Source organism: Rhinopithecus roxellana, chromosome 19 (genome assembly GCF_007565055.1).
Source record: "Rhinopithecus roxellana isolate Shanxi Qingling chromosome 19, ASM756505v1, whole genome shotgun sequence".
Taxonomy (NCBI): Eukaryota; Metazoa; Chordata; class Mammalia; order Primates; family Cercopithecidae; genus Rhinopithecus; species Rhinopithecus roxellana.
The window spans coordinates 17,631,592-17,702,551 of NC_044567.1; the positions used below are offsets into that span (position 1 = coordinate 17,631,592).

General features: G+C 48.0%; 1 protein-coding gene and 1 pseudogene across 4 annotated transcripts; one reads left to right on the forward strand and one right to left on the reverse strand.

Moving 5' to 3' along the window:
• Positions 1-1,197: 1,197 nt before the first annotated feature.
• On the forward strand, positions 1,198-19,746 carry LOC104672488 (galectin-9). 4 transcript variants are annotated; one of them, XM_030924043.1, is made up of 11 exons: positions 1,206-1,350; positions 8,163-8,254; positions 10,776-10,977; positions 12,445-12,555; positions 13,716-13,811; positions 15,494-15,529; positions 16,047-16,097; positions 16,732-16,773; positions 17,228-17,316; positions 17,468-17,630; positions 19,023-19,746. In XM_030924043.1, the coding sequence occupies exons 1-11, from the start codon at positions 1,312-1,314 to the stop codon at positions 19,167-19,169; spliced, it is 1,068 nt and encodes a 355-aa protein (XP_030779903.1). In that variant the 5' UTR covers positions 1,206-1,311; the 3' UTR covers positions 19,170-19,746. The 4 variants fall into 4 exon arrangements, with proteins under 4 accessions (XP_030779904.1, XP_030779906.1, XP_030779903.1 ...); XM_030924045.1 differs by lacking the exon at positions 1,206-1,350 and adding an exon at positions 2,500-2,518; XM_030924044.1 differs by lacking the exon at positions 13,716-13,811 and having other exon boundaries at positions 1,198-1,350.
• Positions 19,747-22,028: 2,282 nt separating this feature from the next.
• Positions 22,029-43,750, reverse strand: LOC104666105 (annotated as a pseudogene).
• Positions 43,751-70,960: the final 27,210 nt, after the last annotated feature.

Below are 70,960 nucleotides of genomic sequence, written 5' to 3' on the forward strand. Positions count from 1 at the left end.
AATGATGTGGCATGATGAAATTGTTCCTGGTGTCCATGGCGTCCGAGAGGATTGCAAAGAATTTCCCTCCCTTTCTCTCCTTTCTGCTCCTCCTGTACTGTCTACTCCTTAAACTGGTCAAATTCTACTTGATCCAGGAACATAATAGGGATGGAGAGTGCAGATAGCACACATGGCCTCAGTCTATGGGAGCATCTCAAAGGAATTAGTCTGCAAATTCTAGTGCATCTAGGCAGAGCACAGGAAGGAAGAGAGGTGCAGACTCATGTATGGCCCTGGGGCACCTGCCATCCCCTTGAGCCTGTACAGCCCTTACCCGCCCAGCCCCAGCTTGAGTTCTGGGCCTTCTCCCCAGCACATCACTGGGACCTGGTCAACTTCAGGTAAGTTTATTTCATGGCTCCCTCCCTGCCTCTGCAGCCTATCCTGTTATTCTCTGTTTCGGCCAATTATTTCTAACTAGGTGCTGAAGCCAATTAAAGGCAGTTCATGCCATATGTTCCTTTCCAGCCCCATGTCACTTGAAATGTTCTATTATGTCCAAGACTTCTCTCCCCATCCTAAAGCGCAGAAAATAAAGATAGAGAAGAGAAGGAGAAGAAAGCGAGATTCCCTGAGAGGGAGGATCAGAAGCTCCTGGGCACCCCATACTCTAGAATAAAAATCTTCATTATGGTGTTTTTCTTGCAAAATATTCCCCTCTACATCATTATGTTTTTACATGAATAATATAAATTTAAAGAGGAGAAACGCTTTTTGAAGAGCTTGAGAATCTTCATATAGCTCAGGCTGCCACGAATTAGCTGTGCGACCTGGGGCATGCCCTTTAGACTCTGAGCCTCAGCTTCTCTATATGTAAAATGGGTTGAAGCCGCCCTTCCCCACTAGCACACTGTGCACAGGCAACGTCCAGCCCCATTATTTTCTGGACTCCGTGGCCAAGCGTGCTTAGGACACACAGCCACATACTTCTGGGCAGTGTCATCTGGCAACTCGCTGTCATGTCAGTGTGGTCAAGCATTGTAGACCTCTATGAACCAAATATGCTCCAGGCTTGGGTTGAGCACAGGAGAGGGAGGAGGGAAAGGTCACTGGGACTGGGAGTTCCCACTTCCCTCTGTGAGCGTCACTGCAGTTCACCCAGCACCCTACCTCGCTCTCTCTGGACCCACTTCCTCTTGGTGCTGGCTCCTCCCCATTGAGTAACAGCCAAGTTGCTTTGGTTTCTATTTCTTTGTTAAGTCATTTCCTCTGCAAAGGACTTTCCTGGCAGGTGTGAAAGGCAGCGGTGGCCACAGAGGCGGTGGAGAGATGGCCTTCAGCGGTTCCCAGGCTCCCTACCTGAGCCCAGTGAGTTCCAGGGCCGTGGGCACAGGGCTGCCTCAGCCAGGGGGACACAGCCCTGGGGCTCTGAGGAGGCAACTCCTGGGTGGCAGGAGATAGGGGTGGGGGCATGCCAAAGAGAACACAAGCAGGGCAGAAATGTCAGTGGAGGTCATCCTGGCACACCTGTGCCACGCTGAGCTCACTCATGCCTGGAGGGATGCTCGTCCCTACGAGTCATGGGGTTGACAGTGTTGACTGAGCTGTACCGTCCTGTCCTGTGTGCTCAGGGGAAGACATGTAGAGTGGGATGGTTCATGTAAAGAGGAAGCAAGCATGCTTCCGGCACTACCCGGCATGGTAGTTAAGGGTGCTTACTGTGAAGATGGCCTCCCTGGGTCCAACCATTTACTGGCTGGTGGTCTCTGGGCCTCAGTTTCCATATCTGTAAAGTGGGAATAATACTTGAGCCACCCCCATTCCCAGGGTTGGGATATGGATTAAGGAGGTAGTGTATCTAGTGTGTTTGAACGGTGCCTGACACACTTTGGGAGTGTTTAGTGTTATTGGGAGTCTGAGGGCAGCAGGGAAGGCCTCCCAAGGAGGTGTCTGTGCTCTGAAGGGTGAGGCAGAGTTAACCAGGCATGGGCATGTCAGGGCATCTGCAGAGGGGCAGTCTCAGAGATGAGAGGGGGTGAGGACTGTCCCTGCAGTGTGGGGTCAGAGGGTGGCAGGTGCCTTGCTGAAACCCTGTGAGATTTATGAGTCCCCTTCATACAGAGAAAATTTGAGGCTCAGGGAGGTGTAGGCCAGTTGCCAAATGTCCCCAGATGGGAGTGGCAGCGCCAAGAGCCCAGGAACCTTCAGGGGTCACTGTGTCCTGGGCCGGGTCCTGTCATTGGATCTCACCCTGCCTTGGCTTCCTGAGGGGCTGGAGAGGTGGGCTGATGGGCCCTTCCTGGGTGGGGAGGCAGGGTGCTGGAGGCAGGGAAGCTGCCAGGGCCCACCTCAGCAGAGGTCAGGGTCGAGCTTGGGTGCCCTCTGGTGACACTGAATCCAGAATGAGGCTGCCTAGGTTCTGGTCTGCAGGGTTCGGCTCTGCTTTCTAAACTCCAGAGGAAGAGTGGAGAAAGGAGGCCTGTTTCCTCCTGGCTGACACCAATGACCCCTCAGCCACCCTGTGGAGGCCCCTGAGGTAGGACCTGCACAGATGGGGACTGGGGGAAGCTGGAACAGGCCGCAGGTTGGGGGTCTTAGGGTCAGCAGGTGCTACTTTGGGCATGTCACCCTGTCTCTGGTTTTCTGTCTGAGAGGGGATCCCAAAGCTTCTTCCAGGTTCTGAAATATTATTCTAGTGACTGATTTTTACTTTCTAATCTTTGGATTCAGAAGGAAAATTCTCCTGTGGACATCAGAGAGTTAAAACAGGGCCTTGGAGCCCAGACAAGAAAGACGGTCAGTGCAGCCCCCATGGGTGTCCAGAACACCCCTCTACCCCACAGGGCTCCCCTGGGTTAGGACACTTAAGCCTCACTCGGTGACCCCTCTGGCAGTCGGAGCCACGCTTCCTCCACGTGCCGACAGTGGGGAAAGGTCACGCAGTTCACTGTCCTGCTGAGGAGGGCTGAGTGCCAAGAGGGCCTGGCTTGGAAACCTCACTCCCTCTTCTTGTCCGGTCTCATCTAGCTCAGCCTCTTTGGAGGGCCGTGGGGAAGCTGGAACCACCTGCTGTGTGGCCCAGGAAGCACTGGGAGAGCCAGGAATAAGGATGTTCTCAGCTTCCTCATGAGAGGAAGCCTGTGTGGTGGTTAGAAGTGTGGGTGCTGGGGTTCAAATCCCAGCTCTGTTGCTGACCAGCTGTGTAGCTTTGGGCAAGTGACTGAACTTTTCTGTGCCTCAGTTTTCTCATCTGTAAAAGTGGCCGGGGTTGCTGTGAGGATAAATGTTCCTGGTCATGCCCAGAGCCCTCATGGACACACATGGATCCAAATGCCACAGTAGCCTTAGTTGATCAACCTCAAAACAACACATTTGTTCTTACAGTGTTGGAGGTCAGAAGGCTAAAATCAAAGTGTCGTGGAAGGTGGCCAGCAGGACGGTGGAGGCTCTGAGGGAGCGGGGCACCTTCGCTAACAGCCACGTACTGGCCTCCTGCTGGCGGGCAGTCTTGGCCAGCCAGGCTGAGCTCCCCACTGTCGGGGCCAAGCCTGGGTGTCCTCTGGTGATGCTGAGTCCAGAACGAGGCTGCCCACATTTTGGTTCACAGGGCTCAGCTCTGCTCTCTAGACTTCCAGATAAGAAGAGGAGGAAAAGTCCCTGGTCTCTGGGCACAACCAGGAACAGAGAGCAAGTTCTAACTCAGCAGAGGGATCGATTCGTTCCATGCAAAGAGCTGCACTGTCAAGGCCGGCACGAATCGGGGCTCAGCACACGGCATCGCACCCAGTCCTCTCCAGAACTCTGCTGGGTGGTGTTACTGTTCTACCATTCAGAGGAGGGAACTGGGGCACAGGCAGGTCAAGCGACTTGGCCAGTAACAGAATTGCTAGTGTACATGAGCCCAGGCCCGTGGGACTATAAATCCAGTGTAAAAATCCATCCTCCTGCACCCTATGGAACAAAAGTAGGTCCGGTTGTTTTCCTGGGTTTCCTGGACACACAGATCTAAATTCCACAGCAGCCTTGGCTGGCCAATCTTAAAACAACAAATTTATACTCTTAATGATTCTGAAGGTCAGATGTTAAAATCAGCACGTCAGCAAGGTTGTTTCCTTCCGGAGGCTCCAGGGGAGAATCTGCTTCTTTTCCAGCTTCTAGAGGCTGCCTCATGCCTTGGCTTATGACCCCTCCTGCCATCTTTAAAACCAGCAGCTTCGGCTGGGCCCAGTGGCTCATGCCTGTAATTCCAGAATTTTGAGAAGCTGAGGCAGGAGGATCTCTTTAATCCAGGAGTTCCACCCCAGCCTGGGCCACAAAGTGAGACCACATCTCTACAAAAGATAGATAAAAATTAGCTGGGTATGGTGGTGCATGCCTGTAGTCCCAGCTACCTGGGAGACTGAGGTGGGGAGGGAGTCACGTAAGCCAGGAGAAGTGGAGGCTGTAGTGAGCCGAGATCGTGCCAACACACTCCAGCCTGGCTGACAGTGAGATCCTGTCTCAAAAAAACCCCAAAAAAACGAAAAAACAAACAAACAAACAAACAAAACAAAAAAAATGCAAACCAGCTTCTTCTTGCATCTGTGCTCCTGTTGTCACATCTCCTACCTCTGACACTGATCCTCCTGCCTCCCTTTTATACGACTCTTGTGATCACATTGGGACCACCTTTAAAATCAGGGCAATCTCCCCATGCCAAAATTATTAATTCAATCACATCTGTGAAGTCCCTTCTACAACATATTCACAGTTGCTGGGGATTCAAATGTGGATGATTCTGGGGGGTGGCCCACTGATAACCAGTGTTATAAGTTTCTTATAAATCCTTCCAGAGATATTTTATCTATAAATAAATAAATAAATGCAAATCCATTAGCCTTTCCCCATTCACTTTTATATAAATGGCATCATTCCATATCAGTGCTCAGAGTTCCATCTTCCTCTTTTTCTTTTCTTTTTAAGGCTACGCAGAATGTATTATATGGAAATACCCTAATTTATTTCACCTTTTTCCTGTCAGAGGACTTTAAGCTCTTTCCAGTGTTTTGCTTTATAATCCTTTGTGTTATAATGCTGCAATGAATAACCTTGTTTGTAGGATGATATTCAATTTAAAAACTCACTTTTCAGGCCAGGCATGGTGGTTCATGCCTGAAATCCCAGCCCTTCAGGAGGCCAAGCCAGAAAGATCACTTGAGCTAGCCTGGGCAATACACAGAGACCCCATCTTTACAAAAAGTTTTAAGATGAGTGGGGCATGGTGGCATGCACCTATTTGGTCCCAGCTATTCAGGAGGTTGAGGCGGGAGGATTACTTGAGGCAGGGGTGGAGGCTGCAGTGAACCATGATCACACCCCTCACTGTACTGCAGCCTGGTGAACAGAATGAGAACCCACCTCTAAAAAAATAAATGAATAAATAATCTCATTTTTCAGAATTGTGGGGACACTATTAAGATATTTTGAAACTTCACAGAGCTTTTTTGGGGAACTTGTTGCCTTGGAGATTAGCCTGCTCTGTCCCACCCCATGATCTGTACTTGCTCTTTCTCCCTCCTGGCTTCCTTAGTTCAGCCTTGTGCGTACTTGCCAGCCCGTGTCCATCACGCTCTGCCTTCAATTCTAGACCCTGTGGTGTGAATATGCTTAAGCGGAGGCCAGCATGCTTCCCAGGAGGGTGTGTATTTTCAGCATTGTCTCTCATGATAGTATGAAAGGCTCTGGAGAGAATCACAGGCCTCCACAAACAGACAAGGGGAAAAATGTTCCACAGACATTTTTTTTCAGGGACAACAGACTTCCCAATCCTGTGCTGGTCCGTAATTGGATCAGGCTGATTCTCCTTCCCCCACACTGCGAGTGTAGACAGGGAAAAGAAAGAGAAGTTAGAGACGCAGAGAAGCTGTGATTTGCTTGAGGTCACTAAAGTACTTAATGGCAGAGTTCAGACCTGACCTGAGGGGCAACAAAAGACACCCCCCTCAAATCCATGGGGAGCAGAGTCTATCTGAATCAGATCCCAGATTTCCTGGGCCTTTCACGGTGCCAGGTGTGTACACTGAGCTAGGACGGGTTTCCCAGGGTTCTGTGTGGTCACACAACTCAACAATACAGACCAGAAAGCAGTGGCCAGTAGGCTGAACTTGGCTGGCAGGTGTTTTCTGTTTGGCCTTCACAGTGTTTCTTCTAACTTGTTATTATAGGAAATTCAAACGTGCAGAGAGAATTGTACTATCAACAACACACAACCATCACTCTGCTCCAACAATGATCAACCCAGGCCTATGTTGCTTCATCCTATACCCCCCCTTGCTTGCTTCCCTTCCCACCTTCAGGTATGTGGAAGCAAATCCAGAGATACCATTCCACTGCAAATATTTCACTGTGTATCTCTATAATATGGGAATTTGGGGGGCTTTGAGACAGGATCTTGTTTTGTTGTCCAGGCTGGAGTGCAGTGGTGTGATCATGGCTCACTGCAGCCTCCACCTCCCAGGCTCAAGGGATGCTCCCACCTCACCCTTCCAAGTAACTAGGGTTAAAGGTGTGCACCACCACACCTGGCTAATTTTTTTTATTTTTTGTAGAGATGGGGGTCCCATTATGTTTCCCAGGCCGGCCTCAAACTCCTGGGCTCAAGTGATCCTTCTGCCTCAGCCTGCCAAAGTGCTGGGATTATAGATGTGAGCCACTGTGCCCAGCCAGGAACTTTTACATAATCCTTTTTGACAAATTTTTTCCCCCTAGAAATTAGAAAGTTTTATAGAAAAAAAATCCAGATTTCTGTCTTCTCTTAAAAATTTGGAAGCTCTGCCAATCCTGGGCCCAGATGGTAATCACTGGTTAGCGCTGAGTAGATGTTGACTTTTTAGATGAGGGGTGTGACATCTACTTTGCCACAGTCCCTACCACTCCCTACCTGGCCGTCTGACTCATAACACATCACGTGCCTGGCTCCTTTAGGCATTTAATTTGTGTTGGAAATTGACCTAAAGGAGATATTAGAGAAGACATTAAAAACTTGAAGAATGTGAAAATCAGCCAGGAGATAGAACTGTGCTTTAATGCAGGTTATAGAACCACACTGGGTATGAGGCATTTCAGAATAAACTTTGAAAACTGGAAGTACCAGTTTGTGAATTTTGCTCAGAGAGACCAAGGTGGAGGGTGGGTGACAGTGGAGAAGCATCTCCTATGTGCCAGTCTCTTCCATCACAGGCCTTTTCTCACAAAATCATCAATCATATGGCGCAGGTGAAACACCTTCCCATTTTACAGATGAGGAAACTGAGGCAAAGAAAGGTGAAGTAGGCTTCCCAAGGCCACTCAGGTCATGAGCAGCAGAGCTAGGATTCAGACCTGACTCTGAAGTGATGCATCCTCACCATGGCCCATCGCTCCTTTAAAGAGCCCCGGACAGAGAATTTGACAAAGTGGTAGCCCGTGGGGCCTGGGATGGGTGGGGAAACTACTCTAGGGCTTGGGGCTGCTGAGGGCCTGAGGGAAGGAATGGGGAGCCCGGGGGCAGAAGCAGAGGAGGGGGCTGCCCCACGACTACAGAGGGCATCTGGGAAGAGGCTCTGCTGAAGACGGCCAGGAGGGCAAAGGTCACAGTGGCCATTGTTATATGGTGGTGGTGGGGAGAGGGGGATGGCTTCCTCTTGACCCTCTTGGGCAAGTCAAAGATTGACCCTCCAGATCCCTGATGGGTCTCTTTGGCCCCTTGAGCCTCCTGAGTCCCCAGCCAGGGCCCTGGGCACTTTGCTGGGAGCTTGGCATGAGGTCCAGCAGCCCCCATTACTACCTAGTTCCTTACCAGCCCAGGGTGTCTGCCTGCTACTTCCCTGCCTGGAAGGAAGGCCTTCAGCCTGGTGCGTTCCTGATGCAGCCTCCACTGCCTCTCGGGCTCTCACACAAGCTCAGCTCCCTGTTGTGTCCTCTCAGGGCCAGGCTTCTCCTTATCACAAGCTTAGACTGTCTGAGTAACTAATTGGATTTGTGTCTGCCTCCACACAGGACCCTAAAACCCGTGGGGCTGAGACTCTGTCTGTCCTGGTCACAGCCGCACCCCATCCCCTTGCATGGCGCTGTCATACCCAGGCCGGCCACTGACTAGCGCTGGAGGGCAGCAGACGGGAGGCCGGCCACCTCACTGACAGCCCCACACCTTCTCCCTGCAGGCCGTCCCCTTTTCTGGAACTATCCAAGGGGGTCTCCAGGACGGACTTCAGATCACTGTCAATGGGACTGTTCTCAGCTCCAGTGGAAGCAGGTGTGTGTGTGTGTGTAATGGATGGAAATGTTTCACTCCAGCCTCATCCCTTAGTAAACCACTGTGCCTGGGAGCCTGGGTTAGTTCAGACAACATCCAAGCTCACGTGCCTGGCTCAGGGGAGGCCCAAAGCGTCCCTAACCCATGCCACAGGACAGCACTCCACAGGCACAACCTGCAGCCAGGGGTGCCATTAACCTGGACTCTGGGATGAATGGGGCCCTGGAAACTGGTGGTCTAAGGAGGGAGTGGGATGGTCAGAGTTGGAGGATTATGTTCTGGGTTGAACCCTGCACACTGTGACTAAGAGTTACAAAAATCAGACTTCCTCCATTTCCCATCACTGCTCTCAATCCACTCTGAAGCTCTCCTTCTGCTGATGTGAAAATATTGAAAATCGCCATCAAAAGTAATTTGGTCTCTTTTGGTTTCAAGGCCTTTTCTAGAAACTACTAAGTCAATTAAAATATTAACATTCTATCAGGGCTGTTTCCCACCCCCTCCTCCCTCCCAAGGTGGGCTGTCTGGGAACAAAGAGGAGCTTACATGGCTTCTCAGTGGCTGGGAAGGCCCCCGACCCTCACGGAGGTCTGGCTGACCCCTGCTGAGGCACCCCAACCGGGTGGCACAGAGGTGTGCAGCTTTCTCCTGGCTTGGTGGGAGACCACGGGTGGCTGCCTGCTGAAGTCTGTGGGGCCCACAGAAGAACCTCTGGTCTCATGGCTTGTTCTCCAAGGTCCCAGGGGACCTCTCCTTAGGACCTTCTGGGCCTCGCAGATCCCAGCTCAACCTCAGCTCGGCCACCTAGATTCTTGGTGACCTCCTCCGCCATTGCCATCCTGCTATGGGACTTCTCTGAGAGCCTGCAGTGCCCCCAGGAGATGCCAAGGGCAGGGAGGCCCCTGATCCCCCTGAACCCTCCAACCAGGGGAATCAGGACCATGCCTCTCATCTTCCACCCCTTCCTCTCTCCCTCTCCCTCCACCTGCCCCACCTCCCAGCACCAGGAGGGCTTCCCACTCCCATCCTGTGGAATAGACAGATCCTACCTCAGAGGACCCTCTCCTCTCAGGAGCTTTCTGCCTCTCCCTTCCTTGGGGCAGGAATTTCCAAAGGACTACAGGGATGAAGCTGAAGGACTCCAAAGGAAAAAATACAAGCAGAGATATTTCAAATGCAATCTTCTCCATTTATTCATTTAATTAACTAATTTTTTTCTTTTGAGACAGGGACTTTTTTTCTTTTTTTTCTTTTTTTTTTTTTTTTTTGAGACGGAGTCTCGCTCTGTCACCCAGGCTGGAGTGCAGTGGCCAGATCTCAGCTCACTGCAAGCTCCGCCTCCCGGGTTCACGTCATTCTCCTGCCTCAGCCTCCCGAGTAGCTGGGACTGCAGGCGCCCGCCACCTCGCCCGGCTAGTTTTTTGTATTTTTTAGTAGAGACGGGGTTTCACCGTGTTAGCCAGGATGGTCTCGATCTCCTGACCTCGTGATCCGCCCGTCTCGGCCTCCCAAAGTGCTGGGATTACAGGCTTGAGCCACCGCGCCCGGCCGACTTTTTTTCTTTTACTCAGACTGGAGTGCAGTGGTATGATCGTAGCTCACTGCAGCCTTGAATTCCTGGGCTTGAGCAATCCTCCCATCTCAGCCTCCAGAACAGCTGGGACTACAGGAGTGCACTATGATGCCCAGCTAATTAATTTTTTTTTTTTTTGAGATGGAGTCTTGCCCTGTCACCAGGCTGGAGTGCAGTGGTGCTATCTGGGCTTACTGCAACCTCTGCCTCCCGAGTTCAAGCAATTCTCCTGCCTCAGCCTCCTGAGTAGCTGGGACTACAGGTGCGTGCCACCATGCCCGGCTCATTTTTTGTATTTTTAATGGAGACGGGGTTTCACCATGTTGGCCAGGATGGTCGTGAACTCCAGACCTCGTGATCCACCCACCTCAGCCTCCCAAAGTGCTGGGATTACAGATATGAGCCACCACGCCTGGCCAATTTTTTCTATTTTTAAAGTAGAGATGAGATCTTGCTATGTTGCCCAGGCTGGTCTCGAACTCCTGGGCTCAAGTGATCCACCCGCTTTGGCCTCTGCGTCCAGCCCCAATTTCACATGCTCTTTACATTTGTTCTCTTCTTTCCCACTTAGTCAGGCAAGTGCTGGCCTCCAACAAGTGTCCACTGGCACGGGAGGCTGTCTCTTCTAGGCATGCTTCGCGACGTCCATCTTTGGTACCAATAGGTAATCACTTTCCAAGAACTATGCTTCCTGTTCGCTAATACCAGCACTTTGCCTTAACCATTTTCTACTTATTTTTAGCAAATCATGCTGTAAAGGCAACATGTAATAATTAAAACAAAAACACATTAGATCCAAATTAGAGAAACAAAAACGATGCCAACCAAGCAGTCTCTGCCATGCAGGTTGTGTGCAAGATCCAGACAAATGCAAAGCACAGGTGCTCCTGTGCCTATCCCTGGCAATAAACCATGCCACAGAAGACCGTTTGCTTTTCCTGGGCCTAGGTTTGCTGTGAACTTTCAGACCGGCTTCAGTGGAGATGACATTGCCTTCCACTTCAACCCTCGGTTTGAAGACGGAGGGTACGTGGTGTGCAACACAAGGCAGAATGGAAGCTGGGGGACCGAGGAGAGGAAGATGCACATGCCCCTCCAGAAGGGGATGCCCTTTGACCTCTGCTTCCTGGTGCAGAGCTCGGATTTCAAGGTGAGCAGGAATCTCCTCCCCACCTCTCACCCCCGGGGCCCTCAGCCCTATCAGGTGAATAGCCTTTAAGTAATCACTTTAATTGACATTCAGCCAGAGTGACACCACTATACAGATAACACGACCATTTCCTTGTAAGGTGTTACCCATGGCTGCGTAGTCTCCTTCTGCACCTTCACCTGGATCTACAGGTGCGCCTGCTGCTTCTTTTACTCTGAAAATAAGAACTAGAGGAGTCATCACGTTGCTGTTTGGTGTTGTGTGTCTTTGAATTCCAAGCTCATTCCATTCCTCTGCTGTCACCATTCCTCCTCTCCAGGTCGCTGGTAACATTTATTTTTCAGCGACATTGTTCCAGCCTTTATCCAGGGTCTATTAAGGGTATGGTTTTGTAAGCACATTGCAAATTACCTTTGCAAGCAGAGTAGGTCTCTGGGCTTGAGAAGCCCGTGGGTAAGTCAGTCTGAGTATGCTTATCTGAGATAAGGATGTTCCCATCCACGCAGTATGAAACCCGAGGTCACCTCTCCTCTGTTCCCCATGAGTATTTTATGCATATTTAAATAATACCCCTGCAGTCATAAAAAAGAATGAGATCATGTCCTTTGCAGGAACATGGATGGAGCTGGAAGCTTTTATGCTCAACAAACTATCGCAGGAGCAGAAAAGCAAACACCGCATGTTCTCACTTATAAGTAGGAGCTGAATGATGAGAACACATGAACACAAGGGGGGAAACAACACACACTGGGGCCTGGTCAGGGAAGGAGAGCATCAGGAAGATTAGCTAATGGATGCTGGGCTTGATACCAAGGTGATGGGTTGATCTGTGCAGCAAAACACCATGGCACACATTTACCTAGTTAGCAAATCTGCACATCCTATACTCGTACCCTGGAACTTAAAATAAAAGTTGAAGGGGCTGAGCACGGTGGCTCACCCCTATAATCCAAGCACTTTGGGAGGCTGAGGAGGACGGATCACTTGAGGTCAGGAGTTCAAGACCAGCCTGGCCAACATGGTGAAACCCTGTCTCTACTAAAAATACAAAAATTAGCTGGGCATGGTGGTGAGCGCCTGTAATCCCAGGTCCTCAGGAGGCTGAGACAGGAGAATCGCTTGAACCACTGTGCTCCAGCCTGGGTGACAGAGTGACATTCTGTCTCAAAAAAAACCCAAAAAGTTGAAAGGAAAAATAAATAATAAATAAATGAAGCCCCAGGTGAGCTAAGACTAGAAAGACAAACCTACTGCAGTAAACAACCAGAAGAACGAAAAGCCCAACCACTGGGGCCCAGTAGAGACTCGGGTTGACGCCCTTCGGGTCACACACGTTCCTGTAACTGGCCCCACAGTGAGGCCCAGACTCAGGTCTTCATTTTCTAGAAGGAGGGTCCAGGAGCGCGGGGCGGGGTCCCCATCCCGGCCTGGGGCGCCTCCCCCGGAACACGTGCTCTCCTCTGGCAGGTGATGGTGAACGGGAGCCTCTTCGTGCAGTATTTCCACCGCGTGCCCTTCCACCGTGTGGACACCATCTCCGTCAATGGCTCTGTGCAGCTGTCCTACATCAGCTTCCAGGTCAGACTGTCCACCTGGCACCGGTCCCCGGGGCTGGGATCCAGGGCCCAGTGTAGCTGTGCCTAGGCCCTGCTGGGTGGACCCAAGCCAATCTCCCACCCAGGTGACTCTGGGGACAACCTCTGCTTCCCTGTCCCAGTGCCTGCCCGCCCCTTCTCCTCTGTCACTCTGCCCCTCCTTCTGTGTCACCTGCCTTGGTCTCCCAGGCTCCTCGGCTACCCCTTTCTCTTCATCCCTCAATTTCCATCCTGGTAAGGAGGCCATATTGTTCTAGAAAGAGCCCAGGCTCAGGAACCAAGCTGAATCCAGTTCAGATTCCCAGCTCTGCCATTCATCATCTGTGGGATCTCAGATAAGCGACTTTGCCTCTCTCAGCCTCGGTTTCCTCATCTGTAGAATGAGCAGGGTCATTGCCTGCCCCCCGTGGGTGGTTGTGTGGTTCAGTGAGGAGACAGATGTCAGAGGTCACACAATGGCCCCCCTGGACCCACACCAGGGTAGGTTTGACCTCTGTGTTTTAAAAACTTTGAATGTGTTGCCAACATCTAAATGGTCAGGAGAGCCGGCTATGGTGGTGGAGGTCTGCAATCCTGGCTACTCAAGAGGCTGAGGTGGGAGAATCGCTTGGGCCCAGGAATTCGAGTTGCGCCTGGGCAACATAGCAAGACCCTGTCTCCAAAAAAAATTTGTTTAAATAATAAAATTAAATAAATAAAACTAAAGAAGTTCAGGAGATACCAATACCATGTGAAAAATGGGAAGATGAGGGTATGCTGGGCCCACATTCCCGCAGGGCACCGGCAGCTGGATGGGAGCTGCTGTTACCCTTTTGGCATTTGAGGGAGCTCCCTGAGATGAGTGAAGCACACAGTAGGCCCTCAGCAAATCTGGGCTCCTCACCTTTTGGTCCTCATCTCTCATTCCCTCCTTCCCTGACTCTCTTCCCTACTGGTGGAAGGGAAGAGCTGGAGGGAGACTGCCCCTCTGCGCTGCTCACCAGAGCCTGGCCCTTTCCCCTCCCGCCTTGGCATGGCCCTAACCCCCTTGCCGCATCCCCCTGCCTGCCTGGTCTCTCCCTCTTGCCCCTGCCTCTGCCTTTCAGCTTCTCCTTGGCTCTATTAATGCTTTTCCTCACCGGCCGGTGCCTTTTGTTTTAACAGAACCCCCGCACAGTCCCTGTTCAGCCTGCCTTATCCATGGTGCCGTTCTCCCAGCCTGTCTGTTTCCCACCCAGGCCCAGGGGGCGCAGACAAAAAGTGAGTTCAACACAGAGGCCCTGGGTGGCTGAGCAGACAGCAGGAAGGACCCAGGGTCTGAGAGGCTGGTCCCAGCCAGCAGGTCATCAGGGCCTATAGGCACCATCTTGCCCACTCAAGAGTTCCCTGTCTCTGTCCGCTGGGCACCCAGAGCTGGGGACCTGGGAGTCACCCTGGATTCTTCACTCCCCCTTCTTTATGTCTCTCCAAGGCACCAATGTATCTCCCTCCCAAAGTCACCAACGTGGCCCAGGCCTCTGGGATTCCTCACCATGACGACAGGGGTCCAGTTCCCCACCTCCCACACCTAACCACTGCCACAGTGACCTTCTTATAAGCAAATCTGATCACATCCTCTCCCTGCTTAAAAATCTTAAAAGCCCCAAGCCCTTCAGATAAAGCCCAAATTCCCCAGCAGGGCATACAGATTCCTCCCGAGTCTGGCCCCAGTCAACCTCCCTGCCTCACCCCCAACCCACGAAGCTCATGCAGCCTCTGCAGCTCACACGAGGCCCTCGGGCCACCATGCTTTTGCATATGCTGTCCCTGGTCCCGGAAGCACCCTCTGCCAGCCTGCCCCCAGCACACACCTAATTGCCCTTCCATGCTCTGCCTAAGTGTCTCTCCTCTGGGAGTCCTCCCTGCCCGGAATATTGTTGGACGCTCCTGCCATGTCCCCATGGAGTCTGTACATATCTGTGCCATGCCAGTTCACAGCACCCCATTGTAACTGTGTTTGCGTGTCTGTCCCTGTCACTCTACCCCATCTCCCTATGCCCATGAGGCCCCAGAGGGCTAGGACCATGGCTTATTCATTTGCAGAGTGCCTGGCACTCAGTAGGGGCTCAGAGAATGAATGAATGTGGAATGTGGTTCTCACAACCAGGGAGAATGGGATACCAGCCAGGGCAAGAACAGTCTACTGGGTGGGGCAGGATCCAGGACAAGGAGGCGAGCAGCACTTCCTCTGGCCACTCAAGCAGTGGGGACTGGGAGGAGGGGCGCTTTGTCTACACAGTCTTCCTATGGCCCATCACGGTACAGACAGGGCACCTGCCTCCTGCCTCGCTGACTTCAGGACTGGTTGAGCCCCAGGGAACTTTCGCAGGTCAACCCAACTTTGGCCCTAGCCCTGGTGCTGGGGAGGATAGAAAGTGTACTGGATACAGTCAGACAGAACTGGCAGCCGTTTTGGATTTGATCCCTTCCACCTGGGCGAGCTTGGGCAAGTTGCTTAATCTTTCTGAGCCTCATTGCCTCACCAGTGACACAGGAGCTGAGGCTGCTTCCCTCGTTGGAAAACACTGAAGCCCAGGAATCGATCCACAGTAGGCCTTCAACAAATACCACTTCTCACCTTTCGGGTGAAATATGGCACTGGAAGTAATGCTCTTGGCTGTGGAAACTACAGAAAGCAGTGAGGTCTCCAACAAACCCAGCCTCCTCTCTCTCGAGAGGAACCAATGGGGATACCCTATCCCCCAACCCCAAAGCCCTGGGCACCTGGGGGTAAAAATCTGGGTGCCACGGGCTCAGGAAGGCTTGCTTGGGAGCAAGAGGGAGGCGCGTGTGTCTGGGGAGGCATTTCTGAGCACAAGAGCCTCCCTGGAGTTCTGCCATTGTCTCTTTGCGTTCTGTGGTACCTGTGATAACCACCGTTCTGACTCTCCTCACCCCTCCAGCCTCCCGGCGTGCGGCCTGCCAACCCGGCTCCCATTGTAAGTCTCTTGCTTTCTTTTTGGATCCTTTTGATTTTGGCTCTTCTTCTGGGCTCATGGAGGAGGCAGGGCCAGGCATTGGGCCTCTCCCATTGGGAGTGGGGCGGGCAGAGGCCAGGCCCTTGACCGTCTGCCCAGCCTGGCGAGGTAGGGGTTGGATGTGGTTGGCTGGCCGTGATGAAGCAACCTCAGTTGCCACCCTGTGGGCAGCCACGGAAGACCGTGTCCCGCATTCCCTTCTCCCACCTGCAAAGGGAGGCTAGGCTGAGAGACGTTTCCCTGAGAGGAAAGATGGGCCAGAGCCACCAGCGTCCCCATCTGTCTTCTCCAGGGTTCTAACCTTTGCCCTCCCTCATCCCCTTGAGAGAAGAAACACCTGGACCCACCCTCTGTGGGGTCTGTGGGGCCATTGGGCTGATGACACCCCCTGGAGGTGCCTGCCGTGTGGCGCCCTCTGGTGGGAGCTGGTGGTCTTCACATGGGAGAGCCTGGATGAGACCTGGTTTCTTTCTTCCAGATCCAGACAGTCATCCACACGGTGCAGAGCACCCCTGGACAGATGTTCTCTGTAAGTCTACAAGTTCTGGCCAGTTCATAGCTGCACAGTGTCCTCCTTCACCAAGAACTAAACTCCCTAGAGCCCTAGAGTTGGGAAGAAAGCGGTTTAGCAAGGAGGATGGGGACACTAGGGGCTGAGTCCTTGGCTCAGGTGACATGTGGCTAAAGCTGTTCTTGGGACAGCAGAGATTCTGGAAGAAGCAGGATTTATCCAGTGGTGGAAGAGGCAGGTTCCCTAGAGACCAGGAGGGAAACTGGTCCACCTGTCACCAAGTGGGGAGTGCAGTGGCCCCAGCACCCGGATGTGAGGTTCCTGGCCCTGCATCCTGGGTCCCCGGGATGTCACTACTGATCACAGGCTTAAGCTGTTCTCCTGATGGTGCAAATCAGGCCAGGAGTTTAGCGTTAGTGGGGCTGCCTGTGGAGGGGTTGAGGGGCAGGTGACCGTGGTGGGGTCCGGGAACACGGCAGGAAGTTCCAGGAAGGCTAACATGAAAAGGGAGGTGGACGGGAGAGTCCAAGGGCCAAAGCCTCACGAGGTCAGCCTCACAGTGGAGCCCCCTCTAGAATGTGTGGGTGCGCGTGGGTGAGTGCTCGTGCACACATGCGCTCTCCCACTGAATTTCCTGGTTTCTTTTCAACAGACTCCCGCCCTCCCACCTGTGATGTACCCCCACTCTGCCTATGTAAGTGGTTTCTCAGGGAGGGCAGAGGTTCTGTTTGTGGTGGGCAGGCTGGGGGTGAAGAGCTGCTGCGGGGGTATCCACTGCCTTGAAAAATGAAAAGCGGTCCTTCGGTAAGCTGAAGGGCTTCAAAGCATCCCAGTGAATTAGAAGAATGTGGAGAGGAGCTTTCAACCTTAAAACTGTCATGTCAATGTGAGCACATTGCATGGCCCTCCCTTTTCACCCCACGAGTCTTGTTGTGTTTGGCCAAAGTTCCTTTCATGACGCTAATCTAAGCCCATGAATTTGAGGAGTACTGGAAAGTTTTCCTTTGGCTTTTACGGAACCAAGTAAAGATATCACGGGCTTCTTCTCAGCTGACAGCCCAGATTCATGGGAACTGGTACAGTCTTCCCCTTCCGTGTAGTGGCTGCCCTGGCTGTCACTGGCTGCTCTGTCCCCCTCCTTCCCACAGCCAATGCCTTTTGTCACCACCATTCCGGGAGGGCTGTATCCATCCAAGTCCATCATCCTGTCGGGCACTGTCCTGCCCAGTGCTCAGAGGTAAGCCAAGGGCTCCAGTAACCTCTGGGAAGAGAGAGCCCTTCAAGGTCATTCCAGCCATTCCCCTGGCTTTGGGCAGGCTGCAGATGACGGGGAGGAAATGGGGCTCAGAACTCAGAGGACAAAGGTTCAGGTGGGCCGCCCACCCCAGGTTCCACATCAACCTGTGCTCTGGGAGCCACATCGCCTTCCACCTGAACCCCCGTTTTGATGAGAACGCTGTGGTCCGCAACACCCAGATCAACAACTCTTGGGGGTCTGAGGAGCGAAGTCTGCCCCGAAAAATGCCCTTTGTCCGAGGCCAGAGCTTCTCGGTAAGGCGCCGCAGTCTGGAGCTTGGAGAGGCTCCTATGGGTGTACAGGGGGAGGGGTAAAGGAGGTCTGGGGTGCCTTGAACAGGATGGGGGCTGATGCCTCCGGGATGAGGACCCAGAAGAAGAGAAGGTGGCCAAGAAATTATTATTACTATCATTATTTTCCTGCATGAAGGAAGTGTTGGGATCTGCTTTTTCAGATGAGGAAAGAAACTCAGAAGTGCAGTTATTTGCTTGCGGTCACACAGCCAGTGTCAAATCAGATCCAAGAAGGAGGTGTTTTTCATTTCTTCACTTATTCATTCAACAATGATTTTCTTGTCGCCCGCTTTGTGCAGGAAGCAGCCCGCGTGCTGGGGGCGCAGTCATGAAGCAGGCAGACCGGGTCCTGCCTCCAGGGAGTTTACAGTTTAGGTGGCAAAGGAACAAGGAAACTAAAGCATGGAGAGATTGTCACAGATAACAACAGTGCCACGCACAAAGCAAAACAGAGCGATGAGATAGAGCGAGCCTGGGGGGGCAGCGAGGGCCAAAGTGCAGAGGCGCGGGTGTGGCCTGTCCAGGAACAGCAGGCGGGCGTGCTCCGCCCTGACTACACATTCAAACCACCCAGGGAGCTTACAAAGGAAATATCAGTGCTGGGGCCCAGCCCAGGCCAGCGAGGCGGTCAGCTGGGCATTCGCATTTTTAAAATATGCCTTAAGTGATTATACTCTGCAATCAGTTGAAAATGGCTGATGTAGGGCTTTGCAGCCATGGAAAGGAGCTTGGATTAACACAGTGAAAAGCCACACAGGAGTGTTTCAAGCCAGGGAGCAACATTCTTTGATTTGTGGACAGCTGTGTGACCTCAGGCAAGTGACTTAACTATTCTATGCTTCAGTTTCCTCATCTACAAAACAGAGCTAAAAATCGTGAATTTCCTTGAGTTGTAAGAATGGAATGAGACAGTATCTGTAGCATGCGTAGGACAGTGCCTGGCACATGGCGTGTGTGATAGGAGTGTTAGCTATTGCGAAGGGAAGGAGGTTTTAACATTTGTACCCTGACTGCCTCATGGAGAAGGCATTGGGGTGGAAAAGACAAGTTAGGAGGCTGATGCTGCAGGAGCCCAGGCCCGGAGCACTCCTGTGTGCTGGGCCCGAGGGATGCAGACAGCACAGGCCAGCGCTCCTGTCCCTGATGGGGTGGGAACAGTATTGTAGGCCAGGGAACAGTACAAGGGAAGGAGCACGCACAGCCTGTTTAGTGAAGCGTCGTCGCTCAGTGGGGATGGAGCGCAGGTGAGGGGCTTATTAACGTCTGAGGAGGGAAGGAGGGAGGGAGACAGGAGGCTGCAGCATGAGTGGAGGACTTCCCAAGTGTAGTGCAAACAGCATGATCTCTGCACAGGTGTGGATCTTGTGTGACGCGCACTGCCTCAAGGTGGCCGTGGATGGTCAGCACCTGTTTGAATATTACCATCGCCTGAGGAACCTGCCCACCATCAACAAACTGGAAGTGGGGGGCGACATCCAGCTGACCCACGTGCAGACATAGGCGGCTCCCTGGCCCTGGGACCGGGGCTGGGGTGGGGGGCAGTCTGGGTCTTCTCATCATCCCCACGTCCCAGGCCCAGCCTTTCCAACCCTGCCTGGGATCTGGGCTTTAATGCAGAGGCCATGCCCTTGTCTGGTCCTGCTTTTGGCTACAGCCACCCTGGAACAGAGAAGGCAGCTGACCGGGATTGCCTTCCTCAGCCGCGGCAGCACCTGGGGCTCCAGCTGCCCAAATCCTACCATCCCAGGAGGCGGGCACAGCCAGGGAGAGGGAGGAGTGGGCAGTGAAGATGAAGGTCCATGCTCAGTCCCCTCCCATCCCCCAGGCGGCTCCACCCCAGTCCCAAGCCACCAGCTATCTACTCCTGGTGGGAGGTGGCCTCCTCAGCCCCTCCTCTCTGACCTTTAACTTCACTCTCACCTTGCACCCTGCAGCAACCCTTCACCCCCTCCTGGAAAGCAGGCCTGATGGCATCCCACTGGCCTCCACCAACTGACCGGAGTGTTATCTTCAGGGGACTGGCTCCTTTCCCAGTGTCCTTGAAATAAAGAAATGAAAATGCTTGTTGGCACATTCATGTGGGTTGACCGTGGCTTCTTTAATTCATTTGGAGACATTTTGGAGTCTGTGGAATCGGGCGGGGGGGACTGCTGAGAGGAGTGGGATGGGAGAGCGTGGACTCCCTTTGGGCAGGGGGTCCTGACCTCACACCTCCTCCCAGAGGGTGTTGGAGAAAGCAGGCTGGTGCTCTAGCCTTTTGGGCAGGAGTCTCGGACACAGGAAAGGTGGTAATGGGGGACCCCAGGAAACAACCCCATGCCTCCAAGATGGGAGAGGGGCTGGGGCAGAGCCTGTGAGGGCCACAGCAGGGCCAGAGCTGGCTCCTCAGACCTGGCATCCCAGTGGGAGGAGGTGGCTTGGGGAAGGGGTGTCAGGAGAAGTCGATCCAAAGCACTGTCTGGGTGTGTGTTCCATTTTGGGTCTCCCTGGCATTAGGGGTTAGGGCTTGTGTGAGAAAAGTGGCTCTGTGTCCATGTGTGGGGTTCTGTCAGCCACTGGGCCACTGCCAGGCAGCCCAGCTCCATGTCCACGTGATGCCAACACATCCTGCTCGGCCCAGCAAGAATTCAGTTCCTCAGGTCCCAGTGTAGTCCTCGGAGCGGTGGCACCAGCAGCAACTGGGAGCTTGTTGGAAACGCGGCATCCTGCGATCCTGCGCACCCCCCGCCCCTCCACACACACCTACCGAAGAGATCAGAGTCTTCGTTTTCACAACACCCCAGGGTGTTGTGTGGAGCTCACCTCAGGCAGATCACCTGAGATCAGGAGTTCGCGACCAGATTGGCTAACGTGACAAAACTCTGTCTCTAGTAAAAATTAAAAAAAAAAAAAAAAAATTAGCCGGACGTGGTGGCAGGCACCTGTAATCCCAGCTACTCAGGAAGCTGAGACGGGAGAATTGCTTGAACCCAGGAGGTAGATGTTGCATTGAGCCAATAGATAATGCGCCATTGCACTCCAGCCTGGGTGACAAGGGCGAAACTCTGTCTCAAAATTAAAACAAAACAAAACAAAACACAGCACAACAACAACAAAAAACAAACCTGGGAAGCCCTGGTACAGGAGTGGACTCCTGGCCATGTTGCTGAGATGCACAGCTGTTGCGCAGGGCACAGAGCTTTTCTGGAGTCTGAGGTTGGTAATGCACCTTCTCCTGCCACCTGAAACTCTGCTGCTAGAAAGGGGAGGGAAGAGAGAGGGGCAAAGTCGGCCAGGGCAGCCAGGAGGCAGACACCAAACCCGAGCTGGGAGGCATGTGTTGCCAGGACCCCAGCGGCCCCTGCTGAGCTCCTTCATTGGTTCTGACCAGGAGAAGGAAATGGGGCTCAGTCTCTTAAGAAGCCTTCCTTGGCTAGCTCCAAACCCAGGAGGGTCCCCAGTCCCTTGGAAGAGGATGCAGTGGCTCACACTTGCCTGGACATGCTGCCTTCCCAGGGGTCACATCCATATGAGACAAATTCACATGGGACAGGTGGCCCCAGAGCAAAACGCTTTCTAAGGAAGTGTCTAAGAAGAAGCTCAAGGCCTTCCCTGAAGCCCTGGCCTCACACGAGAATCCCACCCTCGCCAGACCCCGTGTCAAATCCTTCATGTGGGAGGCAGGCCTGTGCCCCATGCCCTACCACAGGTCTTTGGACCAGCACGAAGCTCCATCTGCTGCTGTCACAGCTGGCAGCCATTTCAGAGGAGCCATGGCCTGCCTGGATGTCCCTCTGTGGGGGATCTGTCCAGGCTGTGACACCCACCAGCTCCCCACTCTATATAAACTCAGGGCGACGTTCCCTACAAAACATCCCCTAACCCCTCCCCCGCCACACATACAATGTGATTAAAGTAAAATTCCATCATATAAATATCTCCATCAAGGAATCATACAGGGAAGACCCACGTGGCTGTTGGGAACAGACTAGGGAGTTAGTTTTTTAAACAGAGGCAAAAATAATTATACACAAGGCAGTTAAACACAGTGCTGCAACAGCACCACCTGGTGGTCACATGAAGTGGTGCACTCAGCAGTGGGTTCCATCTTTCACCCACTTGCCAGGTCTGGCATTGAAGATTTCGTCTCCAAGGGACCAGGGAGGCCCCAGCTTGAGAGAGGAGGCTCTGATCAATCCAGGGTGCTACTTGGTAGGAGGTCAAGTAAAGGGCTTGATGGGGAACGAAGTGAAAAAATAAGATGTGAGGCTGGGGGATATCACTTTCCTCCATCTCCCCAGGCCCTATGACCTCAGATAATGCAGAGCTGGCTCCTTGGTTAAGTTCTGTGTCAGCAGTTTTAACCTCTCCTGTGGGCCATTAGACGGCTGACATCTCCAGGCTCCTGGGTTGCACTGCCACCTTGTCCGCTTGTAGGTAAATACAGCACCAAAGGTATCTTCATGAAAGCTTTTAGGTGGAAACAGAGACCAATGTGTGAAGTCCAGGCTGGGATGAGCCCCTGGGGCTGCCCAGCTTCCCTGTCACATGGACCTTCATGAGCCATCTGTCTTCCCAACTGTCATACTTAGATTGTGCTGGAATCTGGTTTAGAGCCTAACCCCGCTCAGCACCTGCTCTGGAGCGGGCCCTCTAACCATCTCCAAAGCTTTACTTGGCATTCCCATGTCCTCACCCCCCACCCGAGCGCTCACCCCCCACCCGAGACGCTCCAGGAAGTGTGAGCTCCGAGATAAATACGTTTGGGAAACGCTACGTCCTTGCTTTGCTCCCAGCCTTGAAGGGTCCCAACGCACAGCAGCAGGTTGAAGCCTCCCAGAAGCCTTGTAGTAAAGCAACGTGCTTGCCTTGGCTTAACTAAGCATGTCCCAGGCTATTGGACCTTGGAACCTTTTTGATGACAAATATCTACCGACCCATTCAACCCATTTGGGGAAATGCCTGTTATCTCCTCACTGTTCTTCCAGCACGCCAGCTTAACTCCCACCCCCGGGCCTTTGTCCCTGCTGCCCTCTCCAGAACAGCCCCGAGTGTTTCCTTCAGTATCCACGGGGCTCCTCCTCGCTATCTCAGGTTTATTCTCAGACGCCGCCTTCCAGCTCTGCCTTCCCTGGCCTATTTAAAATTATACTATTTAAAATCCCTATTTAAAATTACACTCCCCAGCGTTTCCTGGGCTGTTTCCTGCTAGTTTTTCTCCGAAGCACTACACCTCTTCTTTGTTTGAGTTTGTCAGCCCTAGTAGAATGTAAGGAATTTTTGCTTGATTCATTTACTGATCTATCCCTAGCATATAGTAGGTGCTCAATAACTGTTCAGTTGAACATATGAATGTGTCTTAGGGAGAGTATGGAAGTGACAGTCACAGGCTTTGGAACCAGAGAAAGGCAGACTGAACTCTAGGCTCTCACTGCTGTGGACCCCGTAGGCCCCCTTCCCTCTGAAAAACAGGGTGTCTCCCTTGTAAAATCCTCAGCAGGACTGAACAAAATGTCACATGAGAATCCTTGGCAAGCAGTATGCCCAGTGGAAACCCTTGATAAATATCACTATTATCTTCATCAGTGAAATGCAAGCCTTTCCTGCTGCGGGGATGAGGGTGAGCAGACGCCAGCCTGGGTGTAAATAAGAAGTGTGAGGTTCACACGAGGCTGACGGGGGCAGCCTTGCTCTCCCCTGTGTTCACAGCCTTGCTTTGGCCACACAGATACTTTCTGAAAGGGGGTTTAGGGAGAGGCCAAGGAGACCCTCCTGCCCCCATTCCACAGACGGCAAAATGGAACCCATTCACCCGACTTCCCAAAGCTGCGACCAGTCCGGGATGTGCAGCGGGGCCTTCTGACAGCCCACCCAGCTCAGATCTCAGCCACTGCTAAGATTCTCTTGGGGTCCAGAACTTTTCTGGGCCTGACTCCCCTAGGTCTACCTGCCACCCGTGGTCCTGGCTCCAGTGGCCTGTGCCTTGGCCAACACCCTCAGCCCACACACCCACTATTATACCTTGAGCTGAAAGAAATAGTCCTCGACCTGCTCCTCATTCAAGTTCAGCTTGGCAGCCACCAGCTGCTTCAGGGTGTGGGCCACATCCCAGGCCATGCGCACATCCCCGCAAACACAGAGGTGGCCCGGCTCCTCATGGAGCACACGGAGCACCTCGCTGGCCAACTGCTGCCACAGGATGTCCTGAACATAGACCTGAAACCAGAGGAAGTGGTGGGTCCGGTCCCCAACTGCTGAAGACAAGGCTTGCAGGTGGGCCTGCTGGCCTCAGGGAGGTGGGGGTGGGGAGAGGGCACTAAGGGGTGTGGAGTGAGTCCCCTCCCAGCCAGGACCTTGCATGGGGCCAGGTTCAGGGTGAGGTGCACGGATGCCCCAGGGGCTGGGCTGGGAGTAGAGAGATAGATGCTGGATACAGTCCTGCCCTCGAGGAGCTCACCATGCAGTGGGGCTCCCAGACTGTCCCTGAATTTGCCATGCTTCAAAGAGGCATCAATAAAGGCAGTCCCCCCGCACAGGGCTCTGTCTATACTCCAGAAAAGGTAGCCTCTCAATGCAAACTGTCCATCAGGTCTCTGCAGGGTACGGATCCCGGCCTTCCCAGTTAGAAGGTCCAGGAGTCAGTGGGGGACTCTCTCCTCCTACTCCACACGGGCTGCCCACTGGCCCCAGCATTGGGCACAGAGCACTGGACCCGAGAGGTGCCCTGATGGGACAAATGTGTGAGGGCCGAGAGTCTGTTCTGACACCCCAGGCTTAGGAGACAAAGAGGCCCTGGGGGCAGCAAAGCCCGTCTGAAGGACGTGGTGGAAGCATCGGCCGCCCTCCAGCCTTTCTGGGCTTGAGCATAGCCAGCCTGGATCACCTCTCCCCGGGCAGTCGTGTGTCCCGGGGGCCTGCTGGGGACTTCAGCAGACTGGGCTCTGGGGTTAACTCGCGTGTGACCTAGGTTAGTCCTGGACCTCTCCGGGCCTGTCGCTTATGCTGTATGACAGGGCGTAACGCTCTTCACAGCATCACTCTGATGGTTGTGAACTACCTGCATTTTAGAGCTCAGGAGCTGAAGGCTCAGGGAGGCGAGAGGCCCTTGTGGACGCAGGGCTCACCCTGGAGCCTGTGTGTGTAATGCTTCACCTGCTTTTAGGCTGCATTTACCTTGGGCTTGCCAGGCAGGCGGGAATAGACGTGTGCACCGCATGCAGCACCCGCTTCCGGGTCATCTCCAGCATCTCCTCGCAGTAGGTGGCAGTCCTCATCTGGGCGGCAGCACCAGAAGACCAGGGTCCTGCGGCTTCCCGGCACTACTACCAGGAGTCCCGGGCTGTTGTTACCAAGTTGGCCACCAGAGGGCGCCAGAGCGTCAAGTCCAGCTGGAATTCTCACTTCACTCCCACAAGTATCCTAGCTAATTAATAGCATTGGCCCCATTTTGCAGATGAGGAAACTGAGGCCCAAGGCGTTTAGATCACTCATCCATAGTCACACAACTGAAAGTGCGGATGTAGAATTCCCTCAGCCCATCAGAGATCAAAAGCAGGGACTTTCCCGTTACCTCCACTTCCGGGAGAGGGAGCCCCGGCCCCAATGCCGGAGCCGGGACGGTGGCCGTTCTCACCCACAGAGGCCCGCACAGGGAGGCAAACTTGGGAGTCCTTCCCTTCAGAGACGTACAGGAACCGTTTGTGGGGCTGCAGTTCTGCTCCTAGGCAGGCGCTGCCCCCTGGTGCCCCTCCCACCTGGGAAGCCTCCAGCCTTACCCTTGTGCTGGGAGTCATGGAGCCGCTGCTGCCAAAAACTGAGGAATGGGGCGATGCCTGTGCCAGGCCCAATGAGGATGCAAGGATGGGAGGGGTGCTCGGGGAGGTGGAAGCCGCTGGCACTGAAGAGGACAGGAGAAGAGGGGGCCAGCCCTCAGACACCCCGGGCCCACACACGCACAGAATGGCTGGGGAGCTGGGCCTGTGGGGGGCGGTCGTGAGCGGGTGGAGTGGACAAGCAGCTACTATTTGATTTCCCACGTCCTGCAGGCTGCTTCACCTCTGTCCAGCCACCAGCACCTCCCCCAGGTCCTTCTGAAAAAGGGCCAAGCTCACTGGACTCTGGGCCCCTCCAGCACTGCTGTCATCGTTGTCCCTGCTAGAGACAGCCACAGCGGTGTGACCCCAGTGCCTTCTTTATGAGCCAAGGGGCCTCGAAGGTCACCTAAACCTCAGATCTCTCCCTTTCCTCCCGGAATCCCCAGGGATCGGCGGCCCCACAGGGAACAGAGCGGAAGCGGTGCTTACTTTCGTATAAAGCAGGGCACTGGGTCTTGGGGCTTCAGGCTGTTGAGCCATGTGCTGCAGACGCCGTGGTGCAGGGAAGCCTGGCCATCTGCAACGATAACACAAAGTGACCAACGTCCCCCACTGCCCATGCGCAAACTGTGCCAGCTGCTCCGCCCACACCACGGCCTCCTTGGACGCCCCCACTCAGGCACTCTCAGGCTCTCAGGACTCAATGAGCAGCTGTTTGTCCTCCTGGTTCTGAGCTCCACCCTGAGAGCCCAGAGCTGAGGAAGGTTGAAAGGGACTTAGAGAGGCTGCAAGCTGCTCCTTCTGCCAATGCGGAAACCGAGTCCCGGAGAGGAAAAGTGACTTGGACAAGGTCACTCAGGTCGTGGCGGAATCAGGTGGACAGCTCAGGTTCCCTGACTCCTACTCCAGTGCTCCTTCCAAAGACTTTCTCCAGGAACACCCCCAGCTCACCTCTGAGCTCCACTGACAGCAGCATGAAGTGACCCCTCGGGGTGGCCACTGCTGTGTGCGCTCGTGTGCGTGGCCCTTGCTGGCAGCAACCCTGGGTGGTGGATGAGCTCCGGCGCATTTCAGCCTGCTCTGGCGCCTCGCTTTCCTCCTCAGTGACCCCTCCTGGGCTTGCAGAAACCCAGGAGGTCTCTCTGGGTTCTGTTCCCCTTACAATGGCCCAGCACTTGAAGGAGGCCTCCCACCAACTGCAGAGGTCCCCCTGATTTTCCTCGGGATTGAATCTTGCTCTCACAGGACATGTCGGCCTCTCCTCTCCTGGTCTGGTTGGGTGTTCTCTAGCAGGGCAAACAGTCTCTGGCCAGTTTTTAGAAACCGTATTCTTGCTTCCTAGAGGACAGAGGACTCAGAAGTGTGGGGAGCTCCCAGCTTTGCCAACCCAGGCAACTCTCAGTTACAGAGGGCAGGGCAGGGAGCAGTGGCCAGTAGTGGAGCTGAGACCACCTGGACAAGACTACCTGGCCTCCCGCTCTGTGGCAGCATAAACTGGCCCCCTGCCACCCCGGCCCACTTCACTTCCCTCGGTGACCCTGACCTTTCCTTCTTGGCTTCAGCACAATGAGAATCATTTAATTATTTCTATGCCTATCTCTCCACTGCTGCCTCTAGATGCTCCCTGAGGGCAGGGCTAATGTCTGCTGTATTTCCCCACTCACCCCAGTACTGAGCATGGGGAGGTTTGAAATAAACCATCACTGAATGAGTTCAGTGAGCGAATGAACAATCAATGCAGAATCTCCCCTGTGTTCAGGCTGCATGATCAGGAAGACTAAGAACCACTGGCCTCCCACCAAGGGTTGGGTGCTCTCCACGTCTGATCTCATTAAATTGTCATCAGAGTAGTGGGACAGTGGAGTGGTGGACGGACTTGGACTCAGCAGTTGGACTACCCAGGTCCGAATCTCAGCCCTCCACTTACTAACAGTGTGACTTTCTGTGCCACCTGTAAAATGCACACAGTACCTACCCCACATAGTAACTGATCATATACACACAGAAGGCTTGGTTTAGTGCCTGATTCCTAGAGATCTCTCCCACACACCTCCTATTACCATTAACAACTCTGGGCTGTGGGTGTTCCCTCCCTCCTTGAACTGATGAGGGAGCTGAAGCTGAGTTGATGAACACATGCCCAATAAAAGGGGGAGCACGAATGCTCCAGAGCCTCCTTCCTGGGCTCTCCTCAGGTGTGGGACATCACCACAGCCACAGTCAGGTGGATCTTTGTGGGTATGTGATCCAGGGAGGAGCTCATGGAGTAGAACCTGGGCTTCAGAATGGGGAGCCGGGAGAGCAGGAAGGCAGCAGACACCCGCAGGGACGGGAACTCCTCCAGCACCTCCAGGAACATGGGGCTGTTGGTGAACTTCCACTTGCTGTACTCTGAGGGCAAGTGGAGGGTGATGTGAGTGATTCAGGGAGCCTGCCCCGCTTTGGGGAAAAGGCTGACACAACCCAGTATTCATTCATTCCTCCATGCACTCAACAAACAAGTCCATGTGCCAGGCACTGTCCAGGGTGCTGAGACTACCAAACTAGAGAAGAAATAGTTCCTGTCCTGGAGGAACTCAGTCCAGTACATTTATCTAACTTATGTGACCTCCACTGTCGGCAACTCGTGGGCAGGGGTCAAATTTTTGTTGCAATTTAATTTGGGGCAAGGCTTTGGAGCCAATCAGACCTGGGTTTAAACCTTGGCTAGGTGTCCTCACTGCTATGGAATCTCGTCCCAATCACTTATGCTTTGTGCAACAAGGATAGCATTGCCTGCCTTGTGGGGATGTTATGGGAATTAAATGAGAAAGCATGTGCCAAGTTAGTACACTGCAGCCACAAAATAATGGCGGTGGAGGTAGTTGGAATCGATACAATTAGCTATAATGATGATGATAATAATGACAGTCAGTGCCTTTTGCAGACTTGGAACCAGACGGTTGCAGGTGAGTTAATGCATTCTCTCATTAACTTATTAATTCAGCTGTCCATCTGTCACTCTGTCCATAATGCCCATTTATCCATTCATCCACACCATCCATCCCCCAATACATCTTAAGTGACAAGTTTATTCCAGTTTTGGGGAAAGCAAAGATGGATAAGGACGGCTCCCCTTTCTAGCTAATATTCAAGGCAGTGCACTTGGGTTGCATCCTGCAGACACTTGGAAAAGCTCAGTTCATTCAACATAGTTGTGTTGTGTTACATGGGCCAGTGGATGATGCCTGGCTTCCCATCAGCCTTTGACAGGTCTCACTTTGGGAACCTGGGTGGATCCCTCTTGGGAGTTAAAGACCAGCTCTGGACTCTGGCTCCCCACATGCTAGGACCCTCCACATATCCCCTGCCCACCAGCCCTGATCTTCACCTGGCACAGGGCCTCCAGCCTGTGTCTCTCAGGCTCTTCTATGGCCACCTGGGCCAGCTTTTGGAGCAGCAGCTGGGCTGGGGGGGTGTTGATGTCCAGGAAGTAGGTGAGGGCCTGGCTGAGTGAGCAGGGGGGCAGCCTCTTGTCACTGAACCGGTAGCTGCCTGGATGGGGAAGGAAGGTGTCAGGATGGAAAAGAGGCCCCATTCGGGATTCTCAGAAGGTAGCGAGGCCCCCAGGGCAGACACCCCTTATTCTCCAGCTGCAGGGAAAGGAGGCTCTAAAGTCCTGGCTCTAAGAGCAAAAGGCAGGAAGGAGGTGGCGCACAGAGGAAGGACTGCCAGGGAAGGCTGATCACCAGCCCTCCAAGGGGCACTAAGTTGGCATGGTCCTGATGAACTAACCATGTCCTTCCCTGGCCCAGACCTGAACTTTAGCAAGACACCCATTGGTGATCTACAGACTCACAATGACTAAATCCACCAAAGACTAATGGATACCTCACAGGCCAGTTGTTCACTCAGAGAAAAGCCCATGACTGCAGTCCCCTGGGTGCTGTACCAAGAGGTGCTGGGTGAGCAGAAGATGAGCCCAAAGGAAAGTCCCAGGGGGAAGCACGCAGGGCAGTCACAGCACAGGCCCTGGGGCCAGCAGACACGGGTTCAAACCCTGGCTCCCCACTTTTGAGGTGACCGAAGCCTCTGAGCCTTGGGTTCCCTCCCTGTGAAACAGATCTGATGCCAAAACCTATCTTGCTGGGTTGGCATGAGCGCTGAATGAAATCGTGCACATAATAGTTGGTACTGTGGCCAGGTATGGTAGCTCACACCTGTAATCCTAGCACTTTGGGAGGCTAAGGTGGGTGGATCACAAGGTCAGGCATTCAAGACCAGCCTGGTTGACATAGGAAACCCCGTCTCTACTAATAATACAAAAATTAGGTTGGTGTGGTGGTGGGCACCTATAATCCCAGCTACTCCGGAGGCTGAGGCAGGAGAATCACTTGAACCTGGGAGGCAGAAGTTGCAGTGAGCCGAGATCATGCCACTTCACTCCAGCTTGGGTGACAGTGCAAGACTATGTCCAAAAAAAAAAAAGTTGGTGCTGTGCCTGGTAAACAGGCTCCCTAAATATTAGGTAAAAATATGAGCATGACGTTATTTCCATTCGACCAGGGTCCTGATGAACCACATCCATCACCCTGCAGTCACAAGGACACGTCTCCTTGTCCTCACTTTCTCCTGGATGGTGGGGGACACTGCCAGGCTCTGCCTCTCTGATCCCACTTTTTAAAAATTTTTTTGAGACGGAGTCTCTGTCACCCAGGCTGGAGTGCAGTGGGGCAATCTCGGCTCATTGCAACCTCCTCCTCCCGGATTCAAGTGATTCTTGTGCCTCAGCCTCCCGAGGGGCTGGATTACAGGTGTGCACCACCATGCCCAACTAATTTATTTTTTATTTTTAGTAGAGATGGGGTTTTGCCCTGTTGGCCAGGCTGCTCTCAAACTCTTGACCTCAAGTGATCCACCAGTTTTGGCTTCCCAAAGTGCTGGGAATACAGGTGTGAGCCACCACGCCCGGCTGATCCCACTTTCTTTTCTTTTATTATTTATTTTTTTTTTTTTTTATTATACTTTAAGTTCTAGGGTGCATGTGCATAACGTGCAGGTTTGTTACATATGTATATTTGTGCCATGTTGGTGTGCTGCACCCATCAACTCGTCAGCACCCATCAATTCATCATTTATATCATGTATAACTCCCTGATGCAATCCCTCTCCCCTCCCCCCTCCCCATGATATGCCCCAGTGTGTGATGTTCCCCTTCCCGAGTCCAAGTGATCTCATTGTTCAGTTCCCACCTATGAGTGAGAACATGCGGTGTTTGGTTTTCTCTTCTTGTGATAGTTTGCTAAGAATGATGGTTTCCAGCTGCATCCATGTCCCTACAAAGGACGCAAACTCATCCTTTTTTATGGCTGCATAGTATTCCATGGTGTATATGTGCCACATTTTCTTAATCCAGTCTGTCACAGATGGACATTTGGGTTGATTCCAAGTCTTTGCTATTGTGAATAGTGCTGCAATAAACATACGTGTGCATGTGTCTTTGTAGTAGAATAATTTATAATCCTTTGGGTATATACCCAGTAGTGGGATGGCTGGGTCATATGGTACATCTAGTTCTAGATCCTTGAGGAATTGCCATACTGTTTTCCATAATGGTTGAACCAGTTTACAATCCCACCAACAGTGTAAAAGTTTTCCTATTTCTCCACATCCTCTCCAACACCTGTTGTTTCCTGATTTTTTAATGATTGCCGTTCTAACTGGTGTGAGATGGTATCTCATTGTGGTTTTGATTTGCATCTCTCTGATGGCGAGTGATGATGAGCATTTTTTCATGTGTCTGTTGGCTGTATGAATGTCTTCTTTTGAGAAATGTCTGTTCATATCCTTTCCCCACTTTTTGATGGGGTTGTTTGTTTTTTTCTTGTATATTTGTTTGAGTTCTTTGTAGATTCTGGATATTAGCCCTTTGTCAGATGAGTAGATTGCAAAAATTTTCTCCCATTCTGTAGGTTGCCTGTTCACTCTGATGGTAGTTTCTTTTGCTGTGCAGAAGCTCTTTAGTTTAATTAGATCCCATTTGTCAATTTTGGCTTTTGCTGCTGTTGCTTTTGGTGTTTTAGACATGAAGTCCTTGCCCATGCCTATGTCCTGAATGGTACTACCTAGATTTTCTTCTAGGGTTTTTATGGTATTAGGTCTAACATTTAAGTCTCTAATCCATCTTGAATTAATCTTCATATAAGGAGTAAGGAAAGGATCCAGTTTCAGCTTTCTACTTATGGCTAGCCAATTTTCCCAGCACCATTTATTAAATAGGGAATCCTTTCCCCATTTCTTGTTTCTCTCAGGTTTGTCAAAGATCAGATGGCTGTAGATGTGTGGTATCATTTCTGAGGACTCTGTTCTGTTCCATTGGTCTATATCTCTGTTTTGGTACCAGTACCATGCTGTTTTGGTCACTGTAGCCTTGTAGTATAGTTTGAAGTCAGGTAGCGTGACGCCTCCAGCTTTGTCCTTTTGACTTAGGATTGTCTTGGCAATGCGGGCTCTTTTTTGGTTCCATATGAACTTTAAAGCAGTTTTTTCCGGTTCTGTGAAGAAAGTCATTGGTAGCTTGATGGGGATGGCATTGAATCTATAAATAACCTTGGGCAGTATGGCCATTTTCACAATATTGATTCTTCCTATCCATGAGCATGGTATGTTCTTCCATTTGTTTGTGTCCTCTTTGATTTCACTGAGCAGTAGTTTGTAGTTCTCCTTGAAGAGGTCCTTTACATCCCTTGTAAGTTGGATTCCTAGGTATTTTATTCTCTTTGAAGCAATTGTGAATGGAAGTTCATTCCTGATTTGGCTCTCTGTTTGTCTGTTACTGGTGTATAAGAATGCTTGTGATTTTTGCACATGGATTTTGTATCCTGAGACTTTGCTGAAGTTGCTTATCAGCTTAAGGAGATTTTGGGCTGAGACGATGGGGTTTTCTCAATATACAATCATGCCATTTGCAAACAGGGACAGTTTGACTTCTTCTTTTCCTAACTGAATACCCTTGATTTCTTTCTCTTGCCTGATTGCCCTAGCCAGAACTTCCAACACTATGTTGAATAGGAGTGGTGAGAGAGGGCATCCCTGTCTTGTGCCAGTTTTCAAAGGGAATTTTTCCAGTTTTTGCCCATTCAGTATGATATTAGCTGTGGGTTTGTCATAAATAGCTCTTATTATTTTGAGGTACATTCCATCAATACCGAATTTCTTGAGCGTTTTTAGCATGAAGGGCAGTTGAATTTTGTCAAAAGCCTTTTCTGCATCTATTGAGATAATCATGTGGTTCTTGTCTTTGGTTCTGTTTATATTCTGGATTACGTTTATTGATTTGCGAATGTTGAACCAGCCTTGCATCCCAGGGATGAAGCCCACTTGATCATGGTGGATAAGCTTTTTGATGTGCTGCTGAATCCGTTTTGCCAGTATTTTATTGAGAATTTTTGCATCGATGTTCATCAGGGATATTGGTCTAAAATTCTGTTTTTTTGTTGTGTCTCTGCCAGGCTTTGGTATCAGGATGATGTTGCCCTCATAAAATGAGTTAGGGAGGATTCCCTCTTTTTCTATTGATTGGAATAGTTTCAGAAGGAATGGTACCAGCTCCTTCTTGTACCTCTGGTAGAATTCAGCTGTGAATCCATCTGGTCCTGGACTTTTTTTGGTGGGTAGGCTATTAATTGTTGCCTCAATTTCAGAGCCTGCTATTGGTCTATTCAGGGATTCCACTTCTTCCTGGTTTAGTCTTGGGAGAGTGTAAGTCTCCAGGAAATTATCCATTTCTTCTAGATTTTCTAGTTGATTTGCGTAGAGGCGTTTATAGTATTCTCTGATGGTAGTTTGTATTTCTGTGAGGTCAGTGGTGATATCCCCTTTATCATTTTTTATTGCATCTATTTGATTCCTCTCTCTTTTCTTCTTTATTAGTCTTGCTAGCGGTCTGTCAATTTTGTTGATCTTTTCAAAAAACCAACTCCTGGATTCATTGATTTTTTGGAGGGTTTTTTGTGTCTCTATCTCCTTCAGTTCTGCTCTGATCTTAGTTATTTCTTGCCTTCTGCTAGCTTTTGAATGTGTTTGCTCTTGCCTCTCTAGTTCTTTTAATAGTGATGTTAGAGTGTCCATTTTAGATCTTTCCTGCTTTCTCTTGTGGGCATTTAGTGCTATAAATTTCCCTCTACACACTGCTTTAAATGTGTCCCAGAGATTCTGGTATGTTGTATCTTTGTTCTCATTGATTTCAAAGAACATCTTTATTTCCGCTTTCATTTCGTTATGTACCCAGTAGTCATTCAGGAGCAGGTTGTTCAGTTTCCATGTAGTTGAGAGGTTTTGATTGAGTTTCTTAGTCCTGAGTTCTAGTTTGATTGCACTGTGGTCTGAGAGACAGTTTGTTATAATTTCTGTTCTTTTACATTTGCTGAGGAGTGCTTTACTTCCAATTATGTGGTCAATTTTGGAATAAGTGTGATGTGGTGCTGAGAAGAATGTATATTCTGTTGATTTGGGGTGGAGAGTTCTATAGATGTCTATGAGGTCCGCTTGGTGCAGAGATGAGTTCAATTCCTGGATATCCTTTTTAACTTTCTGTCTCGTTGATCTGTCTAATGTTGACAGTGGAGTGTTGAAGTCTCCCATTATTATTGTATGGGAGTCTAAGTCTCTTTGTAAGTCTCTAAGGACTTGCTTTATGAATCTGGGTGCTCCTGTATTGGGTGCATATATATTTAGGAGAGTTAGCTCTTCCTGTTGAATTGATCCCTTTACCATTATGTAATGGCCTTCTTTGTCTCTTTTGATCTTTGATGGTTTAAAGTCTGTTTTATCAGAGACTAGGATTGCAACCCCTGCTTTTTTTTGTTCTCCATTTGCTTGGTAGATCTTCCTCCACCCCTTTATTTTGAGCCTATGTATGTCTCTGCATGTGAGATGGGTCTCCTGAATACAGCAGACTGATGGGTCTTGACTCTTTATCCAGTTTGCCAGTCTGTGTCTTTTAATTGGAGCATTTAGTCCATTTACATTTAAGGTTAATATTGTTATGTGTGAACTTGATCCTGCCATTATGATATTAACTGGTTATTTTGCTCGGTAGTTGATGCAGTTTCTTCCTAGCCTCGATGGTCTTTACATTTTGGCATGTTTTTGCAATGGCTGGTACCAGTTGTTCCTTTCCATGTTTAGGGCTTCCTTCAGGGTCTCTTGTAAGGCAGGCCTGGTGGTGACAAAATCTCTAAGCATTTGCTTATCTGTAAAGGATTTTATTTCTCCTTCACTTATGAAACTTAGTTTGGCTGGATATGAAATTCTGGGTTGAAAATTCTTTTCTTTAAGAACGTTGAATATTGGCCCCCACTCTCTTCTGGCTTGTAGAGTTTCTGCCGAGAGATCTGCTGTTAGTCTGATGGGCTTCCCTTTGTGGGTAACCCGACCTTTCTCTCTGGCTGCCCTTAAGATTTTTTCCTTCATTTCAACTTTGGTGAATCTGGCAATTATGTGTCTTGGAGTTGCTCTTCTGGAGGAGTATCTTTGTGGCGTTCTCTGTATTTCCTGAATTTGAATGTTGTCCTGCCCTACTAGGTTGGGGAAGTTCTCCTGGATGATATCCTGAAGAGTGTTTTCCAAGTTGGTTCCATTTTCCCCCTCACTTTCAGGCACCCCAATCAGATGTAGATTTGGTCTTTTTACATAATCCCATACTTCTTGCAGGCTTTGTTCATTTCTTTTTCTTCTTTTTTCTTTTGGTTTCTCTTCTTGCTTCATTTCATTCATTTGATCCTCAATCGCTGATACTCTTTCTTTCAGCTGATCGAGTCGGTTACTGAAGCTTGTGCATTTGTCACGTATTTCTCGTGTCATGGTTTTCATCTCTGTCATTTCATTTATGACCTTCTCTGCATTAATTAGTCTAGCTGTCAATTCTTCCACTCTTTTTTCAAGATTTTTAGTTTCTTTGCGCTGGGTACGTAATTCCTCCTTTAGCTCTGAGAAGTTTGATGGACTGAAGCCTTCTTCTCTCATCTCATCAAAGTCATTCTCTGACCAGCTTCGATCCGTTGCTGGCGATGGGCTGCGCTCCTTTGCAGTGGGAGATGCGCTCTTATTTTTTGAATTTCCAGCTTTTCTGCCCTGCTTTTTCCCCATCTTTGTGGTTTTATCTGTCTCTGGTCTTTGATGATGGTGACGTACTGATGGGGTTTTGGTATAGGTGTCCTTCCTGTTTGATAGTTTTCCTTCTGACAGTCAGGACTGTCAGCTATAGGTCTGTTGGAGATTGCTTGAGGTCCACTCCAGACCCTGTTTGCCTGGGTATCAGCAGCAGAGGTTGCAGAAGATAGAATATTGCTGAACAGCGAGTGTACCTGTCTGATTCTTACTTTGGAAGCTTCCTCTCATGGGTGTACTCCACCCTGTGAGGTGTGGGGTGTCAGACTGCCCCCAGTGGGGGATGTCTCCCAGTTAGGCTACTCAGGGGTCAGGGACCCACTTGAGCAGGCAGTCTGTCCGTTCTCAGATCTCAACCTCTGTGTTGGGAGATCCACTGCTCTCTTCAAAGCTGTCAGACAGAGTCGTTCGCATCTGCTCAGGCCTCTGCTGCTTCCCCTGTTGTTTTTTTAGCTGTGCCCTGCCCCCAGAAGTGGAGTCTATAGAGACAGGCAGGTTTCCTTGAGCTGCTGTGAGCTCCACCCAGTTCGAGCTTCCCAGCAGCTTTGTTTACCTACTTAAGCCTCAGCAATGGCGGCACCCCTCCCCCAGCCTCGCTGCTGCCTTGCGGTTAGATCGCCGCAGACTGCTGTGTTAGCAATGAGGGAGGCTCCGTGGAGTGGGACCCTCCCGGCCAGGTGAGGGATATATTCTTCTGGTGTGCCCGTTTGCTTAAAGCACGGTATTGGGGTGGGAGTTACCCGATTTTCCAGGTGTTGTGTGTCTCAGTTCCCCTGGCTAGGAAAAGGGATTCCCTTCCCCCTTGCGCTTCCCAGGTGAGGCGATGCCTCGCCCTGCTTCAGCTCTCGCTGGTCAGGCTGCAGCAGCTGACCAGCACTGATTGTCCAGCACTCCCTAGTGAGATGACCCCAGTACCTCAGGTGAAAATGCAGAAATCACCGGTCTTCTGTGTCGCTCGCGCTGGGAGTTGGAGACTGGAGCTGTTCCTATTCGGCCATCTTGCTCCGCCCCTTGATCCCACTTTCTGACTTTGGTCACTGCATTGAGGGAGATACACTGGCGGTGTCATTATCACTGGAGAAAGTAAGGCCAGGGAGCCATGCCTGTGGCTGGGACTGTTTCCACAGCTGCTTTCACATAAGATTTTGGCAGCCCACCCTCTCAGCAGGAAGGACAGGGATGGTTGTCACTGGCAGGCCCAGGCCTAGCCCCTCAGTCAGGTGGGGTGACTGGAGGATGTCAGGCAGCACTGGCTCCCTGGCCCAGGGCTCACTGCTCTCGTCCAGGGCCTCCAGGCATACTGTCTGGGGGGGTGCGGGGCCGTCCACCACTTGCTCCAGGATGCCTTGGACCAGGGCCGGCTGGTTGCCTGGACAAACCCCAAGGTGCTTCCCTGGCAGGTAGTTCAGGCCTTGGCCCTCCTCACAAGAGAATTCCACCAGGATGGTGGTGTGGCTGGGAAAGGAAAAAGAAGCCTCAGGTGGGCCATGCACCCTGGTTCATACCTGTAATCCCAGCACTTTGGGAGGCCAAGGTGGGCAGATCACTTGAGGTCAGGAGTTCAAAACCAGACTGGCCAACACGGTAAAAGCCCTTCTCTACTAAAAATACAAAAATTAGCTGGGCGTGGTGGCGGGCACCTCTAATCCCAGCTACTCCGGAGGCTGAGACAGGAGAATGGCTTGAGCCCAGGAGGCAGAGGTTGCAGTGAGCCAAGATCACACCACTGCACTCCAGCCTGGGTGACTGAGTGCGACTCCATCTCAAAAAATAAAAATAAAAAAAGAAGCCTCAGGTGACGTTGCAGGATTTCCTCCAGGGCTCCCTGATGGGCAGGTGAGATTCCCCAGGAAATGTGCCCTCCTTTCATTTTCCTGGCTGGTTCCACAAGCCTGGGCCGCCATCCTGAGCTTGGGATGAGGCATTCCCACAGGCAGGGGTGCTCGAGAGGGCCCCGGGAGCTTCCCTTTGGGGAGGAGGGGACCCACCCCTTCCCAGCAGCCCTCTGAGTCCCCCGAGGGCTTGGTCACAGCCTCCGCCTGGAGAAAGCATCCCCCTTGGAGATACATGGACATAAGAAGAAATCTTTCCTTGTCACCAGGACAAACCCTGTTCTTATTAGAACCAAGGGCAGTTTTCCTAATGCACGCGGGGAGGACCGCACAGATCAATGAAACCTGCAGATAATCCACAAGGCTCGTTTCCCAGAGCTGGGAAATTTCCTTCCCTGCCAACACTTTTCCTGAAAGTTCTTAAGAATGAGTCAAACAGTTTGTCTCTCTTGCACTCTCCTTTTAGTGAAATAGTTCAATGAGGAAGGAGAGGAAGTAGAGCAGATGCTTAGTGTCCAACTTGGAAAAGTGGCCTGTGGTTAACCAAGAGTAGATGTAAAAGCACAGGTGGCTGCGGGTTACCAGGTGAGTTGGTCCTACTGACAGTGTGGCTGCTAATGCCAGCAGAGGCTCCTCTCTTCTTCCTTCAAAGACTGACTTCTTCTGGTCTTTCATTCATTAGAATAAAATCGACAGAGCATCACCCGAGAAGCCCTGCACTTTCCCTTACCTGGATGGCGGACTCTGTAGATTCTGCCGAGATTTGAGCCTCATGGTGAACACGTTCTTGGCGTGCATGCTGCTGAGGGGTGCGAAGAACACAGAGACGGTGAACTGGCAAAGTGGCTCTGGAGCGTGGGTGGGAGAAGCCCCCACATGTCCGAGTCAGTGACACCTGGACACTACCCTTGCGGCATCCTGCTGAGGTGGCTGTTCAGGTTTTCTTTACTTTCCTTTTATTCCACTGTTTCTGAATCACAGATAAAGATCCTTGGTCTCATACAGGGCAGCCGTGTTGCTTCTAGGTGTTGGGAAATTCAATTTAGTTACCTAAAATGAAAAGCCCCAGGACATCTCCATGGCTTGGGACCCACAGGAGAGCACCGTTGACATTGGGGAGATCTTAAACATGTAGAAACCTTCAGGACTACCTTTGTCAGGGCACAGGGCACAGCACCCCGGGGTGCAGAGTGGAGAGTTCACCACTACAGCCTGGAATTGCCTCTGTGACGCCTTCTTCACGACCCTTGGCTGCCTTCGCGGCTGGAAGGCGGAGGCTCAGACCCCAACATGGCCACAGGCTAGCAATGTGCTTCACCTCCCTGAACTGCAATTTCTCCCTCTGTGCCTTTCTCCCAGGAGTGTCCAGGCTCACTTAGCCCATATGGGCCAGGAGCCCCACACAGTGCCCGGCACACAGTAGGCCCTCGGCAGATGCTGTCCCCTTCTCTCTCCACCGCCCTCCTGGGGCTCCCTCCTGAAACAGCCTCCCTCAGCGCCTTGAGTCTTGCACCCTAACAGGCCCTTGCATGCAGTGAGAGGGAGGCGCCCAGGCCAGTTGTCTCTGTTCAGAAGGAGACCCGGGGGTCTCCTTGACCATGGGCTCAGGGCTCAGACCCCAACACAAACAAGCCCCGTGTGCTGCAGAGAAGCAGGTACCTTTCTGAGGTCCAAAGGCTGTGAGTCCTGCATGAGCCTGTAGTGGTGTGGGTCCCAGGTCACACTGGAGGTGTAGAGCTTGGGGATCTGAATGTGCTGTTTGCCTCGGACATCAAACGTCTCACAGGCTGCCTGGAAGAAGGTGGAGCAGACTGGGGTTAACAGTCAGCAGCAGCAGCATCTGCACCACCGGGGCTACCACTTTTTAGGCCCTTACCATGGACCAAACACTGAGCCATGTGCTTCATGTAAGTTCTAAGCACACTTACCTGATAGGGTGATAGCAAGGACTCAAAGAGGTGCCTGGGCTTGGCACATAGTAGCTATTGCTGCTATTATAAATATTGCTTTGTTTTTGTTTTGAGACAGGGTCTCACTGTGTCACCCAGGCTGGAGTACAGTGGTGCCATCATAGCTCACTGAAGCCTCAGCCTCCCCGTGTTCAAGCAATCCTCCCACCTCAGCCTCCTGAGTAGCTGAGACTACAGGTGTGCACCACCAAGCCCAGTCAACTTTCTGTATTTTCAGTAGACACTGGTTTTGCCATGTTGACCAGGCTGGTTTCAAATTCTGGAACTCAAGCGATCTGCCCACCTCAGCCTCCCAAAGGGCTGGGATTACAGGCAGGCGCCACTGTGCTCCACCATTATGAATGTCAATATTGACATCATCTTGTTGTATCCTCATGCCCACACTGGGAGAGGTCTGATTGTCCCCTTTTCGTGTTGTGGAACCACATGGAGGAGGCCCGGGCTTTGGAACTAAGCCTGCCCCGACGCACACTGATGCTCCTAAGCACCACTGCTGAGTGATGCACTGCATGAGTGACGAGTTACCTAAATTACTGGAGCCAACCATTGCAATAAAGAGCTGTGGAGATACTGAGTGGATCCAAAGTGGATCCACCACTGTGTAGTGCCTGTCCCCAGGCTCTCTATGGCTGGGAGATTGAAACAGACACAGTAGTTAAGAGGCGACCTAGGTAGTCAGTGGGGGAAAGATGTTAAACTAGAAGCTCCCTAAGGGCAGGGGGGGATCTGTGCCTCCTCCTCTTCCAGAGTGGTGTGCACAGGGTGGAGCTCTTCTGGGGGGCTGAGGGAGAGCAGCAGTGACATGCGCCCTCAGGCCCGTGGCCCTGGCCCATGTCTGGGACCACATCTACAGGACCAGGGGCAGAGGTCATGCACCCAGGATGCCCAGCACAGAGGTCCTAGGCATGAATGCTCCCTGTCATGTCCCTGCTGTGGAGCAGCTCTGGCTGGGAACCGACCTTGAAGGTTTGCACGGCCCTGCTGAGGAAGGCGTCCTCCTGCCCACTGAGCTCATCCTCTTCCCACGTCAGGGTGAGCTGAGAGGCCCCCAGGTGGGAGTTTCTGGTTGAGGTCATAAGCAAAGGCGCAGAACTGAGGGTACCTGCTGGAGCTGAGGCCAAATACAGTATACCTGCCCGAGGACACACGGAGACTCATGTCCCATGCAAGCAGCACCTGGCACCCAACACCCAGCACCAACAGCCTGGAGGGCCAGCCCCAGACTCTCCCCCTCCAGCTGGAGCATGGAGCTGCAGCCCCTTCCAGTCCTCCCAATCCCCCAGCCTTGTCACCAGCTCCTATGACCACCCCATGCTTGGCCTGAAGACCTGTGAGAGGGACTGGGTTTCCGTGGCTTGACCCGTGACACACTCCAAGTGCAAACCTCTGAGCCAGGGTCCCTCTGTGCCTGGTCAGCTCTGAGAAGACCCCGTGTCTACACCCAGTTCCTTCCCCTGAGCCAGATTTTGGGTCCTCAGGGCAGGGTTAGAAGGTATAGGAGGAGGAGGGAAAAAGCTTTACTTGAATTTGTTGGTGAGCTCTTTCAGCATGACAAGGGATTTCTTCAGTTTCTAGAAACAGAGGAAATGACAGAGTTCTCAGTCCAGGATGAAGAAAAACCACTATTTTTTCCTTTCCTCTGGAAACCTGGCCACAGCTGGCAGGAGAAGGTTCACAGCCCACAATGGAAGTTGGTTTACGTGTGGGGCCACCTGGCCAAGGACCTGGTTGTCAGCTGACAAGTTTAACCTGTCTCTCACTTCAGCTAAACTGTAGCAACTCGTGTGGGCCCTGCCCCTTGGTGGGAGACCCAGAACAGCCTGGCCTCCTCCCATCCAGCCCTGGCAGAGGGGGCCTGCCTTATAGCAGGGCATCTCCAGAGGGCCTCCTAATGGGCCATGATTCTGTCTTCTTGTTTGGAACCTGGTAGAAGCAACAGCAATTGGTCCTATAGTCTCTGAAATGAGGCTGGCTCTCCAGGAACCCAAGACGATCCCAGGAGGTGTGTGACCCAGCAGAACTAGCGTCAAATCCCAGGGTGAGTATTTACTCCCTTTTCATAATTTATTTTTTAGTTCTTCCCCTTCAATTACATTTTCATTCTTCTGAGCACTGGAGAGACAGTCTCGAATTGGTGCTAATAGACCTTTAATACCTCTCTCATTGCCTATCACTTTTTAAAAAACAAAGATAGAGCAGGCCTTGGTCAGGGAATAGTATCTAGCTAAAATTCATTAACTTCATTTTGTTTTTATTGAATTTGTGTTTTGCTGCTTTCTATTTGTGAGAGTGATACAAATTTCCTTTAAACGTGAATTTGTAAATACAAACAGGTAGGTCATTCACAGAGATATATTAAATATATCATAGGAAAGATGGCACTCCCATATGGCAATAATTATGATGCAGGCCAGCAAATGACCTGAGTGACCCAGAAGGCCCGAGCACTGACTCCCAAATGCCCTCTGTAGGACGTGCCGCATTCCCCAGACCCTTTCCTTGGTCCTCCCACACCCTACCATCCCCTAGATCAACCAAACCTCAGGCCACCCACCTCTCCATTGCTGGCGCAGTCTCCATTCCCAGATGTGCTGGTCACCACCAACAATAGCTGTGCCTCGTCCAGGCAGCTCCTCCAGCCTGTACTTGTCCATGCAGAGAACCTGGACGGTACCCAGGTGGACATCAGCCCTCAGCTCCCAGTAGATGCTCTGGCCTTCCTCCCACACCTCTCCCAGGCCAGGGCTCCTGTACTCATCTGTCTCTTCCAGTGCCTGGCACAGGTGTGGCATGGAGGAGGTGACTGTACAGATTTGAACACATCATCCTCGATTCTCCTTCCCTGCTCAAGCCCTGAAACTAACCCATCAGGAAGCCCTGGATGCTCTGCCTCTAAAACACTGCCTATCCTATGTCTAAACTCCTCTCATCACGTTCATTGCTATTTGCAATTTTGTGCGTGTGGAAATATTTCCACAAAATTGGAATGAGCAGGTCACAGCTGCACCTGGAGGGAATGACCGGGGAAATGTGCCCTCGCCTTGCTGCTCTATCCAGGCACACCCAGCTAAGGATGGGGGACCTGCCATCACTCTCCTGGCAGTTCCAGACTCTTGGGAGCTGGCAGGGGAGCACCCAAGAGTGTTTTCAGCGACCTGGCTGACCTGGTCATCAGTCAGTCCCACCTTGGCCTAGGCCTCTACGTGGCATAGATCACAGCTCATCCCTTCGTGGCATTACACTGGCCTGTGCCCTGTCCTCAGGGTCACATCCGTCTTCCAGAAGCCGTGCGACCCTGGAAAACCCATCAAACTGTCTAAGAGTCAGGTTCCTCCTCTGTGCATTGATAATGACTTTGATGCCTGTTTTGCAGGGTGCTGGATGGGTACAGTGAGGTGTATGCTGGAGAGCTCCTTGAGGGCAAGGTCTGGCTCTTGTCACTCACTGTCAGATTTAGAGCCTGGGGCTGGCCCAGCATGTGGCCACCATTCCCTAAGAATTGGATTTGCTTCATCAGTGCTGAAGGCAGGGGATAGAGCTTAGATGGACCCGCTGTGTCCTGTCTCCTTTATCTGCAGCTTACACATTCTTGCCCCTTTCACATGCACCCTGCAGAGCAGGTGTTCACTGAGCTTGAACAAAATTCATCTAGAGCAGCTGATGTATATTGAGGCCTGAGTTCACCTGCCTGGGTCTCTGGAGTCCTCAGGGTCTCCGTGTGGCCCCCATGGTCTGACACTGAGGACACACCTGTAGTTTGCTGATCCCAGAGGGAGGGGTATGTGCCACCTGGGGTGGGGAAGATGTTGGGGCATGGCAGGTGGCTCCTGGGACTGCCCCCCAGGGTTCAGACAGGCTGGGGGTTTCCTGCCACACACCCTCATCCAGGGCTGTTGGGCCTGGGATACAGCCCCCAGTCAGAACTCAGGTGGGAGGGGCCTTGGCTGTCACCCAGCTCCCTTGCCACTTTACATGGGGACCTGTCTCCACAGTGGGTGACTGGGTCCGGACGTAGGTCACCCTCTGCCCTCCTGGGCTGCTCAGTCCGTGCCAGGACTGACTGTTCCCACACCTGGTTGAACTCTTGGCTCTGGCTCTGGGCCCGGGGTCCCGCCTGTGCCCTCTCCCTGAATGCTCTGAAGGTCAGGAACACTGATTGCCTCATCTCCCTTGCTCAAGCTTTGTTATCCTGGCACCCTTGGAGGGGTCTGCAAGAGTGAGGGGCCTCTGCTGCTCTCTGAGGCTGTCAGTGCTCACAGGGAGGGGTGGGGGCTCCCACAAATGGGTCTGGCTCCTCCAGTGCCTTTGAGGGCCTTGTGAGGGGAAGAGAGGGCCATCGTGGAAAGTGGGAGGGGGCTTGTTGGAGGGTCTTGCCCACATGCCCCTCCTGCGTGCACAGCACGTCCAGTACACTGAGCGCCTGCCCTGAGGACCGGTGGGTCTACTGTACATTCTTAGAGTCCGGGAGGAAGAGGAGGAAGAAAAGGTGAAGAGGAAGGTCCAGGTAGTAGGGTTGGGGGTCCTAGGCATTCCCTCACTATTGACTGCCCCAGAGGGTAACTCGGGTGGGGACCTGGTACTGGAGTCCACTTGGGGGTGGCAGGTCCCCATGCTTCCTTGTTAGTTTCTTCATAGAGGTCCGAAGGTATTTCAGAACAGGATCATCGTCCAGGGCCCAGGTATGAAATAACTGGTCCCGAAAACCTGCCCACAGGCCAGACCTGGACGTCTTCATGAGGCGCTCTAGAGACAGGGTGGGCATCGGGCCAGAAGAGTTCCCTGGGAGAGGTCAGAGCCCATACCCCGTGGCCACTTTGGTCTCCCACTGGGCAGTGCCGGATCTTTTCATGGCCACTCCAGGGGTCCAGATATATACAGAAGGCTGTGGCTAGGGGGGTAGCCTGGGCAAAAAAGTGCTCACCACTCTCCCGACTTTCATCTGCGTCACGTAGGGAATGGGCTCGGTGTCATTGTGCACTGCCCAGCCCTCCCGGACAGACCTCCCTCTGGGCCAGAAGAGAGGATCACGAGGACAGTGTGAGGAAGCTGCCCTCGGGACAGTCAGGGTCTGACCCCAGTGCTCCCCAGGCCCCACTGGCCACACGTGGACTTACTCCTCTGAACCTTAAAGGCAATACTTGTTATCGCCATCAACACCTGTTCCCCTTCCAGCAAATACATGTCCCACAGGTGCAGGGTGAGCCCAAGAGAGATCTGTGGGGACAGCAGGCACGGGAGGACCTGGCCCTTCCAAGCTGCGGCTGGTGGCTCGAGCTGCGCCCATTGGGGCTTCAGTCCCCAGAGTCAGTGACCTTCCCCATGAGGGTCACCTGACCCCTCCAGGACACTGGGTGAGACAAGGTCTTGCAGCTCCTCATGGCAGGCACTCATTTCAGTGGGGGTGTGGCTCCTGCAGAGAGGGGCTTGCCCAGGGCATGAGGCTTCCCTGAGACCTCCTAAGTCAGGTCCTGGCCCAGTCCGCCCATGAGCCACTACACCCGGCTTGGGTTTTTCAGATTAAATATATGACTTCAGCCAGGCGTGGTGGCTCACGCCTATAATCCCAACACTTTGGGAGGCCGAGGCGGTCAGATCACGAGGTCAGGAGACTGAGACCATCCTGCCCAACATGGTGAAACCCCGTCCCTACTAAAATACAAAAAATTAGCCTGGCGTGCTGGCGTATGCCTGTAGTCCCAACTACTCAGGAGGCTGAGACAGGGGAATTGCTTGAACCTGGGAGGCAGAGATTGCAGTGAGCCAAGATTGTGGCACGGCACTCCAGCTTAGTGACAGAGCAAGATTCTGTCTAAAAAAGAAAAAAAAAGAAAAAGAAAAAAGATTAAATATATGACTTCAAAAGGAAGTTAGTGCTTGTAGTGGATACTCGCATGTCTCCTGGAAATTGAATTCACTTGTCCTCCATCTGGGTATATGGGTGGACAATTTGGAGAGGTGCTAAGTGAGGATATTCTCTGCCATATTCACCTTTCTCACCGGTTTCTCAGATCCCCTTCTGCTGTAGTTTATTCAATACTCTGCCAAAATGGAATAATCACAGAAAAATCCTCATTACTCATTAGTGTGAGGTTTTAACCCCATCCATCTATGGACCACTAGATATCTGAAAACCATAAAAAAAAAAGCAACAACTAAAATGTTTTCATTTATTTCCCCTTACTTCAATGGGTATTCAAACTAACTCTTCAGAAATAAGTTAGCTATAGCCAGACGCAGACACTCATGCCTGTAATCCTAGCACTTTGGGAGTTGGAGTTTGGTGAATTGCCTGAGCTCAGGGGTTCGAGAACAGCCTGGGCAAAAAACTCTGTCTCCACTAAAAATACAAAAAATTTGTATTGGTGGCACAGGCCTGTGGTCCCAGCTACTCGGGAGGCTGAGGCAGGACCTCCTGAGGCAGGAGGGTCAGAGGTTTTAGTGAACCAAGATCATGCCACTGCACTTAGTCTGGGTGACAGAGCAAGACCTGTCTCCAAAAAAAAAGAAAGAAAGAAAGAAAGAAAGAGGCCGGGCGCGGTGGCTCAAGCCTGTAATCCCAGCACTTTGGGAGGCCGAGACGGGCGGATCACGAGGTCAGGAGATCGATACCATCCTGGCTAACACGGTGAAACCCCGTCTCTACTAAAAAATGCAAAAAACTAGCCGGGCGAGGTGGCGGACGCCTGTAGTCCCAGCTACTCCGGAAGCTGAGGCAGGAGAATGGCGGGAACCCGGGAGGCGGAGCTTGCAGTGAGCTGAGTTCCGGCCACTGCACTCCAGCCTGGGCGACAGAGCAAGACTCCGCCTCAAAAAAAAAAAAAAAAAAGAAAGAAAGAAAGAAAGAGAAAGAAAGAAGTTAACTAGTAGGGGAAATATCCTGTGTGGTAACATCTGTACTTATCAAAAGATAAAAAAGAAAAAGACAAGAAAAACGTTGTCTCTACTAATAATTTAAAAATTAGCTGGACATGCTGGCACACACCTGTAATCCCAGCTACCTGAGAGGTTGAGTCACAAGAATCCCTTAAACATAGAAGGTTGAGGTTACAGTGAGCTGAGATCGTGCCAATGTACTCCAGCCTGGGTGACAGAGAAAGGTTCTGTTTCAACAACAAGAACAACAACAAAAATTACTAGCATGTCAAATAAATTGCATAGATTGCATTGCTTTGGGCTTGCCTTTATTTAGCAAGTAAAGAGAATGGGGAATGTTCTTTCTATGCATTTCCTATGTTCTTTGTGCTTCATGAACTAATACTTCTGTTACTCATTTAAGGAAAAACATTTCCTAAGAAATCAGCAGATCACAGGAGTGTCAGAGGTTTTAGTGAAACGAGATCATGCCACTGCACTCAGTCTGGCTGACAGAGCAAGACCTGCAACTGACTTTGTGGAATTACTTCAGCCTAACCCTCTTTTTAAATAAGAAACCTAAGGCCATGAGGATCAGGATTGGATGTGTATTCTAAAGCATCTTGTTTGATGCCTAGGTTGGAAGAATGTCACTGTGAGTCAACTAAGCAATAACTAGAATATTATTTATTCCAGAAAGTTTTCTCTTATTTTAACTCTTTAGTTTCAGAACCTCAAGGTCTGTGAATCATTACCCATCTATAAGATGAGTTAAATTTAACTAAATGCTAGTATTGTGAAGAATGAGTTTTTTTCCATTTCTGTTTACTTTTATACTATCCTGATAAACACATGAATATAATGAGTATGGAATAACCAGTAGTAGAGATTGCTCTTGCCTTCATTCATTCATTTGACAAATATTTAATGAGCATCTACCATGTGCTGGGCTCTGTACTAGGTGCTAAGCATATATGTGTGAATAAGACAGAGGCAGTTTTTTCTCCCCTCATGGAGCTTCAATTCTATTGGCCTATTGTTCTTTCTCATATATTTGGGAAGGGAAGATTTATATTAGTAGTCCACAGAGCATCTATTTAATCTTTTTTTTTTTTTTTTTTTTTTTTTTTTTTTTTTTGCCACACCCAGGCACTGTCATAGGGCAGGACAAAGTCTTCAGTAAAATTGGAGAGCATAGTCACTGCCCGGGCATTTATCTGTGTCCAGTATAACTCAGGTCTGTATTGAGCTGCTCATATGCTAATCATTCCACCTGATTAAGGTTCGTGGTGTTTCAGAAAAGGCAAAAGAAACACTCTGGACAGGCAGGTTCAGAACCTGTCAAACACAAATTTCACTTGTAAAAATAGATTTCTGACTATTCAGATTTGAAAAGGCAATTTAATACAATTTTACCAAACAAAAAGATGATTGCATACTATAAGTGGAAATGTAGAAGATTAGTACCGAAGCAGGTAGGACATGGCTGTATATGTTGGATTTAAAGCCAGTTCCTGAGTATTCAGTAGGTTGTTAGCCAATCTATGGATTTTTTTTTTTTTTTTTTTTGAGGGAGTCTCACTCTGTTGCCCAGACTGTAGTGTAGTGGTGCGATCTCGGCTCGTGACAACCTCCACCTCCTGGGGTTCAAGCGATTCTTCTGCCTCAGCCTCCCGAGTAGCTGGGACTACAGGCATGGGCCACCATGACTGGCTAATTTTTGTGTTTTTAGTAGAGATGGGCTTTCACCATATTGGCCATGCTGGTCTTGAACTCCTGACCTTGTGATCTGCCTGCCTCAGCCTCCCAATGTGCTGGGATTACAGGCATGAGCCACCGCACCCGGCCAATCTGTGGATCATTTAAAACTCAATTTTATTTCCTTTTGGTAAGAGTCAAGGAAAGAAGAGAGAACTTAATTTTGAAGATGAAGGAAACATAATTCCTTTGGGGTGAAAATGTAAAAGGTTGTTTCTCACAGACCCTATAACATAATCCATAGTTCCTTTTAGGCACCTATTAATTACCTTATTATTTTAAGTATGTTTTAAAGGACTCTATTTGAGTAATGGGTTTCCTTTAACTGAACTTCCTTTTAGTTCTGATCTAACACCCCTTTTAAATGGATCAAGCCAAGACAGAAGTGAACAACTTTTGGCAAGGGTAAGAGATTTCTGTTAAATGGCTATTTTGCAAATAACTGTGTACTTCTTAGATAGGATCCTGGATTATATTAAAACAGACATGTTTAATGAAATTATGCATTCCATTCAAGATGTGTGCCTCTCCAGGCCACCTGAATTTTGATGACAGCCATTCTCAGGTCATGTGGTGTTATTTTGGTCTTTATGGATTATGTGGGTGAAATGCTGAATTCTTACTTGCCTTCTTTTTTTTTTTTTTTTTTTTTTTTTGAGGTGGAATCTTGTTCTGTCACCCTAGCTGGGATGCAGTGGCACGATCTCAGCTCACTGCAACCTCCACCTCCCAAGTTCAAGCGATTTTCCTGCCTCCGTCTCCCAAGTAGCTGGGATTACAGGCACCTGCCACCATACCCAGCTTATTATTATATTTTTAGTAGAGATGGGGTTTCACCATGTTGGCCAGGCTGGTCTTGCACTCCTGACCTCAGATGATCGGCTGGCCTCAGCCTCCCACTTACTTGCTATCTTGTTTGTTTTTTGTTTTGTTTTGTTTTGCTGTCAACCAAAAGGGCACATGGGCAGAAAATTTGCTTTTAGCTGTTTATAGCACTTTGTAAAATATTTTTATTTTTTTCCCTTTCTAGCTTATGAGGTAAATAATAAAACGGCAGTATATATCAACAGTGCAGATATCCTCTCTTTGAATGAGGCCCTGATGCATACATTATAGACACAGAGACATATTGCAGGTAATATATTGGACTTGAGACTTTTTTGTTATCACAGGAGTTTTTGTTTTGTTTTGTTTTTTAATTCCTGTATAGGATATGTGCACATGTATTTAAAAGGACAAAGAGAAAAATCTGAGAAATAAATGCCATGCTATAGGGACTTGTTTTACTTTTTTGTTTTTTATTTTTATTTTTTGTCAGCATTATAAAATTCTGAAAATATCTAATAGCTCATTCTTTTTCCTGGTGAAGTTGAGTAATATTCATCACTGGGTACATATACTTCCATTCTGTGAGATCTAGCTAGCTAGCTGTAACAGTGAACTAGCCAATGGTCATGTATAGACAATAACATGGTGGGTTAGAGTGTACTTTCATCTGGCTTTGAAGATAATATGGAGGGGGAATGATTTACTATACTTACTATATTGTTTGAGAAAACATTAAATGAGTATGCACCAATAAAACTAAATAAACTCTTAAAGATTTATATGGAGGGTATGTTAAAAATATAGTAGTACAGGCCAGGCACGGTGGCTCACACCTGTAATCCCAGCACTTTGGGAGACCGAGGAGGGCAGATCACAAGGTCAGGAGATAGAGACCATGCTGGCTAACACAGTGAAACCCCGTCTCTACTAAAATACACACACACACACACAAATTAGTCAGGTATGGTGGCGGGCACCTGTAGTCCCAGCTACTTGGGTGGCTGAGGTAGGAGAATGGCGTGAGCCATTGCACTCCAGCCTGGGCGACAGAGCAAGACTCCATTCCCCCTCCCGTCAAAAAACATATATATATATATACACACATATATATGAAGGCAATTTGTGTGTGCGTGTGTGATAGGGTCTCACTCTGTCACCCAGGCTGGAGTGCAGTAGTGCAATCATAGCTCACTGCAGCTTCAAACTCCCAAGCTCAAGCAATCCTCCTACCTCAGCGTCCTGAGAAGCTGGGACCACAAGCACATGCCACCGCAACTGGCTAATTTTTTTAAAGTTTTTTTGCAGACACAGGGCTTTGCCCTGTTGCCCAGGCTGGTCTATAACTCCTGTGTTCACAGGGTTTTGCTATGTTGCCCAGGCTGGTCTCTAACTCTTGTGCCACCATGCCCAGCTGATCCCACTTTCTGACTTTGACCACTGCATTGAGGGGGATATACTGGCAGTATTGTTATCATTGGGGAAACTAAGGCCAGGGAGCCATGCCTTATGGGCTGGGACTGTTTCCACAGCTGCTTTCACATAAGCCGTGGTGGCCTGCCAAGCCTCTCAGCAGGAAAGACAGGGATGGCTGTCACCAGCAGGCACAGGCTCAGCCCCTCAGCTAGGTAGGGCAGCTGGAGGATGCCAGGTAGCACTGGCTCCCTGGCCCAGGGCTCACCACTCTCATCCAGGCCCTCCAGGTGCACTGTCTGGTGGGGCACAGGGCTGTCCACCATACACTCCAGGATGCCTTGGACCAGGGCTGGCTGGTTGCCTGGTTCTCCCGAGGCCCCGCACAGGTAGTTCAGGCCTTCGCCGTCTTCACAGGAGAGTTCCACCAGGATGGTGAGGCAGCTGGGGAAGGAAAAAGAAGCCTCAGGTGGGCCGGGCACTGTGGCTCATGCCTATAATCCCAGCACTGTGGGAGGCTGATGTGAGTGGATCACCTGAGGTCAGGAGTTTAAGACCAGCCTGGCTAACATGGTGAAAACCTGTTATGGCCACTCTGCAGTGCTGTGACATGCTTGTGATGGCTATGATGCTCACGCTGGAGGTTGCTGGTTTACCAGAATGAGGGCAAGGAACCCCTGGCCCACCCAGGGTAGAAAACCGCTCAAGGTGTTCCTAAACCACAAACAATGGCATGAGTAATCTGTGCCTTAAGGACATGTCCCTGCTGCAGATAACAAGCCAGAGCCTGTCCCTTTGTTCTCTGTAAAGAATACTTTTAGTTAATCCATAAACTGCAGAAATGATGTTTATCATGGGCTGTCAATAAATAGGTGGGTCAAACTCTGTTAAAGGTTCTCAGCTCTGAAGGCTGTCAGCCCCTGATCCCACTTTGCACTCTATTTCTTTGTCTGTGTTTTTATTCCTCTAGTGCCACTGGGTTGGGGTCCCCATGACTGAGCTGGCCTTGGCAAGTGGCGTCCAAATGTGGGGCTCGAACCTGGGTTGAAGGGCCACCGGAGTGACGGTTGGAGAACATGGAACTAAGCTGGAGGACACCCAAGTGCTCTTAAGCAATCCCCGTGGTGAGTAAGAAGGGGAACTCGGAAGCATCAGGGTAACAGTGGGACAAGGGTCCAGCAGGCACAAGGCTTATTTGAGTCTGCTTTGGCAGCTCCTCAGAAAAGGAGGAGTGAAGGTTAGCACTTGCCGACTTATGCAACTTTTTAGTGCAGTAGAGAAAGAAATACTGCCCCTGGTTTCCGAACCAAAGAACTATGGATGTAGAGGTCTGGGAAAAGATAGGCAGCACACTGAAAAAGGCACATATGGACGGTGCTGAGGATATTCCCATAACAGCCTGCTCAGTGTGGGCTTTGATTCGTTCCACCTTGGAACGTTTTCACACTGATGATAAGGAGAAAGGAGACAAAGAAGAGGGGGAGTGTGATAATGTTGTGGAAAAGATAAAAGAACAGATCTGTCAACTGCTTAAAGAGACCCAAGAAGGCGAAGCTTGTCCCTGCCCCTTGGCACCCCCTCAATATCTTGAAGATAGAGAATGGCCCTACCCTCTGGATCTTTCTTTTCCAGAGGACACTGGGTGAAAAGAAGTCACCCCAGTGACTGTTGGAGCAGTGCCCTGAGCAACCACCCTTAGTTCTATTCAGGCAGGAATTCAACAAGCTAGAAGAGAGGGTGATTTAGAGGCTTGGCAGTTCCCTGTCAGGATACACCCCCCACATCAACAGGGGAATGTTATGGCTACATTTGAGCCTTTTACCCTTAAATTACTCAAAGAGTTTAAACAGGCTGTCAATCAGTATGGACCAGGTTCTCCTTTCGTGATGGGTCTGTTAAAGAATGTTGCTACCTCCAGTCAGATGATCACCATTAATTGGGACACTCTTACTCAAGCCTGTCTGACTCTTGCTCAGTTTTTACAGTTTAAGACCTGGTGGGCAGATGAAGCTTCTACTCAAACTGTCCACAATGCACAAGCTCGATCTCCAATTAATATAACTGCAGGCCAATTTTTGGGAGTCGGTGACTGGGCTGTGTTAGACGCACAAGTGGTCATGCAGGATGATGTTATAGATCAGCTTAGAGGAGTGTACATTAGAGCTTGGGAAAAAAATCTCTTCAGGTGGAGAACAATACCCTTCTTTTAGTGCTGTTAAGCAGGGGCTGAAAGAACCTTATGCAGATTTTATAGCTCAGTTACAGGAATCTCTTAAAAAGGTGATTGCAGATTCGGCTGCTCAGGATATAGTGTTGCAGTTATTAGCTTTTGACAATGCTAATTCCGAGTGCCAGACTGCTCTGTGACCTATTAGAGGGAAAGCACATTTGGTTGATTATATCAAGGCCTTTGACGGTATTGAAGGTAATCTACATAAAGCTACTCTGTTGGCACAAGCCATGGCAGGACTGAGAGTGGGTAAAGGAAATGCTCTGTTTCCTGGAGCTTGTTTCAACTGTGGGAAACATGGGCATATGAAGAGAAAATGTAGAAAAAATCAGAGGGTTCAACTGCCCATTGTTGGAAAAAAGAAAGCTGCTGAACCAGGTCTATGCCCAAAGTGTAAAAAAGGAAAACATTAGACCAATCAATGTCATTCTAAATTTGATAAGAATGGAAATGTGATTTTGGGAAACACCATGAGGGGCCCATCCCAGGCCCTGTTCCAAACCAGAGCATTCCTGGCTCAGGCCACTCCCTCACCCCTGTACAATGCTTGTCCCCCATCACAGCTGGTAGTGCCACAGTAGATCTGTGTTGCACCAGGGCTGTGAGTCTCCTGCCTGGAGAGCCACTGTAGAAAGTACCAACAGAAGTCTGCAGACCTCTGCCAGGAGGAGTGGTAGGACTACTTCTGGGAAGATCTAGTTTAAATTTAAAAGGAGGGCAAGTTCATACAGGAGTAATTGACTCAGATTGTAATGGGGAAATTCAAATCATTATATCTACCTCTATTCCTTGGAAGGCAGAACTGGGAGAGCATATAGTGCGGCTTCCGATTTTACCGTGTGTGAGACTAGGAAAAAGTGAAACTAAAAGAACAGGGGGATTTGGCAGTACAAATAAATAAGGGAAAGCCACATACTGGGTAAATCAAACTACTGATAAGCGTCCTACCTGTGAAATAACTATTCAGGGAAAGAAATTTAAATGTTTGGTAAATACGGGAGCAGACATTTCAATCGTTTCTCTACAGCACTGGCTGTCCATATGGTCAATTCAACCCACTCAATTTAACATAGTTGGAGTTGCTAAAGCCCCTGAAGTATATCAAAGTAGTTATATTTTGCATTGTGAAGGGCCTGATGGACAACCTGGAACTATTCAACCAATTATAACTTCTGTACCTATAAATTTATGGGGGAGAGATTTATTACAACAGTGGGGAGCACAAGTTCTAATTCCAGAACAATTATACAGCCCTCAAAGTCAACATATGATGCATGAAATAGGGTATGTCCCTGGTTTGGGACTAGGAAAAAATTCGCAAGGTTTGAAGGAACCGCTTCAAGTGGAAAAACAAAGTTCCCACCAAGGCTTAGGATACCATTTTTGATGGCGGCCATTGTGAAGCCTCCAGAGGCTCTCTCGTTAAAATGGCTGACAGACAAGCCAATATGGCTAGAACAGTGGTCACTGAATAAAGAGAAACTGAAGGCTTTAAATGAACTAGTTAAAGAACAGCTTCAAAAAGGACATACAGCTCCAACGCTCTCCTCTTGGAATTCCCCAGTTTTTGTAATTAAGAAAAAATCAGGTAAATGGAGACTGTTAACTGACTTAAGGGCCATTAATTCAGTTATACAACCTATGGGGGCATTGTAGCCGGGACTGCCTTTTCTTGCTATGATTCCAAAAAAATGGCCTTTAATAGTCATAGATTTAAAAGACTGTTTCTTTACTATCCCCTTAGCTGAGCCAGACTGTGAACAGTTTGCATTTACGATTCCTGTGGTAAACAACCTGCAGCCTGCTAAGCGTTTTCATTGGAAAGTGTTGCCACAAGGCATGTTAAACAGTCCAACCATTTGCCAGACTTATGTAGGGCAAGCAATTGAACCTACTCATAAAATATTTTCACAGTGTTATGCTATTCATCATATGGATGATATACTTTGTGCTGCCCCCACTCGAAAAATATTACTCCAATGTTATGATCATTTGCAAAATTCAATTTCTCATGCCAGTTTAATTATAGGTCCTGACAAAATTCAGACTACCATTCCTTACTCCTACTTGGGGACCTTAGTAAATGACACTACAACAGTGCCACAGAAAGTAACCATACGTAGGGATCAATTGAAATGCTGAATGACTTTCAAAAATTGCTAGGGGACAATAATTGGATATGGCCTCTTCTAGACATTTCTACTTATGCCATGAGTAATCGGTTTTCTATCCTTACAGGAGACCCTAGTCTCACTAACCCTCGGCAATTAACAAAAGAAGCTGAGGCAGAGCTGTAGCTAATCGAAAAGCAAGTCCATAAGGTCCAAACAAATAGAATAGATCCAGAGAAAACTCTAGATTTGTTAATTTTTTCAACTCAGCATTCATCTACTGGTGTTATTGTTCAAGAGCAAGATCTTATAGAGTGGCTTTTTCTTCCACATCCTAATTCATGGACTTTGACTCCTTATTTGGATCAAATCATACTATTATAGGAAATGGGAGAACTCAGATTGCTAAATTACATGGATACGATCCTGGGAAAGTTATTGTCCCTCACACGAAAGCACAAATACAGCAAATACAGCAAGCTTTATAAATAATGTCTTACTTGGCAAATCCATTTAGCTGACTTTGTGAGTATTCTCGATAACCATTTTCCTAACACAAAACTGTTTCAATTTTTGAAATTAACTAATTGGATTCTCCCTAAAATAACATAAATTCAAACCAATTGAAGGTGCTGGGAATGTCTTCACAGATGGGTCTAGTAATGGTAAAGCCTCTTATTCTGGATCAAAAGGTAAAGTTTTTCAGATGCCCTATACTTCAGTTCAAAAAGCAGAGCTTGTAGCTGTAATTGAGGTATTGACTGCTTTTAATATGCCTATTAATGTGATTTCTGATTCTTCATATGTGGTTCATTCTACACAGTTAGTTGAAAATGCTCAGCTATGAATCCACACAGATGAGCAACTGATGACTTTATTTACCCAATTGCAAACAGCAGTTAGGAGTTGAATGCACCCTTTTTACATCACTCACATTAGGGCTCATACACCTCTTCCAGGACCTTTGACTGCAAGGAATCAAATGGCTGATCACCTAGTTGCTACTGCAATATCTAATGCTAGACATTTTCATAATTTAATCCATGTTAATGCCTCTGGTCTCAAACACAGATACGGCATTACCTGGAAAGAAGCTAAAGCTATTATCCAGTGATGCCCAACTTGCCAAATGGTGCATTCCTCATTTTTACAGGAGGAATTAATCCTCGAGGATTGGAACCTAATTCTCTTTGGCAAAAGGATATCACACATATTCCCTTGTTTAGGAGACTAGCTTATGTACATATATGTGTGGACACCTTTTCTCACTTTTTCTGGGCTACATGTCAATCAGGAGAGTCTTCTGCCTGTGTTAAATGTCACCTTTTGCAGTGTTTTCTGGTGATGGGCATTCTAGCTTCAATTAAAACAGATAATGCCCCAGGCTACAGTAGCCAAGCTGTAGCTACGTTTTTCTCTATATAGAATATTAAACACATTACTGGTGTCCCATATGATTATCAAGGACAAGCCATAGTGGAAAGAATGAATCTCTCCCTGAAACAACAGTTGCAAAAACAGAAAGGAGGAGACAGTAACTATAGGACTGCACACATGCAACTAAATCTATTATCTTTAATTTTTTTGAGCATGCCTAAAGGCCAATTGTTATTAGCAGCTGAACAACATTTACAGAAGCCAGCTGCAAAGGCAGAAGTGGAACAACAGGTTTGGTGGAAAGACCCAATAACAAAAGGTTGGGAAACAGGTAAAATAATAACATGGGGCAGAGGTTATGCTTGTGTTTCTCCAGGACTGAATCAACAGCCAATTTGGGTGTCATCAAGACATCTAAAACCCTACTATGAGCCAGATACCAAGGAAAAGGTTTTGGGAGGATCCCGAAGTCCAACTGGCGGCAGCATTGTCCAAGTTGATGCTGAGGAAGACCTCAACTGTCATGAGCAATCCCCATCAAACGCAGCCACCTACTTGGGGACAGATCAAGAAGCTGTCGCAGATGGTGGAAGAAAACCTGAGGAAAGTGGAACAACCAGTGACGATGAGTAATTTAATGATAGCTATGATAGCAGTGATTACCATTGCCATGAGTATTTCTTCAGCAAGGGCTGACACAGAAAACAATTACACTTATTGGGCACATTTACCTTTTCCACCACTTCTGTGGCCTGTAACTTGGATGGACCTCCCCGCCATGGAGGTATACACTAACGATAGCTCTTGGATGGCTGGTCCTACAGATGACAGAGGCCCATCTCACCCACATGAGGAAGGAACTGTTATGCATATTTCTTTAGGATTTGAATATCTGCCTATCAGTTTGGGAAAGGCCACTAGTTTCCTACCCCCTCGCTATCATTCTTGGCTGGCAATAATGCCTGGATGTAATCACTCTATGACACAGTTACACAGGCTTTCTGGTCCCAGTATTTACCATAATGAATCTGCTCCTGTAATTGAGGCATACCACCCTCAAAAACCTATTTGTAAACAGGATTGGACCTGGTCAGAAATAATGAACATACTCGTTTGGGAAGATTGCATTGCAGAACAGGCAGAGGTGCTGTGCAACAATTCCTTTGGAATCATTATTGATTGGTCCCCTAAGGGGATGTTTAGCATGAATTGCACCTCTCAGTCTGCATGTGATGGTCACACTATGTTCAACTGGTCTGAACAAAACAATCAGATGGTAGAAATGATAAGTATGGCAAGATTTCCTATTATCTGGAAATATGGTGACATAGTGGCTCCTCAACTTCAAATGATATGGCCCACTGTAGGAGCTAAACATGAGGATTTGTGGAAACTATTAATGGCTCCTGACAAGATCAAGATTTGGGAAGGAAAATATACTATGCCATTCACAGTATAATCCTAATTACATTTTAGAACTTATTGAAAACAATACAATTTGGATACAAAGTTGTGTTCGTCCTCCTTTACTGTTGGTAATGGGCAATCTAAAGTTTGACATCCCTAATTATCATGTAACTTGCCAGGAATGTAGATTGTTCTCTTGTGTGAATTCTTGCTTGTTTAATACTAATTACTCTATTCTAGTAGTGAGCACTTGAGAAGGAGTATGGTTACCGGTGAAGCTTTCCCATCCTTGGGAAGCCTCTCCCTCTGTACATATTATTACTGAAATTCTTCAGAAAATTCTGAAGACATCTTGACATTTCATTGCTACTTTAATCTTGATTATTATGGGACTGATCACTGTCACAGCTACTGCTGCAGCAGCTAGAGTTGCACTACATTCAGCAATGCACAGCAGATTTTGTAAATAAATGGTGAAAGAATTATACTCTGCTGTGTAACTCTTGAACTAAAATAGACCAAAAAATAGTTAATCAAATCAATGATCTCTGACAAACTGTAATGTGGCTGGGAGATCGAGTAGCTAGTTTGGAATATAGATTGCAGCTAAAATATGACTGGAATACTTCTAACTTTTGTATCACTCTTCACCCTTGTAATGAATCAGAGCATGAATGGGAAAGAATAAAAAAGCTTCCAGAAGGACACTCTACAAACTTGTCTTTGGGCGTTGCAAAATTAAGAGAACAAATATTTCAAGCATTCCAGGCACACCTGACCTTAATGCCAGGAACTGGAATGCTTGAAGGAGATGCAGATGGATTGGCAGCCATAAATCCTTCAAAATGGATAAAAACAGTTGGGGGCTCTGTGATTTCTATGATGGTTGTGTTATTAATCTGTGTTGTTTGTCTTTGTGTAGTCTGCAGATGCAGATCCCAACTCCTGTGAGAAGTAGCTCACCTTGATAAAGCTGTCTTTGCTTTTATTGCCCTGCAAAAACAAAAAAGGGGGACATGCTGGGAACAGGCCCCAAGACTGGCTGTAAAGAAGATTTCTGCAGCACTGTGACATGCTCATCATGGCTATAATGCTCATGCTGGAGGTTGCTGGTTTACCAGAATGAGGGCAAGGAACACTTGGCCCACCCAGGGCAGAAAACTGCTCAAGGCATTCCTAAACCACAAACAATGGCATGAGTGATCTGTACCTTAACAACATGTCCCAGCTGCAGATAACAAGCCAGAGCCTGTCCCTTTGTTCTCTGTAAAGAATACTTTTAGTTAATCTATAAATTACAGAAATGATGTTTATCACAGGCTTACTGTCAATAAATAGGTGGGTCAAACTCTGTTTGAGGCTCTCAACTGTGAGGACTGTTAGCCCCCGATCCCACTTTGCACTCTATTTCTGTGTCTATGTTTTTATTCCTCTAGCGCTGTTGGGTTGGGGTCCCCATGACTGAGCTGGTAATGTTGTAATTTTTAAAAAATTTATTTTCTTTGACACATCTGCAGAGGATAATAAAAGTAACATTATAATTCTTAGGGTGGGTGGTAAGAGATCAGAGAACCATGACGATACCATCTAAGCTGTACTTGGAATTAAGACAGGAAAGTCAAAGTTGGCAGGAACCAATGATAAAATAAGGGGAAGCATGAGATAAAAATGGAAAAGTAGATTAGGATGACATTGTGGCAGCAATGCTTAAAAGACAGTGAAATGGGAATTTGAAATCCTGAAATCTCAACCATGGTTCTGCCACTCAATTTGTAATTAACTGTGAACATATCCTAAAGCCAAATCTGAATAAATGTTCTACAAAATAATATGAAAGGCAAGTTAATATCTTTTGGTACTGATCTCATGAGATTCTCCCTTTCTCATATTGCCATAAAGTTTGCTTGGGTTTTACGGAATTCATGTGTATAATCCTGTAGTAAATCAACATCCAGCCTCAACATAAACTGATTATTGGATTTTCATCTCACTGAACCAGTTATGCATTGTCATCATTCTGTAAATTTCTGTCAAGAAAACTGCTGCTTAAGAAATCAAACGAACTAAGGGTAAAAATAACTTTATAATTACTTTTCTGAAGAGTGACCAACTTCTTTCAAATGAAAATAATTCAGTGTTAGGAAAACAGTACCATTAAATCACTATCCTTTGTACCTCCCAGTACTTTGTCTTATGAGACAGAATTAGGAAGAAAAAAATTCCCAAATGAAATAACTTCAAATAGCCTAGGAGAAAACTTGAGAGGCTCTTTCTACTTAATAGTGCACCTAATAGAGCTTATTTTCAAATTTCATCATTTGGGAGCTCTCCCAATAAATATAATCCCTAAACTAATCAAAAAAAAAAAAAAAAAAAAAAAAACAGAACCAAGAGAATTGTAAAGAATAAAATAATCTTAAACATTTTCCTTTATTTTTGTACCACTGTATTTTTAAAATATATTAAGAGTATTCGTTATTTTTTAAAAATTCAGAGACTGCCAGGTGTGGCAGCACTTTGGGAAGGCAAGGTGGTTGGATTACTTGAGGTCAGGAGTTTGAGACCAGAACTTTGGAAGCTCTCCATATTTCTCTTCCTGATTATCACCTATCTCTGCCCCCTCCCTTGTCCCAACAGTTATATATTACAAATAATAATACATATACAAACTCATAGCTTTAATGTTAAATTATTTAGGGACTCTCAACATTTTTATGCTGATCTCAATCTATAATTTTAAATATTTTTTAGGTGAGGTCATTTCCCCTCTGCTTTAATGATGTATTCTAGCATTTCGTACACAATTTTGGAAACTTTTTCACAACTGAACACTACTGACAATGTTAAGTCCCATGGGCATCTCATTGAAGCTGAAGACTTTCCAGTTTGGAGTCATCTAATGATACCTGTCATCATCTCACTTGTGATATATTACGTGATAAGTTTCATAAACTATGATATACATTGATCATAAACTATATATTATGTGTACTCTTAGAAATACTTTCCTAGAGATCCTTTATATTGTTGGTAACAGGTTCAACAGTAAGACAGTCGTAAGATTTTTTAGTCCTTCAGGACATGTAACCTTTTTGGTTTTGTTTGCTTGTTTTTTGAGATGGAGTATCGCTCTGTCACCCAGGCTGGAGTGCAGTAGCACGATTTCAGCTCACTGCAAGCTCCTCCTCCTGGGTTCACGCCATTCTCCTGCCTCAGCCTCCCGAGTAGCTGGGACTACAGGCGCCTGCCACCACGTCTGCCTAATTTTTTGTATTTTTAGTAGAGACGGGGTTTCACCGTGTTAGCCAGGACTGTCTCAATCTCCTGACCTCGTGATCTGCCCACCTCGGCCTCCCAAAGTGCTGGGATTATAGGCGTGAGCCACTGCGCCCGGCCTCAAGCCTTTTGTTTAATTTCCATACAGTCCATTTACATATACATTTTGAGGAATGCATTGAGAACCTTTGTAGGGGATGGCCTTTAATGTATAGACATTGAGCACCCCCCACACACAATGTGTGGGAATCACTAGAATGCAACCCATTGTAATCACTTGCTTTTTGAAAAATGGTCATAAAAGATACGTTCGTCTATTCCTTAAACTAGCTGCTGAGGACCAACTCTGAGTTAGTCACAGTAGAGTGTAGAAATGAAAACACCAACGTGGGCCTGTGGGAGTTTGTAATCAAGGTTCTGGAGGAAACTAAGGCAGGTACTCAAGTTAGTATAATCCAAGGCACACTATGATTAATGTGCTTTGGTCATAGTGCTCATTTAAAAAAGTATGGATAGTTCAACAAGACAAAAAGAAAATTTAAATCACACATTACTCAACATTCTGTAACTTTTTTACTGTTTAGTAGATTGCATGCAGTTTTCCCATGTAGTCTGATTTTTAAAAAATACATTGTGCATATATTGCATAATACAGATAAACCATAAATTATGTAACCATTTCCCTAATGTTGGCCTTTTGGATTATTTTCTGTTTTTATTATTACACATAGTAAATTCTTTGCATGTATCCATCATTATTTTCTTATGATAATTCCTAAATTAGAATTGCAGGATTAAAGAACACACTCATTTGCAAAGTTTTTCCTATAATGTTCCCAAATTTCCAAGTTTGACTTTTTGTAGAAGGGTCAGACTTTTTGTGGCAACAACTATGCTTAAGCTTATGCTTCTTCACAAATACTGTTTTTTCATGATAATATAAAGTTTTACTTTTTCCAAAAATACATATTTTTGCCTGGAAAAAGAGTAAATCAGTTTTTGTAAATGAATGCCAGACTTAAACACACACACACACACACACAAATTAACTTTGAAATGAATTGTTTTTACCAACTCTCCTTAATACTCTTTATCTAAAAATTAATGTTTTTGGGTTTTAGCAGTTTGTCCTTACCCATGTCTATGTCCTGAATGGTATTACCTAGGTTTTCTTCTAGGGTTTTTATGGTTTTAGGTCTAACATTTAAGTCGCTAATCCATCTTGAATTAATTTTTGTATATTAATTCAAAATTAATTAGGGAATTCTTTTCCCATTTATTGTTTTTGTCAGGTTGTCAAAGATCAGATGGTTGCAGATGTCTGGTATTATTTCTGAGGGCTCTGTTCTGTTCCATTGGTCTATATCTCTGTTTTGGTACCAGTACCATGCTGTTTTGGTTACTGTAGCCTTGTAATATAGTTTGAAGTCAGGTAGCGTGATGCCTCCAGCTTTGTTCTTTTGGCTTAGGATTGTCCTGGCACTGCAGGGTCTTTTCTGTTTCCACATGAACTTTAAAGCAGTTTTTTCCAATTCTGTGAAGAAAGTAATTGGTAGCTTAATGGGGATGGCATTGAATCTATAAATTACCTTGGGCAGTATGGCCATTTTCACAACACTTGATTCTTCCTATCCATGAGCATGGTATATTCTTCCATTTGTTTGTGTCCTCTTTTATTTGACTGAGCAGTGGTTTGTAGTTCTCCTTGAAGAGGTCCTTTACATCCCTTGTAAGTTGGATTCCTAGGTATTTTATTCCCTTTGAAGCTATTTTGAATGGGAGTTAATTCATGATTTGGATCTCTGTTTGTCTGTTACTGGTGTATAAGAATGCTTGTGATTTTTGCACATTGATTTTGTATCCTGAGACTTTGCTGAAGTTGCTTATCAGCTTAAGGACATTTTGGGCTGAGATGATGGGGTTTTCTAAATATACAATCATGTCATCTGCAAACAGGAACAATTTGACTTCTTCTTTTCCTAACTGAACAGCCTTTATTTCTTTCTCTTGCCTGATTGCCCTGGCCAGAACTTCCAACACTATGTTGAATAGGAGTGGTGAGAAAGGGCATCCCTGTCTTGTGCCAGTTTTCAAGGGGAATGCTTCCAGTTTTTGCCCATTCAGTGTGATATTGGCTGTGGATTTGTCATAAATAGCTCTTATTATTTTGAGACACATTCCATCAATACCGAATTTATTGAGAGTTTTTATCATGAAGGGCTGTGGAATTTTTGTCAAAGGCCTTTTCTGCATCTATTGAGATAATCATGTGGTTTTTGTCTTTGGTTCTGTTTATATGCTGGATTACATTTATTGATTTGCACATGTTGAACCAGACTTGCATCCCAGGGATGAAGCCCACTTGATCATGGTGGATAAGCTTTTTGAAATGCTGCTGGATTCGGTTTGCCAGTATTTTATTGAGGATTTTTGCATCGATGTTCATCAGGGATATTGGTCTAAAATTCTCTTGTATCAGTATGATGTTGCCCTCATAAAATGAGTTAGGGAGGATTCCCTCTTTTTCTATTGATTGGAATAGTTTCAGAAGGAATGCTACCAGCCCCTCCTTGTACCTCTGGTAGAATTTGGCTGTGAATCTGTCTGGTCCTGGACTTTTTTTGATTGGTAGGCTGTTAATTATTGCCTCAATTTCAGAGCCTGCTATTGGTCTATGCAGGGATTCAACTTCTTCCTGGTTTAGTCTTGGGAGAGTGTAAGTGTCCAGGAAATTATCCATTTCTTCTAGGTTTTCTATTTATTTGTGTAGAGGTGTTTATAGTATTCTCTGATAGTAGTTTGTATTTCTGTGGGGTAGTGGTGATACCTGCTTTATCATTTTTTATTGCTTCTGTTTGATTCTTCTCTCTTTTCTTCTGTATTAGTCTTGTTAGCTGTCTATCAATTTTGTTGATCTTTTCAAAATACCAGCTCCAGGATTCATTGATGTTTTGAAGGATTTTTTGGTGTCTCTATCTCCTTCCGTTCTGCTCTGATCTTAGTGATTTCTTGCCTTCTGCTAGCTTTTGAATGTGTTTGCTCTCGTTTCTCTAGTTCTTTTAATTGTGATGTTAGAGTGTCCATTTTAGATCTTTCCAGCTTTCTCTTGTGGGCATTTAGTGCTATAAATTTCCTTCTACACACTGCTTTAAATGTATCCCAGAGATTCTGGTATGTTGTGTCCTTGTTCTCATTGGTTTCAAAGAATATCTTTATTTCTGCCTTCATTTTGTTATGTACCCAGTAGTCATTCAGGAGCAGGTTGTTCAGTTTCCATGTAGTTGAGCAGTTTTGATTGAGTTTCTTAATCCTGAGGTCTAGTTTGATTGCACTATGGTCTGAGAGACAGTTTGTTATAATTTCTGTTCTTTTACATTTGCTGAGGAGTGCTTTACTTCCAACTATGTGGTCAATTTTGGAATAAGTGCGATGTGGTGCTGAGAAGAATGTATATTCTGTTGATTTGGGGTGGAGAGTTCTGTAGATGTCTATCAGATCTGCTTGGTGCAGAGTTGAGTTCAATTCCTGGATATCCTTGTTAACTTTCTGTCTCGTTGATCTGTCTAATGTTGATGGTGGGGTGTTAAACTCTCCCATTATTATTGCATGGGAGTCTAAGTCTCTTTGTAAGTCTCTAAGGACTTGTTTTATGAATCTGGGTGCTCCTGTATTGGATGCCTATATATTTAGGATAGTTAACTCTTCCTGACAAATTGATCCCTTTACCCTTATGTAATGGCCTTCTTTGTCTCTTTTGATCTTTGATGGTTTAAAGTCTGTTTTATCAGAGACTAGTATTTCAACCCCTGCTTTTTTTTGTTCTCCATTTGCTTGGTAGATCTTCCTCCATCCCTTTATTTTGAGCCTATGTGTGTCTCTGCATGTGAGATAGGTCTCCTGGATACAGCAAACTGATGGGTCTTGACTCCTTATCCAATTTGCCAGTCTGTGTCTTTTAATTGGACCATTTAGCTCATTTACATTTAAGGTTAATATGGTTATGTATGAACTTGATCCTGTCATTATGATGTTAGCTGGTTATTTTGCTTGTTAGTTGATGTAGTTTCTTCCTAGCATTGATGGTGTTTACATTTTGGCATGTTTTTGCAGTGGCTGGTACTGGTTGTTCCTTTCCATGTTTAGTGCTTCCTTCAGGATCTCTTGTAGGGCAGGCCTGGTGGTGACAAAATCTCTACGCATTTGCTTTTCTATAAAGGATTCTATTTCTCCTTCACTTATGAAACTTAGTTTGGCTGGATATGAAATTCTGGGTTGAAAATTCTTTTCTTTAAGAATATTGAATATTGGCCTCCACTCTCTTCTGGCCCGTAGAGTTTCTGCCGAGAGATCTGCTGTTAGTCTGATGGGCTTCCCTTTGTGGGTAACCTGAGCTTTCTCTCTGGCTGCCCTTAACATTTTTTCCTTCATTTCAACTTTGGTGAATCTGACAATTATGTGTCTTGGAGTTGCTCTTCTCGAGGAGTATCTTTGTGGCATTCTCTGTATTTCCTGAATTTGGATGTTGGCCTGCCCTACTAGGTTGGGGAAGTTCTCCTGAATGATATCCTGCAGAGTGTTTTCCAACTTGGTTCCATTCTCCCTGTCACTTTCAGGTACACCAATCAGATGTAGATTTGGTCTTTTCACATAGTCCCATATTTCTTGGAGGTTTTGTTCATTTCTTTTTACTCTTTTTTTCTCTAAATTTCTCTTCTCACTTCATTTCATTCATTTGATCTTCGATCACTGATACCCGTTCTTCCAGTTGATCGAGTCAGTTACTGAAGCTTGTGCATTTGTCATGTAGTTCTTGTGTCATGGTTTCCATCTCTACCAGGTAGTTTAAGGACTTCTCTGCCTTGGTTATTCTAGTTAGCCATTTGTCAAATCTTTTTTCAAGGTTTTTAGTTTCTTTGCACTGGGTTCATAATTCCTCCTTTAGCTCAGAGAAGTTTTATTGTCTGAAGTCTTCTTCTCTCAACTCATCAAAGTCATTCTCCATCTCACTTTGTTCCATTGCTGGCAAGGAGCTGCCTTCCTTTGGAGGGGGAGAGGTGCTCTGATTTTTGGAATTTCCAGCTTTTCTGTACTTCTTTTTCCCCATCTTTGTGGTTTTATCTACCTTTGGTCTTTGATGATGGTGACATACAGATGGGGTTTTGGTGTGGGTGTCCTTTATGTTTGCTATTTTTCCTTCTAACAGTCAGGACCCTCAGCTACAGGTCTGTTGGAGTTTGCTTGAGATCCACTCCCGACCCCGTTTGCCTGGGTATCAGCAGTAGAGGCTGCAGAAGAGTGAATATTGCTGAACAGCGAATGTTGCTAATTGTTCTTCTGAAAGCTTTGTCTCAGAGGTGTACCCGGCCGTGTGAGATGTGAGGTGTCATTCTGCCCCTAGTGGGGGATGTCTCCCAGTTAGGTTACTCAGGGGGTCAGGGACCCACTTGAGCAGACAGTCTGTCCTTCCTCAGATCTCAAACTCCATGCTGGAAAAACCACTACTCTCTTCAAAACTGTCAGAGAGGGACATTTACATCTGCAGTGGTTTCTGCTACCTTTTGTTTGGCTATGCCCTGTCCCCAGAGGTGGAGTCTACAGAGGCAGGCAGGCCTCCTTGAGCTGCAGTGGGCTCCACCCAGTTCGAGCTTCCTGGCTGCTTTGTTTACCTACTTAAGCCTCAGCAATGGTGGGCACCCCTCCACCAGTCTCACTGCTGCCTTACAGTTAGATCTCAGACTGCTGTGCTAGCAATAAGGGAGGCTCCATGGGTGCAGGACCCTCTGAGTTAGGCATGGGATATAATCTCCTGGTGTGCCATTTGCTGAGACCATTGGTAAAGTGCAGTATTAGGGTGGGAGTGACCCAATTTTCCAGGTGTTGTGTGTCATGGTTTCCCTTGGCTAAGAAAGGGAATTCCCTTCCCCCTTGCGCTTCCCTGTTGAGGTGATGCCTCACCCTGCTTTGGCTCTCACTCATTGGGCTGCACCCATTTTCCTGCACCCACTGTCTGACACACCCCAGTGAGATGAACCTGGTACTTCAGTTGGAAATGCAGAAATCACACGTCTTCTGTGTCGCTCACACTGGGAGCTGGAGGATGAAGCTGTTCCTATTCGGCCATCTTCTACAACCAGTTTAATAAGAGTGATTTTAAAATACATAGAGTTCATATGGTACACCTAGTTCTAGATCCTTGAGGAATCGCCATACTGTTTTCCATAATGGTTGAACTAGTTTACAATCCCACCAACAGTGTAAAGTGTTCCTATTTCTCCACATCCTCTCCAGCAACTGTTGTTTCCTGATTTTTTAATGATTGCCATTCTAACTGGTGTGAGATGGTATCTCATTGTAGTTTTGATTTGCATTTCTCTGATGGCGAGTGATGATGAGGATTTTTTTATGTGTCTGTTGGCTGTATGAATGTCTTCTTTTGAGAAATGTCTGTTCATATCCTTTGCCCACTTTTTGATGGGGTTGTTTGTTTTTTTCTTGTAAATTTGTTTGAGTTCTTTGTAGATTCTGGATATTAGCCCTTTGTCAGATGAGTAGATTGCAAAAATTTTCTCCCATTCTGTAGGTTGCCTGTTCACTCTGATGGTAGTTTCTTTTGCTGTGCAGAAGCTCTTTAGTTTAATGAGATCCCATTTGTCAATTTTGGCTTTTGCTGCTGTTGCTTTTGGTGTTTTAGACATGAAGTCCTTGCCCATGCCCATGTCCTGAATGGTACTACCTAGATTTTCTTCTAGGGTTTTTATGGTATTAGGTCTAATGTTTAAGTCTCTAATCCATCTTGAATTAATCTTTGTATAAGGAGTAAGGAAAGGATCCAGTTTCAGCTTTCTACTTATGGCTAGCCAATTTTCCCAGCACCATTTATTAAATAGGGAATCCTTTCCCCATTTCTTGTTTCTCTCAGCCATCCCACTACTGGATATATACCCAAAGGATTATAAATTATTCTACTACAAAGACACATGCACACGTATGTTTATTGCAGCACTATTCACAATAGCAAAGACTTGGAATCAACCCAAATGTCCATCTGTGACAGACTGGATTAAGAAAATGTGGCACATATACACCATGGAATACTATGCAGCCATAAAAAAGGATGAGTTTGCGTCCTTTGTAGGGACATGGATGCAGCTGGAAACCATCATTCTTAGCAAACTATCACAAGAAGAGAAAACCAAACACCGCATGTTCTCACTCATAGGTGGGAACTGAACAATGAGATCACTTGGACTCGGGAAGGGGAACATCACACACTGGGGCCTATCATGGGGAGGGGGGAGGGGGGAGGGATTGCATTGGGGAGTTATACAAGATATAAATGATGAATTGATGGGTGCTGACGAGTTGATGGGTGCAGCACACCAACATGGCACAAATATACATATGTAACAAACCTGCACGTTATGCACATGTACCCTAGAACTTAAAGTATAATAAAAATAAAAATAAAAAATAAAATAAAATACATAGAGTTGGCTGGATACAGTGGCTGATGCCTGTAATCTCTGTGGGAGGCTAAAGTGGGTTGATCACCTGAGGTCAGGAATTCAAGACCAGCCTGGCCAACTTGGTGAAACCCTGTCTCTACTAAAAATACAAAAATTAGCTGGGTGTGGTGTCAGGTGCCTGTCATCCCAGCTTCTCAGGAGACTGAGGCAGAAGAATCACTTGAACCGGGGAGGTGGAGGTTGCAGCGAGTGAGCCGAGATCATGCTACTGCACTCCAGCCTGGGTGACAGAGCAAGACTCCATCTCCAAATAATAGTAATAAAATACACTGAGCATTGATAGACAATCAGGATCAGGTGACATTCATCTATCTACATGCTGTTTTGGCATTGAAGGGTTCCACAGGGCTGGAGTCACTTAGCTCTAGGTCACAGTTTTTGTTTTGTTTTGTTTTGTTTTTTGTGGTGGAATCTCACTCAGTCGCCAATGCTGGAGTGCAGTGGTGCTCTCTGAGCTCACTACAACCTCCGCCTCCTGAGCTCAAGCAATTCTCCTACCTCAGCCTCCTGAGTAGCTGGGACTACAGGCACATACCACCATGCCAGGCTAATTGTCATATTTTTATGACAATTGGTTGTCAGGTTGGCCAGGATGGTCTCCTGGTCATCCTGACAACCGCGATGTCAGAGTTGGCAGGATGGTCTCAATCTCTTGACATAGTGATCTGCCCACTTCTGCCTCCCAAAGTGCTGAGATTACAGGTGTGAGCCTCCTCTCTCAGCCCTGGGTGCACAATTCTAATGTATGAGCATGCTTTTCTATTCTAAAGCCACAATGGGCAAAATGGTTCAATGCAATTTTAGAATTCGTCTACTACATATCAAGCACTGTAGTAGGTAAACATTTTACATACATCTCTCATGGTTGCAACATTCCACAAAGTAAGGCTTATTTTACTCATTTAAAAGACACTGGAAAGTCAGAGGATTTAAGGCCATTGCCCCCAAAATAAACAGTCCACACCAGTACTTGAACCCAGGCCTCTCTGGTTTCAAAACCCTGCCCTAATCCTTTTACTACACTACCACTCCAAGGAATAAAGAAACTTAAGGTATCTTAGTCAGATAAAAGTGGCAGATTAATGAGAGAAAAATGAAAAAAAAAAGTTAATCTTACAAACCAAGGAATCTTTTTATGATGATTATTATTATTATTTTTTTTTTTTTGCGAACTTCAGTTTTAATATTTTTTTTTCTTTTTTTTTATTATACTTTAAGTTCTAGGGTACATGTGCATAACGTGCAGGTTTGTTACATATGTATACTTATGCCATGTTGGTGTGCTGCACCCATCAACTCGTCAGCACCCATCAATTCATCATTTATATCTTGTATAACTCCCCAATGCAAGCCCTCCCTCCTCCCCCCTCCCCCCTCCCCATGATAGGCCCCAGTGCGTGATGTTCCCCTTCCCGAGTCCAAGTGATCTCATTGTTCAGTTCCCACCTATGAGTGAGAACATGCGGTGTTTGGTTTTCTGTTCTTGTGATAGTTTGCTAAGAATGATGGTTTCCAGCTGCATCCATGTCCCTACAAAGGACGCAAACTCATCCTTTTTTATGGCTGCATAGTATTCCATGGTGTATATGTGCCACATTTTCTCAATCCAGTCTGTCACAGATGGACATTTGGGTTGATTCCAAGTCTTTGCTATTGTGAATAGTGCTGCAATAAACATACGTGTACATGTGTCTTTGTAGTAGAATAATTTGTAATCCTTTGGGTATATACCCAGTAGTGGGATGGCTGGGTCATATGGTACATCTAGTTCTAGATCCTTGAGGAATTGCCATACTCTTTTCCATAATGGTTGAACTAGTTTACAATCCCACCAACAGTGTAAAAGTGTTCCTATTTCTCCACATCCTCTCCAACACCTGTTGTTTCCTGACTTCTTAATGATTGCCATTCTAACTGGTGTGAGATGGTATCTCATTGTGGTTTTGATTTGCATTTCTCTGATGGCCAGTGATGATGAGCATTTTTTCATGTGTCTGTTGGCTGTATGAATATCTTCTTTTGAGAAATGTCTGTTCATATCCTTTCCCCACTTTTTGATGGGGTTGTTTGTTTTTTTCTCGTATATTTGTTTGAGTTCTTTGTAGATTCTGGATATTAGCCCTTTGTCAGATGAGTAGGTTGCAAAAATTTTCTCCCATTCTGTAGGTTGCCTGTTCACTCTGATGGTAGTTTCTTTTGCTGTGCAAAAGCTCTTTAGTTTAATTAGATCCCATTTGTCAATTTTGGCTTTTGCTGCCGTTGCTTTTGGTGTTTTAGACATGAAGTCCTTGCCCATGCCTATGTCCTGAATGGTACTACCTAGATTTTCTTCTAGGGTTTTTATGGTATTAGGTCTAACATTTAAGTCTCTAATCCATCTTGAATTAATCTTCGTATAAGGGGTTAGGAAAGGATCCAGTTTCAGCTTTCTACTTATGGCTAGCCAATTTTCCCAGCACCATTTATTAAATAGGGAATCCTTTCCCCATTTCTTGTTTCTCTCAGGTTTGTCAAAGATCAGATGGCTGTAGATGTGTGGTATTATTTCTGAGGACTCTGTTCTGTTCCATTGATCTATATCTCTGTTTTGGTACCAGTACCATGCTGTTTTGGTTACTGTAGCCTTGTAGTATAGTTTGAAGTCAGGTAGCGTGACGCCTCCAGCTTTGTCCTTTTGACTTAGGATTGTCTTGGCAATGCGGGCTCTTTTTTGGTTCCATATGAACTTTAAAGCCGTTTTTTCCAATTCTGTGAAGAAACTCATTGGTAGCT

Bases quoted from the DNA above. Each gene is read 5' to 3' on its own strand.
- LOC104672488 (XM_030924043.1), top strand. From the start codon at position 1,312: ATGGCCTTCAGCGGTTCCCAGGCTCCCTACCTGAGCCCA. The intron at 10,978-12,444 runs GTGAGCAGGAAT...CTCCTCTGGCAG, and splicing joins TGCAGAGCTCGGATTTCAAG to GTGATGGTGAACGGGAGCCT. The intron at 12,556-13,715 runs GTCAGACTGTCC...TTGTTTTAACAG, and splicing joins TGTCCTACATCAGCTTCCAG to AACCCCCGCACAGTCCCTGT.